The sequence below is a fragment of the Cnephaeus nilssonii genome (genome assembly GCF_951640355.1).
Source record: "Cnephaeus nilssonii genome assembly, chromosome: 6".
Lineage (NCBI taxonomy): Eukaryota > Metazoa > Chordata > Mammalia > Chiroptera > Vespertilionidae > Cnephaeus > Cnephaeus nilssonii.
In genome coordinates this window covers 68,316,317-68,388,405 of record NC_137077.1, presented here as the reverse complement: position 1 = coordinate 68,388,405, position 72,089 = coordinate 68,316,317, and positions in this window count along the sequence as shown.

The following is a 72,089-nucleotide window of genomic DNA, read 5'->3' as shown; positions in this document are numbered from 1 at the left end:
CAGAGTCATAAATTGGTGCCCCAAATTTTCATAAAAATGTCTGCCTAAATTGCATACTGACTCCAAATATGTTTGTGTGGGGAAGACATCAAGTAGCCCAGCTAAAGACCAAAGAAAGAGAAATTCTGCTACAAGAAAGACAATATTTGGAGTTTGAAAAAACATTTTTTTAGAGAAACCTAGTATAATTTTGAGCCTAAACTATATCTATATATATAAAAGGCTAAGTGACTGACCATCTGTCCGACTGTCTGACCAACCGACCGGCCGGTACATATGATGCGATTGGCAATTCAAAAATAAACATTGACTCATGCATGCACAATACATATAAAACTCTCACTGGAGCCAATTGCACGCGTGTGTTTCAATCTGTCATTTTTGATTGTGAATTTGGTTATTTTTGTTGACATTCTGAAGCTGAAAGATAACAGTATTGTCTACAGAATATATCTGAAGACCAACTATTGGCACAACATACCATTTGAGTGATGATTCCATCGATTCAGTGGATGGTGCCGAAAAAGAAAATTTTCCCATTTAATTTCTTAATAGTATTACTCCTCCAGGAATGCTGTGTCATAAATTAAAATTGAAAGTAGTTGCAATCATCATGCTACTGAGAAATCTTAATAGTAAATGGGGTCTTTGTAATGGTACTAGATTTATTATCAAAAGATTGAGAACTAACATAATCGAAGCTGAAATATTAATAGGATCTATGGAAGGAGAGGTTGTTCTGATTCCAAGATTTGATTTGTCCCTGTCTGACACTGGCCTCCCATTTAAATTAATAGGAGACAGTTTCCCCTGATGCCAGCATTTGTGATGACTATTAATAAATCACAAAGACAAACTCTAGACAGAGTAGGAATATTCCTACCTGAACCCGTTTTTGGACATGGGCAGTATACTTTCTCTCAAGTTCAAAGAGCATGTGTTGTTAAAATTAAAGTTGTAAATACTTCATCACAAGGGAAATTAGTCAAGCCCTTTGAAAGTGTTTTTACTCTTAATGTGGTATACAGGGAGAGATTAGAATAAGTTTAATCAATTTATTAGTCATTGTTTTATCAATGTTGTTTTGTTCTTTTTATATCATGTTTTGTTTTTATATCATGTCTTTGTTGTTGTTATATTATGTTGTTATTGTTTATTTATTAACCAATTTATATATTACTAGAGGCCTGGTGCACAGATTTGTGCACATCAAAAGTAAATTAATTAGAAGGTGGCTGGTGGGGCGGGACTGGGTGAGATGGGGCTGGACAGCCCGGGAGCCAACCTCCTGTGGTCCCTCCTTGGCTGGCTGCACCTGGGGTGGCACCAGGGGGGTGGGGGATTCAAAGGGCATCTGCAGAATGAGCAGGGTCTCTCCATCAGGTGGAGTTCCTTGGCCTGGCCTGTGGGGATCGGGCTGAAACCTGCAGTCCAACATCCCCGAGGGGTCCCAGAGTGCAATAGGGCACCCTGCAAATTTGCTGTCCTTGGCAACTCCTGTGTTGATCATCTGCCCCCTGGTGGTCAGTGCACGTCATAGCTACTGGCTGGTCAGCTGGTCACTTAGGCCTTTATATATATATTTTTTCATATTCATTTTACTAATTTTCTTTCATCTTTGACACTTCTATTATAGAGAAAGGACAAGTAGCGATATTAAAATATTTCACCTAATTAATTTCCTGTTAATGTGCATGAATCCATGTACTAGGCCACTAGTACATTGATAATATCTAAGATATATTCTAGACATACTAGGTATAGAAAGAAATAGGAAAATATGACCTAAGATTTAAGGCTATCAGTACAGACTCAAGATGACCCAGATGTTGAATTAGCAGACAAACATTTTAAAACAACCATACTAATTGTGATTAAGAAAATATGCTGAAATAAATTGAAGAAGAGTTAAATAAGTGAAGCAATATACATTGTTTATGGATTAGGAGATTGAATATTGTTATGTCAATTTTATCCTAATTGATCTGTAGCTCAATCAGTAGCTCAATGCAATTTCAATCAAAATTCTAGTAGGCTTTTTTTGGGGTGCAAATTGACAATTGGTTCTAAAATTTGTATAAATTCAAAGGACCTAAATATAGAAAACATCTTTGAAAATAAACAAACATGAAGAGCATACACTACCTAATTGTAAAGCTTTTTATAAAACTTTAGAAATAAAGACATGGAATCCTTGATATAAAGATAAACAAATTGATCAATGATACAGAATGAAAGTTTAAAAATAAACTCACACATATAATGTTAATTAAATTTGACAATGAAGCACAAGCAATTAAGTGGAAAGAGAATAGTATTTTGAGCAAATGATTGTGAAAAAATTACATAACCATATATAAAAAATAACTTCAATCCATAACTAGCAACATACCACAGATAAAATAAACAGATAAACAAACTAAAATTATACACCTAATGTTTAACCTGATTTTTAAAATGTCAAGAAAAAAGCACAAAATAAAATTTTCTCACATTTGATTAAAGTTTTCTTAGACATGTCCCAAACGCATAATGCATCAAAGGTAATCATTGAGAAATTGGGCTTCATCAAAATGAAGACTCCTGTTCTTTGAAAGTCACTAAGGGAATGCTGCGGAAAAATTTAAATCACATTCTGATAAAATACTTGTATCTAAAATACATAAATATTTCTCTAAACCTTATAATAAAAAAGTGACCAACACAATTTAAAAAATAGAGAACAGTGAAATATTAAGATACTATTAAAGACATTGTACAATTAAGAGACTTTGGTGACCTTTTCAGACTGGTTGTTGAGTGGTGTAAGTAGAATACATACTGCAGGTTAGCTGGAGATTGAATAGTATTCCTAACATATAAAGAGCTTAGGAGTGATCACTTCTGCTTTACAACAAGGAAAAATATGAAAAATTTGAAAATCAATTTTTCTCAGACCCATCAGAGAAGTGAGATTATAACCAAAATCTGGAAAGACAGCTGAACTCTGCTTCCAAGGAGCCATAAACTGACAGGTCACTTATATGACAACTTTGACAAACTGCTGAAAACATAGGGTGGTACAGAACGAGATTAAGAAATTCCTGATTCCACAGGATTAGAGAGGCACATGTTCAGGGTGGATTTACTGTTGTTCATATGGAAAATAATACAATAATCTATAATAATAAAACCCTACTATGCTAATTAGACCAGACAGCTGAACGACCTTCTGGACGTCCTTCCAGATGAAGCTGCAGCAGTGGGAGTGGAGGCAGAGGCTGTTAGGGGTGATGAGGCAGGCAGGCAAGTGGTTAAGAGCAATGAGGCAGTCAGGCAGAGGGGTTAGGGGCGATCAGGCAGGCAGTCGGACATCCCCTGTAGGGTCCCGGATTTCGAGAGGATGCAGGCCAGGCTGAGGGACCCCCCCCTCCCATGCACTAATTTCGTTCACCAGGCCTCTAGTTAATAAATAATAATACAAGAATAAACTTTGTGTTTTGTGTGTACTCATAACTGTAAACCTACTTTTGCCCCAACCTGTATTTACATGAACTTTGCCTCTTCAGGAACCTCACCAGTTTCTCATTGTGAAAATTCTAAGATCTCTGGGTTCTGGCAAGGGGAATGAAAAAGCACCCATTGTGAAATACACTCATAGCATTCTGTGTAACAAAGGTCTATGATCCAAGGGAAAGACTTTATCAGAGCTTTATGCATCCACCAAGGAGAAGGTTTTCTTGATAATATATACATGTATACGAGGTGATGAGAATGGCACTTCTCTTCTGTGGTCTTGCTCCCCAAAACCTATTATCCTAATCAAATTGAAAGAAAGTCTGACAGCCTAAGGCAGTGGTCGGCAAACTCATTAGTCAACAGAGCCAAATATCAACAGTACGATTGAAATTTCTTTTGAGAGCCGAAAACCGACTTCTGCGCATGGGCCACGAAGTTTCAATCGCACTGTATGTGCGCTCCCGCACGTGGTATTTTGTGGAAGAGCCACACTCAAGGGGCCAAAGAACCACATGTGGCTCACGAGCCACGGTTTGCCGACCACTGGCCTAAGGAAACGTGAAAAATAAATGTTTTGTGAAAACCTGGTTGGGATCCTGAAACAGTAAAAGAATATTTACGTAAAGACTAAAGAAATCTGAATGAAGTGTAGACTTTAGTTCATAATAGTGCATTAATACTGGTTCACAAGTGATGGTAGTCATACCCTGTGAAGTGGTCAACTGGAAACCATGCCCTCAACCACTGTGCTCCATTACGCTCGGAGGATGCAACCCCACCCAGTGGAATTTCATCTGATAAAATGTTACTAGTGCTTTATTTGCAGCATTTAAAGAGATTTACTTTTTTTTTTTAACTCCGCTCTATTCAACACTTTTCTAAGCTAGTAATTGAAGCTGTGATAAGCAGAATATTAACCATTCAAAAATACCTGAGTCCTAATCCCCAGAAATTGTGACAATGTTGTCTTTCTTACATGGAAATAGGAATTTTGCAGATAAGAGTAAAATTAAGGACCTTCAAAAATGGAGGTTGCCCTAGCTGGTTTGGCTCAGTGGATAGAGAGTTGGCCTGCGGACCAAAGGGTCCCAGGTACTATTCTGGTCAAGGGCAGGTACCTTGGTTGCAGGCTCCTCCCTGGCCCTGGCCCTGGTCAGGGCTCATGCAGGAGGCAACCAATTGATGTGTTCCTCTCACATCGATGTTTCTATCTGTCTTTCCTTCTTTCTTTTCTACTCTCTCTAAAAATAAATGGAAAAATATCCTCGGGTAAAGATTTAAAAAAAGAAAAGTAAAGGTATACTGGATTACCTGAGTGGGCCCAATCTAATCACATGAACCTTTAACCTTTCCAGATTGAGGTCAGAGTAGAGCCATATACAGTACAGCTATTGGTAAGTGATCAGAGAAGTATACAGTGAAGATCAAAGAAGGAGACACAAGCCAAGGAATGTGGGAAGTCAAAATAAGCTGCAAATTTCAAGAAAGGGATATTCTCCTCAAGCCCCTGGAAAGGACCACAGTCCTGCAACACCTGATTTAGCCCCCGAGGCCTGTGTTGGAATTCTGACCTACAGAAATGCAAAGTAATGAAGTCACATTGCTTTAGGTTACTAAGTGTGTGGTAATTTGTTACTGCAGCACCTCAACTTAATACAAAACCTCTTGGTGTAAATGACCTCTAACATCTATACTATAAGCTCTCATTTATTTTATTTTATTTTTTTATTCAGTAAGAAATCAGCGGACCATACAGTTCAGGTCAGTAAAAAAAAAAAAAAAGGCTAAAATCTGAGGTGTGAATTTGAGACTGTTTTCACATGCAGATTATAATTTCCTTAGGTGAAATGATGGAGTTGCTACCCACAAGAGACTTACATTTTTAAGTGTAGACTGCATCTAACAACCATGGTGTACTGATGAAGTAAGTCTTCTCAGCTTAACACCAGAAGGACTGAAGGACCGAATCAATTTCTGTGAAAACAAAATGAGTCCAAGGTTAGAGCCACAAATCAGAAATGAGCTGAACTGGATATGAAGTAAGAATAGGGTCGAGAGGGGCAAAATGTCTAGTTCAGGATATGGCTGAGTGGGAAGGAGAATAAAAGTCAAAATACTATTATTTGAAAAATATAAATGGGGCTGGAGGACTCTTTTGAGATTGTTTAGGGTTGCTAGCTCAGCTTTTTCTAGTAGGACCGAGGCACAGCACTAGCAGGTTTTTATCTTTTTATTGAATTAATTGGGTAATAAAATTGGCTAATAAAATTATATAGATTTCATGTATACAATTGTATAATATATAATTGTATCTTGCATTGTATGTTCACACCCCAAGTCATCTCCTTCTATCACCATTCATCCCCTTCTTTACCCTCTTCTACCCCTCCCTATTCCCCTTTCCCTCTGGTAATCATCATACTGTTGTCTGTGTCTATGAGTTTTGCTTTTTTTGGGCTTAATCTTTTTACCTTTTTTACCCAGGTCTCTACTCCCCCGCCCCTGACACATGTCTATATCAGCTCTTTGTATCTATGAGTCTATTTCTATTTTTGTTGTTGTTCATTTATTTTGTTCATTAGACTCCACATATAAGTGAAATCATATGGTACTTGTCTTTCCCTGACTGGATTATTTCACTTAGCACAATACTTTTCAGGTCCATCTATGTTCTAATAAGGGGTTAATATCCAAAATGTATAAATAACTTATAAAACTCAACACCAAAAAAACTCAAAAAATCCAATTAAAAAATAGGCAAAGGAGCTAAATAGACACTTCTTCAAAGACAGTGTTTTAAGAACAAGAAATAAACTTCTGTTCAAGATGGTAGACTAGGAGGCTGGGCTTGCTTCTCCCATGACCACATCAAAATTACAATTGTCAATGAGAATGGACAGAAATCTAGCTGAAGAGAATCCTCATACCTAAGGATATACAAAAGAAACCATTACAAAACTGGTAGGACAGGTGGATATGTGGGAGGAAATCTCTACTGTGTAGGTCCCCCGTGAGAATTGAGGGGTTCCAGACCACACCAGGCTCCTCAGTCCAGGGTTCAAGTGCCTGAAAAAGAGCTCGCCAGAACTTCTGCCTGGGAAAACTAATGGGGATCATAGCTAATGAGATGAGGACTGTTAGAATCCCAGGTATTCTTTTTAAAAGTCTCTCCCCACAGACTTGCTCACTGATGGACTCACTTGCTCTGAGCTCCAGCACTGGAGGAGTACCTCAAAAAGCATCAGGGACATTCCCACCTCGGGGCAAGCCCCCACCACCTCAGTGTCTGTGTCCATTGAATATGCTAATATGCATGCATACAAGTCCTTTGGTTGCTCTCTAACCCCCTCTCCCCTACCATTTGTCTCTGGATCTATTCTTGTTCATCAAATTATGTTGATCATTATATCCCACATATGAATGAGATCATGTGATATATACCTATCTCTGACTGGCTTATTTCACTTAGCATAATGCTCTCCAGTTCCATCCATGCTGTTGCAAATGGTAAAAGTTCCTTCTTTTTTATAGCAGCATAGTATTCCATTGTGTAGATATACCTCAGTTTTTTAATCCACTCATCTGCTGATGGGAACTTAGGCTGTTTCCAAGTCTTAGCTATGGTAAATTGTGCCGCTATGAACATAGGGAGGCATATATCCTTTCTGATTGGTGTTTCTGGTTTCTTGGAATATATTCCTAGAAGTGGGATTACTGGGTCAAATGGGAGTTCCATTTTCAACTTTTTGAGGAAACTCCATACTGTTTTCCACAAGTGGCTTCCCCAGTCCTCATTCCCACCAGCAGTGCACGAGGGTTCTTTTTTTTCCACATCCTCACCAGCACTTGTCCTTTGTTGATTTGTTGATGATAGCCATTCTGACAGGTGTGAGATGGTATCTCATTGTTTTGATTTGCATCTCTTGGATGATTAGTGACTTTTAATATGTTTTCATATGTCTCTCAGCCTTCTGTATGTCCTCTTTCAAAAAGTATTTAGATCCTTTGCCCATTTTTTGATTGGATAGTTTATCTTTCATTTGTTAAGTTGTATGTAAATTTTGGAGATTAAACCCTTATCGGAAATATCATTGGCAAATATGTTCTCCCATGCAGTAGGATTCCCTGTTGGTTTTTTTTTATGGTTTCTTTTGCTATGCAGAAGCTTTTTATTTTGATGCAGTCCCATTTGTTTATTTACTCCTTAGTTCCCATTGCCCTAGGAGCTGTGTCTGTAAAGATATTGCTACGACATATGTCATATTGTACTGCCTATGGAGTTTTGTAGGATTTTTATGGTTTCCCATCTTACATTTAAGTCCTTTAGCCACTTTGAGTTTGTTTTTGTGTATGGTGTAATTCGGTGATCTAGTTTCATTTTTTTGCATGTATCTGACCAAATTTCCCAGCACCATTTATTGAAGAGACTGTCTTAACTCCATTGTATGCTCTTGACTCCTTTGTCAAATATTAATTGAGCATAATGGCTTGGGTCGATTTCTGGGTTCTCTGTTCTGTTCCATTAATTTATATATCTGTTCTTGTGCCAGTACCATGCAGTTTTGAGAACCGTGGCTTGGTAATATAGCTTGATATCTGGTATTGTGATCCCTCCAACTTTGTTCTTCTTTCTCAGGATTTCTGAGGCTATTTGGGGTATTTTTTTATTCCAGATGAATTTTTGGAGAGTTTGTTCAAGATCTTTGAAATACACCATTTGTATTTTAATTGAGATTGCTTTGAATCTGTAGATTGCTTTGGGTAGTATGGACATTTTAATGATGTTGATTCTACTAATCCATGAACATGGTATGTTCTTCCATTTGTCTATGTCTTCCTCTATCTCTTTTTTCAATGTCCTGTAGTTTTCCAAGTACAAGTCTTTTATATCTTTAGTTAAGTTTATTCCTAGGTATCTTAATTTTTTTGGTGCAATGATAAATGGGATTTTTTTTCACTTCCCTTTCTGTGAGTTCATTATTGGTGTATAAAAAGGCCATAGATTTCTGGGTGTTAATTTTGTGTCCTGCTACATTGCCAAATTCATTTATTAGGTCCAGTAGATTTTTTTTTTAATGGAGTCTTTGGGGTTTTCTATGTATAATATCATGTCATCTGCAAATAAGGACAGTTTTACTTCTTCTTTTCCAATATGGAAGCCTTATATTCCTTCATCTTGTCTGATCCCTATGGCTAGCACTTCCAGTACTATATCGAACAGGAGTAGTGAAAGTAGTCATGCCTGTCTTGTTCCTGTTCTTAGGGGAAATGAGTTTTGTTTTTGCCCATTGAGTATGATGTTGGTTGTAAGTTTGTCATATAAGGCTTTTATTATGTTGAGGTATGATCCCTCTATTCCCACTTTGCTGAGAGTTTTTATCAAGAAAGGGTATTGGATTTTGTCAAATGCTTTTTCTGCATGGATTGATATGATTATGTGATTTTTGTTTCTCAATTTGTTTATGTGATGTATCACATTTATTGATTTGCAGATATCGTACCATCCTTGATCCCCGGAATAAATCCCACTTGGTCATAGTGTATGGTCTTTCTAATGTAATGCTGAATCCAATTTGCTAGAATTTTGTTGAGGATTTTAGCATCTATGTTTATCAAGGATATTGTCCTGTAGTTTTCTTTTTTTGTGGTGTCTTTATCTGGTTTTGGGATTAGGGTAATGTTGGTTTCATAGAAAGAGCTCTTGAAATATTTGGAATACTCTGAGGAGGATATGTTTTAGTTCTTTGAATGCTTGGTAGAACTCCACTGTAAAGCTTTCTGGACCAGGGCTTTTGTTTGCTGGAAGATTTTTGATCGCTGCTTCAATTTCTTTGGTAGTTATTGGCCTATTCAGGTTTTATTATTCTTCTTGATTAAGTTTTGGGAGCTTGTATTTTTCTAAAAATATGTCCATTTCATCTAGGTGTCCATTTTGTTGGAATAGAGTTGTTCATAGTATTTTTTCATAACTGTTTGTATTTCTGTGGGGTCAGTTGATACTTCACCTCTTTTATTTCTAATTTTGTTTATTTGAGTCCTCTCTCTTTGCTTTTTGGTGAGCCTGGCTAGAGGTTCATCAATCTTGTTTATCCTTTCAAAGAACCAGCTTTTGGGTTGTTGATTTTTTGTATTGTTTTTGGTCTCTATGTCATTTATTTCTGCTCTGATCTTTATTATTTCCTTCCTTCTGCTTACTCTGGACTTTTCTAGTTGCTCTCTTTCTAACTCTTTGAGTTGTAGGGTTAAATAATTTATTACCAACTTTTTTGTCTTTTGAGGTAGGCCTGTAGAGCTATGAACTTCCCTTTCAGGACTGCTTTCACTGTGTCTCATAGATTTTGAAAGGTTGTATTTTCATTGTTGTTTGTTACCAGGATACTTTTTATTTCTTCTTTGATGTCTTTGGTAACACAATGATTGTTTAATAGCATGATATTTAGCCTCCAGGTGTTTGATTTTTTAATTGTTTTTATTGTAGTTGATTCTAGTTTTATGTCATTGTGATCTGAGAAGATGCTTGATATAATTTCTATATTGTAGAATTTGAAAAGAAATTGCCTGTGCCCCAATATGTGGTCTATCTTTGAAAATGACCCATGTGCACTTGAGAAGAATGTATATTCTGCCACTTTGGGGTGAAATGTTCTGAGGATATCAATTAATTCTATCTGATCTTTTGATTCATTTAGGACTGATATTTCTTTGCTGATATTTTGGTTAGAGGGTTTATCCAGTGGTGTCAATGGGGTATTTAAGTCCCTTACCTATGACTGTATTGCTGTTAATCTTTCCCTAGATATATTTTAGAAGGGTTTTTTTCCTGTATTTGTTTGCTCCTGTATTGGGTGCATATATGGTTACCAGAGTTAATATCCTTTTGTTGAATTACTCTCATAGTATTATGAAGTGGCCTTCCTTATCTCTTGGTATGGTCTTCACTTTGAGGTCTAATTTGTCAGATATAAGTATTGCTACCCCAGCTCATTTTTCATTTCCATTCACCTGAAAAATTTTTCATCCCTTCACGATCAGTCTGAGTGAGTCCTTTGTTCTGAGGTGGGTCTCTTTTAGACATGTTTTCTTATCCATTCAGCTACCCTATGTCTTTTGATTAGAGCACTTAGGAAAGAAAAAACAAAAGTATAAAAACAAATAAACAATCAAACAAACAATAACAACAAAAATTGGCTAGTGAAGAAAGAGAAAAGAGAAGAGTGCATGGACTTGGAACAAGGGAGAAGAAATTAGATATATGAGTAAGCCAACAGAGACTACTATAATAGTAATGTGTCAATAAAGCAGATAAAGAAGATCAATTTTTAGCTGAAACCGGTTTGGCTCAGTGGATAGAGTGTCGGCCTGCAGACTCAAGGGTCCCAGGTTCGATTCCGGTCAAGGGCATGTACCTTGGTTGCGGGCACATCCCCAGTAGGGGGTGTGCAAGAGGCAGCTGGTTGATGTTTCTCTCTCATCGATGTTTCTAACTGTCTATCCCTCTCTCTTCCTCTCTATAAAAAATCAATAAAATATATTTTAAAAAAAAGAAGATCAATTTTTAACAAGGATTAAAAAGAAAGGAGAGAGGAAAACTAACACAGGAACAGGAGAGAGAAAAAGAATGAAAAACAGAGAAGTGAGGAAGAAAAGGTTTGCAAAAAGGAAAAAATGAGATAAAGTAAAATAATGATAAAAAAATAGAATGTAGAACACTAATCCAAAAAATAAGTTAAAATAATAATAAATAAAAATAATTTAAAAATAAAATAAAGAAAAAACAAATTTAATTTCTTAAGTAAAAGATAAAAAATAAAAAAATGAAGTAGTGAAGTGTTATTCACTTCAGCTGAGTCTTAAAAGTCCCATAGGGGCTAGTTTAAGACCCCTCTCTACTGTTCTGTCTGCCATGTCTCAGTTTCCTGTTAGGTAGTCAGCACCAGGTTGAAGTTCCCAGCAATCCACCACTCCTCTGTGTCAGACTCCATAGCGTTGGTTTCAGGCAGGAGGGATCAATCTGCCAGCTTTGTTTTACTCCCTGCTTTTAGTTGTATTTATACAAACATCTATTTCTGACATGGGCTCTAGGTGGCATTGTTGCTGTATTAGTTTCCTGGACCAATTGTCCTCTCAACCCAGTCCCTGAGGGCTCCCTAGGGGTATTCAGAATCCTTATTTCCCTGCTGAGTTCAAAGCTGGGTGCAGCTGTGCTGCTAGGAGGGGCCTGGTCTTCAGGAGAAAAGTGGCTGATCAGGGTTGGAGGGACCAGACTGTCCCAGAGCTGGCTTCCTGTTCTCCTCTCCCTATTTTGCTCCCCAGTTTCCACAAAACCATCTTCCCCTGCAGTGCAGCCTCAGTGAGTGTTTGTAATTGAAAGATCCTATGCACTGGGTTTAGTGTAAGGTGACCAGATCGTCCCGCTTTTGGCAGGACAGTCCCGATTTTTAACAATTTTAAAAAGTCCCTATTTTTGGAAAGAAAATAGGGACTTTTTTAAAATGCCGTGGGACGCGGGACAAATTGTTAAAAATCGGTTTTGTCCCGCCAAAAGCAGGACGATCTGGTCACCTTAGTTGTGAGTAAAAGCAAGGAAAATATACAGACAGAGCAATCGTGCCACTGTGCGTCTCTTCCCCCCACCCCCCACCGGCACTGAGCAGCCAGTGGGGGCACAGCATCCCACAGCTGTGGACCTAGATCTAGAGTCCCTGCTGCCAGCAGTCCTGTGGACCCCCTTCCACAGTGGAGTGTTATGCGTGTCCCCAAGGGATGCAGACTTGGTGCAGTGCAGTTTCCTTCTGACCCTCTATGCCTGGTTGCAGGCCCTTCTCTGTCTCTAGCCTTGATCCCTGATCCTACTGTTCTCTAAGCCTCCCCCATCCTTTTTGGCCACTGATTGTCTCACCAGCTGTATTTAATTTTACAGTTCGGGGTGGGTGTTATTTGATTAAGCTGTTTCTTCCATCTGCTCCGTGAGAAGGTGCAGGACATGTCCACCTTATTCAGCCACCATTTTGTCTCCCCTTGGACAAACGTTTTAGGAGCCCATGGCCAGGCAGCTAGAGTATCGCTGCTCATGGGTTCACAGCTGAGGCAGCAGGTCCTTGGCCAATGTGGCTGTAGGGTCCTGGGTGGTGTCCAAAGACTCCCCGGGTGGAAGTAAGACTGGGCTCCCAGTCCCAGCCACTCTCCCCTTCAAGATGGCGTGGTCTCTGCAGCAGAGCCAGCCACCCTGGGAGAGATTGCAGCAGTAGTAGAGGCTGCCTGGTTAGGGGAGCCTGGTCCACCAGTCCCGAATAGTCCTGTGGAATATAACTGTCACACACACACACACACACACACACACACACACACCACATGTCCATGCACTCCCTTTTTTCTCCTTTGCTCACTCACACTCTCTTCCTCACTGCAGTCCTGTTGGCTGCCATCTGGGTTATTAACTTTTTTTTTAATGAGGCTAGTTTAAGTGGCTTCTGGGACCATATCAAGAGTACCAACTTTCATGTCATAGGGCTAGCTTGGCTGGTGTAGCCCAGTGGTTGAGCATCAACCTATGAGCCAGGAGATCACAGTTCCATTCCCCATCAGAGCACATGCCTGGGTTGCCGGCTTAATCCCCAGTGTGGGGCATGCAGGAGGCAGCTGATCAGTGTTTCTTTCTTATCACTGATGTTTCTTTTGCTTTTTTTTTTTAAATTCAAAATGTTTATTAAAGTAATTGCACTTGAATACAAAGCTTCAGAAAAATAAATTCTTTCATATTTATAAATCCTAACTACACTAAGTAATCAATTTTCAACTTATCAGAAGTAATTTTTCAAATCAATATAATTGGTTTTATATTCATACTAGTGGCCCAGTGCACGAAATTCATGCACAGGGTGGGGGGGGCAGGATGGGAAGGGTGTCCCTCAGCCCAGCCTGCACCCTCTCCAATCTGGGACCCCTCAGGGGATAACTGGCAGTCAGAAATCCCTCTCACAATCCAGAACTGCTGGCTTCTAACCACTCGCCTGCTTGCCTAATTGCCCCTAACTTCTTCTGCCTGCCAGCCTGATTGTCCCTAACTCCTCCCCTGCTGCTTCATTGCCCCTAATCACCTCTACCTCAGCCCTGCATCCTGGACCCAGAATTCCCTCCTCCAGCCAACCACAAGCACCCAGAATCCAGGCTTCCCTCCCTCTGGTCAGCCATAGGCACCCAGGTCGGCTGCAGCTGTAGGGGATGGTGGGCAGGTGGCTTCGCCTGGGCTGCATCCGCAAGTGCTGGCACCTAAGACCATGGGGTGGGTGGCTTCTCAATCTCCCGGGCCACAGCCAGCCACAGGTACTGGTGCCCAGGACTGCGGGGTGGGGGGCTTATCCATCTACCAGGCTGTAGCCAGCTGCAGGTGCTGGTGCCTGGGACTGCAGGATGGGCGGCTTCTCCATCTACCAGGCTGTAGCCAGCCACAGGTGCTGGTGCCTGGACCGCAGGCAGGTGGCTTCTCCATCTTCCCTGGGATGCACTGTGGGTGACTTCTCCGGCTGGCTGCGGCCTGGGATCATGGGGCAGGTGGCTTCTTCATCTCCTGGGCTGCAGCCAGCCTCAGGCGCTGGGGCCCAGTTTCTCTGTCTCCCTCAGGACTTGGGGCAGGTGAACGTGAGGCTTCTGCTGCCATGTTTTCAGGATAATTTGCATACTCACTCTGATTGGCTGGTAGCGTATCGGAGTGACGGTAATTTGCATGTTTCTCTTTTATTAGTGTAGACTAGAGGCCCAGTGCATGAATTCGTGCACAGGTGAGGTCTGGCTGGCCCAGCCCCAATCGGCAGACTGGGGCCAGGGCCTGTCAAGAGGAGGAAACTGGGAGGTTGGCCACCCGGCCCGTCCTGATTGGGCCTGATCAGGGCCAGGCCAGCTGGGGGGAGGGGCAATGGGCAATTGGCTGGCGGGCCCTGCCCTAAATGGGGAGGCCAATCGGGGGTCAATGGCTGGGGGAGGGGCCGTGGGACAGTTGGAGTGGTGGGGGCTTATCAGGAATGGGGCCAAATTTGGGGAGGGGCTGTGGGTATTGGGCTGGCTGGTCCCACCCTCTGTTGGGATGGGGAGGTGATCAGGGATGGAGAGGGCCAGGGGGAGGGGCTGCAGGCTGATCAGGGTGGTGGGGTCCCATTGGGGGCAGGGCTGGTCTGAGGGAGGGGCCACAGGGGGGCTGGCCATTCGACCACCCTCGATCAGAGTGGAGAGGCCAATCAGGGGCAGCTGGCTTGGGGGAGGGGCCGTGGAGGGTTGGCTGGCTGGCTCCACCCCCTGATCGGGCCAGTTTGCTGACCAGAGTGGGCATTATAGCTACCTGTCATTCTGGTTGTTACAGTGTTCTAGTCATTGGCTTTTTATATGTAGAGATTTTCAATAAATATTGTTGGACTCTGCTATGGACTGAATTGTGTCCCCCTAAAATTCATTGAGCTCATAATCCCGAATGTCTTATCACTGATGTTACTATCACTCTCTTCCTCTCCCCTCTTCTCTGAAATCAATAAAAATATTTTTGTATGTTTGTTTTGTTTTTTCAGTGGTTGAGTATTTTTTGTCTGTTTAAAGTATTACAAATAGTATAATTTCAATCCCTTGCTCTCTCACTTCTCCTTCTGGTAGCCATATTTTTAAAAAATATTTTTATTAGTACATCTGTACTAATAAAGTACAAGGGAGTTCCCATAAGACTTTTAACTGTTTTCTCAACAGAAACATTTCAGGCCAGAAGGTATTGGCACAAAATATTTAATGTAATGAAAAGCAGGTTCCTATAACCAAGATTACTCTACCTAGCAAGGCTATCATTTAGAATAAAAGGAGAGATGAAGAGCTTCTCAGATAAGAAATAGCTAAAGGATTTCATCACCACCAAACCAGTATTACAGAAAATCTTGAAGGCACTTTTAAAAAAAGAAAAAGAAAGATTAAAAATACGAATAAAAAATAGCAATGACTACATATTTATCAATAATAACTTTATATTTAATACATTTAATGGATTAAATGCCTCAATCAAAAGATGTAATGTGGTTGAATGGATAAGAAAACAATGATGTCTACAGTATACTTTCTTCAGATTGAAAGACACAGACAACGTAAAGGGATAGAAAAAAAGATATTTCATAAAAATGGAAACAAATAAAAAGCTGGGGTAGCAATACTATACCATACAAAATAGACTTTAAAACAAGGTTATAACAAGAGACATAGAAGAACCCAGCATTTCCAGTTTTGGGTATTTATCCAAAGAAACCCAAGGTAGTAATTTAAGATGACATATGCATTCCTGTGTCCATTGCAGCATTATTGACAATAGCCAAGATATGGAAGCAAATTAAGTGTCCATCAATAAACAACTGAATAAAGAAGAAGGGGTAGATATATATACTGTGATATGACTCAGCCATAAAAAATAAAAAAAAAGAAATCTTGCCATCTGCAACAACATGGATAGACCTAGAGGGTTTATGCTAAATGAAATAAGACAAACTCAGAAAGAAAAATACTGTATTATTCACTTTTATATGGAATCTAACAGAAACAAACTGTCAGATACAGAAACGTTTTGATGGTTGCCCGATGAGAGGGGGGCTAGGAGGATGGGTAAAAAAAGGGGAAGGAATTAAGATGTGCAAATTGCCAGTTATAAAAACATTTATAAAATGGTTATCGAGGAAAACATATAAAAGTTAAATTCTGAAAGTTATATATCATCCAACCAGCTATCGATTCCTTCATTGTACAAATATTTATTAATTTATAAGTAAGACTCTGCTTCATGGATTTAATGATTCCAGAGATGACAACAGAAAGAAAAACACAACTATACAGTATACAGTAACTGATATAATTTAGGGAATACAAATGCTCTGAGGAAAATGAAGCAGGGTAATTATAGGGACAGTGATTAGACTAGGAAATTTTAGATAAGGTGATCAGAAGGAAACCTCTAAAATTTCAATATTTAAGAAAAATATCTCATCAGAAGAAGTTATTCTTATGAAAATTTTGAGGGAGAGCATCCCAGGCAAAATAAACAGAAAAATGTAAAATTTGAAAAAATAAGAACTAGCCTTGATGGTTCCTGGAGTAATAAAACTAATGTGATAGAACATTCTAGATACATGTTAGAGAGTCTGACTTGACAAGCTTTGTGAGGTACTCATTATTTTGTACACCCTGGGAAGTCTCTGGATGGTATTCTTAGTGAGAAAAGAAGTAATCAGGATTAATAGCTAATAAATGAGGAAAGATGACTTAAAATTTTAAGAAATAAATTGACTGAAATATGTGTTATAGATGTAGTGAAAAAGAATAGGAACAAGGAGAACCAAATTTATATTATTAAATTATCCAAAGTGATAGCTGGTAGTGGTAGGCAGAGTGAGTATAATAGAATTGGAGTGAGTAACAAGTGATCAAATATGGATATATTTCTGAAAAGAGAGTCAAAATAACTTGCTAAGAAATTAGATATGGCAGTGCAGGAAATATGACTCAATTTCTTTTGGCATGAGCTACTAAATAAGCAGAATTGGCATCTAGTAAGCTGGGGAAGACGGGAAAAAACAATGTTTTTGTAGGGACAGTCATTAGTGTTATGTTTTGAACATTTGCTACTTTAGATATCTATTAGACATGCTGAAGATGTCAAATAGGTGACTGGTGTTTGAGTTTTAAACTCAAGTGAGCTATTGGGCCTAAAGATATAAGTAGGTGATACCATCAGGCAATAGATTTTGTAAGTACATGAAAATGCATAAATTAAACTACCATTAGATTATAGAAAGAAAAAAAGAAAAGGGCTTAGATCTACAGTAGGTTTTTCCACACTTTAGTATTGATAAGAAAAGTTGCCATAAATAAAGAAGAAATTGCCATTGAGATAGAAGGAATAAAACATGTAAAATATTATGTAAGGTTGAATTAAGGAGGGAGAGGACAAATAGTCCAGTAAGTTCACAGAACCAACTATTACTCTTGCCAAAATAACCTTCAGTAGAGTGAAAGGAACAATGATGACAATAATATTTATTAAAGACATTATAACATAAGCATCAGTCTGAGTACTCTATTTCTATTATATCAGTTCTCACAAAACTAATTATTTTCCTGATTTTACAGATGAGGAAAATGAAGCATGGAGGAATTAAGTTAAGTTTATTTCAAGACTGCACAATTAGTAAGTGAGGCAGCTAAAATAAAATCTTGAGAAGTCTGATTTTGTGTTCATGGTCTTAACCACTGTAAGAAATTTAATGATGAAGGCTTTGAATTGTGTCCTTTAAGGGAAAGAGAAGCCGACAAGTCTACCAGTTATCCTTTCTTTTGTTCAATCTCTATCCAGAGATCCTACTTAATCAATAAGATAGAAAAAAATAATTAAGAGACATGAAAATTGAAAGGTATAATCAGTTTTTACTATCTATATATAAAATTATCAATTAACTGAGAACACAAGAATCAACAAACAGAACTAAAAAAAGGGAGAGTTGGGAAAGTTGTCCTGATATATGTTAAATACATAAAATAATAGTATTTCTTTTCTGGGCAATTATAATGTGATGACTCTTGTTTATGTGTCATAATTTTACATTTTTTTCTTTAAATTTAATTCTGATTTTTAAAAAGGTGGTGAGCAGTTATGTATGAGGACCTTCATGGTCTCAAGGGAAAAAGAGATCCATAGGATAGTGCCCGAAGGAGCCCAACGCTTAGTAGAAAAGAAAATTGATAAATAACCACTGCAAAGTGTTACACATGAGAACAGACACATGAACAAATTATTATGTGAAAATCGAAAAGGAGTATTTAATTCTCTCCGGCTCTAATGAGGCATTTGTAATTCCTGAAGTCATTACTGATGGCAGGGATGGTGAAGACAGGATCCAGGTAGGCAAAGACATGGTCATACAAGTGCACAACATATAGCATCATGCAGTTCAAGGGAAGACAAGCAGCTTCTCGTGGAGAAGGCAGGCATTTAAGAATGAGAAAGATGGGCAGTATAGATACAGTACCCAATGTATTAGTAGTTTGGTTTTTATCTCATTGAAAATGTAAACTAGAGGTTTATATTTTTGTGGAGGGAAATACTTTTACATGTCTGAGAATTGAAGAGATGGACAGAGACAATGAAGGGAACACAAGCAGGTCAAAAATTTTCTATTTAAAAATGCTCTCATTTCATTTCCTTTCTGAAAACTGGTTTCCTTCATTCTGACTAAAATGTTTCTGATGTCTGAAGATTGATTTTTTTTCTGTGTAGCTCTTTTCAGCTATAAACAACTCCCTCCTTGATATAAAGATCCTTTAGTGCTGATCTATACAGTTTGGAATTAATTGCTTGCTATTTTATTAATATACATTGTCTTTTCAGTTAGGCAGTAATTCATTGAAGGCAAGACCGTTTCCATTTTTCTAATGTAGACTATTACATTTAAAGGATAAGTGGGAAAATATGTAATTACTAATGAATTCCAAATTTAATTTCTAGTTTGACCTTCTCTCCTAAGCTACAGGTTGACATATTTAACTACATACTGAACATCTCCACTTCATGTTGAATATGCACCTAATACTTAACGCATAGAGATTGAGCATTTGAGGTATCCTCCCAATCTGATCTAAAAATAGTGTTTGCTATTTCACGAAATGGCAAGTCTATTCTTCCAATTGTTGAGGACTCAAATTTTGTAGATTTCATTGAATCTATTTTTTGAACATTCCCCATGCAATTCATTGTTCATTCACAATCTTGGGAGTTCCCCAGGTAAAATCTGAAACTGGTCTGCATACATGGAGGTCAAGAAGAGACCAAAGAAAGAGGCAGGCCACTTGAAATTGGTAGGTGGAAGTCTTAATAAACAAGGACACTTACTACTAAGCTTGTCTTGGGCGAGTAGATCTCAGCACCTATCCACCAGAATCTCAAAATGTTATGTAAAAGCTTTAATGGGGTTCACATATATAGTCCAGATGGTCTCAACAACACATTACTATCTCAAGGTGTATCCTTGAAATGACTCCAGCTATGGGAATGGTGGGCAGAACATACACAGGTAAGCCTCTGTTTGCTCAGGCTCAGTTTGCAGGTCAACCAGCTGTCATGTCCTCTTTTTTTTTTTAAATATATTTTATTGATTTTTTACAGAGAGGAAGAGAGAGGGATAGAGAGTTAGAAACATCGATGAGAGAGAAACATCGATCAGCTGCCTCTTGCGCAACCCCCACTGGGGATGTGCTCGCAACCAAGGTACATGCCCCTGACCGGAATCGAACTTGGGACCTTTCAGTCCGCAGGCCGACGCTCTATCCACTGAGCCAAACCGGTTTCGGCTGTCATGTCCTCTTAATGACCTCTTCCAACATCCATTGATGAATTCCATCAGCTTCACCATTAACATTTATCCAGAATCTGTTTACTTCTCCTTGCCTCTACTACTACCTTCAGAATTACATGTCCAGCCCAAGCTACATCACTCACTCCTTAATTTTTGTAATAATACCCTAAATGGTCTTCCTGCTTCTTGTTTGCACACATTCAGTATATTCTCAATGTCTGTTAGAATGACACTATTAACTATATACAATGGAGTACTACTCAGCCATAAGAAAAGATGAAATACTGCTATTGGTAATAACATGCATGGATCTTGAGAATATCATGCTGAGCAAAAAATCAGACAGAGGAAGTTACAAACCATATGATTTCACTCATACATTGGTTATAAAATTGAAAACAACAAATGAACAAATAAAAACAAAAACATCTCATAGACACAGATAACAGTATGGTGGTTAATGCATGTCCCGCCTTACACAGGTAAATATTATCATTCCACTTTGCCAGAGGGAAGGGCAGTGGAGGGGGTAAAAGATAAAGGGGGTCAAATATATGTGACAGAAGATTTGACTTTGGGTAGTGGGCACACAATGCAATATATATGATATACCATGGAATTGTACACTTGAAAATTATATAATCTTATTAACCATTGTCACCACAATAAATTCAATTAAAAAATAAGATGGATCTTGTTGATTTCAGTACCTTCTCATCTAAATCAGAATAAAAGTCAAAGTCTTTGTAGACTGGACCCAGTGCTGATCCATCCATGCTGATTCTGGCTCTCTTTTCTGCTCACTTTGGAAAGGCTCCTATGGGCTGCTGGAAACAGAGAGGAGGTAAGTGAACAGAGTGTCCTTTAGGACTGGTGAAATTTCATTTTCTATATTGAAGAACAGACTTCAAGAAAGTTTTTTGTTTGTTTTCTCCCTTTTACTCTTTAATGCTTTGTTCTCTCAACCAAAAGCATTCTAGTCCCTATCCTGGGTTTTGTGGCTCTCATTTTTATTCTAGTTTAAGGTATATAGCCTTATTAGTACAGTGCCACCTGTCTTTGTTTTTAATCTGTATTGGGTAGCCATACACCTCCACAATGCTATCAGGAGGATATTTCCCTGAAAATTCCTAGGGAGTCTCTTTATAGAGTAGGATTGTTTCTAAGGCCCAATATTCATCTGTCTATATCCTGGGAAAAAAGTGATTTAATTTTTTATCTGCCTTTCTTTATTAACTTCTCTAGTATGCAGAAGAAGCAGAGGGAACAATTTCAGCTTGTTTATGCTTGAGTAGCACTGTGCTGGGAGTCAAAAAATCTGCACTCTGCTCTTCCATCTGTTCTCTGTGACTGGATGGCCATCCCCCCACTCTGGGCCTCAGTTGTCTACCTGGTAAAGTGGAATGATAATATTTACCTGTGTAAGGTGGGACATGCATTAATTAACATATGAGGTTTTTAAAAATCTAGGTTCCTATCACAGACAAGATTATGGGCTCATCTGAAATTTACCAATTTCCAAAAAAGGCCCCAATGCTAATGAAGGGTAGAGGGGAAAATATTCCAAATGAAATGCCTCAGTGGTGATAGGAAAGCAATGTATTGAATGTTTACTCCCTATCCAACACTATGAAGGCACTTACATGAAATAGGTGCAAAATCCACAATGTCCCCAACCTCACTAAAATGAAGAAAGAAAGGCTGAGGTACCAGGTGTTATGATTGATTAGGATGCCAGGTGCTGTGCCAACTTCTTCATGTTTGAGTGTTCTAATCTATGAACAAGTGCTTAATATATCAATAGTATCACAATGGAAGTACTTAGACTTCCCTGCTCCCTTAGAATCGACACTATAAACCTTATCTAACGATGTGGAGGCATGAAGACCACTCCCTACATTCCAACTTCAGAGAACCTCCAGCTGTTTCTTCCATGCTAAGAGACACCAAGGAGAAAAAAAAAAAAGCATGAAAATTCACCCATCTCATATGAAAAGGGGTTCGAGCCATGGGAGAATACTGGACACCTGAGAGAGCAATCTTATTCTTTATTCCTCTTAAATCTCTTCAGTGATTCCTTTCCATGGGTGGGCTGTAGGCTCTGGGCTGCTTTTCCTTACTAGACAGCACTGTGAAAAACTCTGTGATGCTAGGCCAGGCATGTTTCTCCCCACCTGGCCAAAAACATGTAGCAGATATTCCCAGATTTCTCAAGCCTTTCTCAGTGTGCTAGCCTCACAATCACAAATATTCCATACCAAGCCTGAGGATGGTAAGGGCCAGGAAGCTCCTGTCCTTCTAATTTCCTGCCGGCCACTTAAGCAACTTTTAGACAAATGGACATAACTTGTCTGACTGGTCCCTACTCTCACTCCAAGAAACAAAATGCCTTCTTTTTCTTTCATGCACAACTAACCCTGTTACTAGTATATATAGCATACTGACAGTCATCTGGTGGGCAAAATTCTAAAATTCTCTCCCCTCCCAGATTCCTGTCTCCGAGTTGTTCAATTAGACAGTAATCTAGATACTACTAGTATCTAGATTACTGTTGTGAAGGGATCTGTGTGGTGGAATTAAGTTGCTAATCAACTTACCTTAAAATAGGGAGATTGTTCTGGTTTATCCAGGGACGCTTATTGCAATCACATGAGCCCTTAATAGCAGGATAGGAAGGCCCAAGAGTGAGTCAGAAAAATGTGGCAAAATGGAAAGAAGAGGTTTGTAGCCTAAGAAAGATTGGACTCCTATTGCTGGAAGGTGGCCACATGGAAAATACCAGGAAGAATGTGGGCTACCTAGGAGCAAAGCTCCCTTGCTGACAGCCCGCTAGGAAATGGTGATCTCAGCCCTACAACCACATTAAACTGAATTTTGCCTGAATAAGTAGGAAGTGGTTTCTATCTAAGCCTCCAGTAAGGAATGTCACCTTGACAACATCTTGATTTTAGTCTTGTGTGATCCATGACGAATTTGACTTACAGAAACTGTGAGGGGAAACCAAGATGGCAGCATAGGTAAACACCTAAACTGCTGCCTCCCACAACAATTTCAAAACTACAACTAAAAGACAAAATGGACACCATCCAGAACCACAGGAAAGCTGGCTGAGTGGAAATTCTACAACTAGAAGGAAAGAGAAAGCACATTGAGACTCAGAGGAGCTGCAAAAGGCTGAGGTATAGAGACGCGTACGCGAAGAGGACTGGCGGCTGAGTGCGTGGCTGGCATTCTCAAGTGGGAGGGAGACGGAAGCTCCCGACTGCACTGAACTCCAGTTCTGGGCGAGACTCTGGCAACCCAGACTCATTCGGGGGGAATCTGGACAGGAAAAGAGAAAAACACACTGAGACTCAGGGGAGCTGCGGAAGGCAGAGGTCCGGAGGCATGCGCACGCTCGGACATGGAGAGGACTGACTGCTGAGTGCGCGGCTGGCTTTCTCAAGCGGGAGAGAGATGGAAGCTCCTGACTGCGCTGAACTCCAGCTCCGGGTGAGACTCTGGAAACCCAGACTCATTCGGGAAGAAATTGGACTGTCTGGCCACAGGCAGAACTTGAGGGCAGCTTTCTCTCAGAGGTGATTGCAGTGATTACTGAGGGACACTGAGACTCAGGGGCCTCATAGGGCAGGGCTGACGGGAAGCCAAGGCTGTCTGCTCTGACCTGAGACTCCGCCCCATCCAAGCTGAGCATAGAGGCTTTTGCAATTTTGCAAGTCTTGTCTCATAAGGGTGTCTCCAACACAGAAGTTCTCCCAGCATAGACACAGCTGATCCTCACAGTCAATTGGCCTGGAGGTCAATTCCTCCCAGTGATACCAACAACAATCAAGACTTAACTACAACAAGGCTGTGCACACAGTCCACAAAGGGGTGCACCAAGAGTGTCTACCTCAGGTAACTGAGGAGGCTGAGCCACTGGGCCCTATAGGACACCTAGCACACAAAGCTACTCTACCAAGTCAGGGAAGCAGCGAAAATGTGGAGACAAAGAAACAGATCACAAATGAAAGAAATGGAGGAAAGCAAACAACTGGATATAGAGTTCAAAACCATGGTTTTAAGGTTTTTCAAGAATTTCCTAGAAAAGGCCGATAAATTTAGTGAGACCCTCGAGGATATGAAAAAGGACCAACTAGAAATTAAACATACACTGACTGAAATAAAAAATAATATACAGAGACCTAACAGCAGACTAGAGGACCACAAGAATCAAGTCAAAGATTTGAAATACAAGGAAGCAAAAAACACTCAACCGGAAAAGCAAAAAGAAAAAAGAATCCAAAAATTTGAAGATAGTGCAAGGAGCCTCTGGGACAACCTCAAGTGTACCAACATCCAAATTATGGGGGTGCCAGAAGAAGAGAGAAAGGAAGATACTGAAAACCTATTTGAAGAAATAATGACAGAAAACTTTCTCCACCTGGTGAAAGAAATAGACTTACAAGTCCAGGAAGCACACAGAACCCCAAACAAAAGGAATCCAAAGAGGACCACACCAAGACACATCATAATTAAAATGCCAAGAGCAAAAGACAAAGAGAGAATATTAAAAGCAGCAAGAGAAAAACAGTTAATTACCTACAAGAGAGCACTCATACGATTGTCAGCTGATTTCTCAACAGAAACTATGCAGGCCAGACGGGAGTGGCAAGAAATATTCAAAGTGATGAATAGCAAGAACCTACAACCAAGATTGATAGCAAAGCTATCATTCAGAATTGAAGGTCAGATAAAGAGCTTCACAGATAAGAAAAAGCTAAAGGAGTTCATCAACACCAAACCAGTATTATATGAAATGCTGAAAGCTATTCTTTAAGAAGAGGAAGAAGAAGAAAACGGTAAACATAAAAATTATGAACAACAAATACATATCTATCAACAAGTGAATCTAAAAATCAAGTGAATAAAAAAAATCTGATGAACAGAATAAACTAGTGAATATAATAGAATCAGGGGCATAGCAAGGGAGTGGACTGACAATTCTCGGGGGGAACGGGGTGTGTGGGGTGTGGGAAGAGACTGGACAAAAATCGTACACCTATGGATGAGGACAGTGGGGGGGAGGTAAGGGCAGAGGGTGGGGTGGGAACTGGGTGGAGGGGAGCTATCGGGGGGGGGGAGAGGAACAATTGTAATAATCTGAACAATAAAGATTTATTAAATTAAAAAAAAGAAACTGTGAGATAATCAATTTATGTTGTTTTAAGCTGCTAAATCTGTGGCAATTTATTGTGACAACAATAGGAAACAAACACAATACTATCCTCCTTCTACTGCAAGGTGCATTTGCCTTCCTGTCCCTTAGAGGAAATTATATAAGGATTTTAGAAAGCTGAATCAGCAAAAGGAGAAAACAAATTGGTGGGAGTGGAAATGTTATTCCCTTTATACTTTCAACTTTATATCGATCTGATGCCCTATAATTAGATTATAAAGCTCTAGACAGAATAAATTATAAAACACGTATGTGTTCATGTGTAAGAGAGATTTGAATGAACAGTTTTTCACATATGAATATGTTTCATAATAATATATAAACTATTAACGAAACTTCAGATATTTAATTAAATATTTTCTTATTTGAACCTCATTAACACTCTATGAATTAAGTATCTGTACGTGCATATCCTACCTAATAAAAGGGAAGTATGCAAATAACCATCACTCCGCTACGCCCAAGATTGGGCCGGCGGCAGGCTGGGGGCGGGACTGGGGGTGGCCAATTGGGCTGACAGGAGGAGCGGGGGGCGAGGACTCGCCCCCCATTCATCCCGCTGGCCCCAACGGCAGGCACTGCGGGAGGACCAATGGCGCAGGTGGCAGAACTCGGAGTTCCTCTCGGGGTGGCCGATCGCGCTGGCGGGAGGTGCTCCGATTGGCGGATGGCCAGAGGAAAACTGCTGCTGGCAGAAAACTGGTGCTGGCAGCCAGGTGAAGGAAGGTCTATGGCACGAAACTTCGTGCAACGGGCTAAAGAAGTATGAGGCTTAGAAATTTCAAGTCATCTGTCTAATGTCAATGAGATGAAAATCTAACTGCAAAATGGAGCAAACTCTAGGGTAATGAAATGTTTAAAATTAGTGAAGCTGAAAAAGTAGGCTAACGTAACCCATGCTTGGAGAAAAAGCCAGAAGATGTCTTGGCCAAGCATAGGAATACCAACAGACTGCTTGCATCTTACTGTCTGTCATGATACAAATATATGAGTTTCCCACTGGCTAAGGGAACATCTAGTTTGGTATGTTAGACCTCAGTTGTTTCATTAAGGGCCAAGTGACAAAAATCTATAAAGTATACCACAATAGTAAGCAGTCAAAAAATATTAGGCATAATTATACTACACAGTCACTACTTCGATGGCTCATCTGAGGAACATTTAAACTTAAAAACACACACACAAAAAAAACAACAAAATAAAACAAAAACTTGTAATAATTATAATAGTTTGGAGTGAGGAGTGGAGACAGCAGAAATAGCTTAAGGTAGATCTCCTGTGCAGGGGAAAAGTCCTATAATACCCTCTGTATAATCTCATATCTTTCTCCTAGGGGAGCCAAAATTTAAGTATCTGCCATGCAGAAGTAGATGAAAACCAGATAGTATTAGCTGCAGAATTAGTAGCAACCCACACAATGAGGTCAACAACTTTTGTACCACTAATGTAGAGTTGTCCTTTTTGCCCCTTCTTTCTCTGCATCTTCCCAACTAGAGGAACAAGTACAAGAAAAGGTCCAGAAATAAAAGGTTTCCACCCAACACAAGCTGTGGAAGGAACTATGAAGCTGGATTAAAACTGAAAAAAGGAGGACTTTGAATCAAATATGTAATTGAAGACATTTAGAGTGATTGAAATTCATGGACAAATGAGAAGCAATTATAGTAATCAACTACACAGTGGGAAGGGAGATTTCAAAGTCTGTAGCAAGTGTTAGATAAAATAAAAATATTTTCACTTTCTACTTTAAAGATTTTTGATTCATTGGTTAAACTTATTTCTTATAACATTGCTTATATATGAGCTGTGTGTGTGTATGAACTTTTATATATATTAAGATATATATTTTGTAATCTTAGGAGTATTCTAGTAGAATTGTCACAATAAAATTTAAAAATTTGTTGAAATGCTCTTTGATATTTCTCTATTTTGGCCCTTAGAATCTCTTCCTTTTATTTTTATTTTCTTTTATTTTTAAAAAATATATTTTTATTGATTTCAAAGAGGAAGGGAGAGGGAGAGAGAGATAGAAACATCATTGATGAGAAAGAATAATTGATCGACTGTCTCCTGCATGCTCCTGTGCCCTTGGCCAGAATCAAACCTGGGACCCTTCAGTCCATAGGCCAACATTCTATTCACAGAGCCAAACCAGCTAGGGCTCTTTTATTTTTAAATGTTATAGTTAATATTTCCCTAATAATATCCATAAGCTAGAGTGGATTAAGTTATTTTGCTCTTATGGCCACCTATATCCAGAACCTCATGTTTTAATGAAACAACTTTATACCAAGGTCTTTTGGCATGCCATAGTACCAATTTTATAAATGATTATTCTACTTTTATAGAGTTTTCACACATGATTTCATGATTAACATTTTTTTTGTGATACATTATTTTTATTTTTTGTATAATTCTAATCTGGTTTGTAGTTTGAATGCTTTTAAAAATTCTACCATTTTGAAGAAAATAAATCTCATTATCTACAGGTTTTACTGCTAAAAAGCAGACCAAGAAAATATAAAAATATGAAAATAGAAAAAGGAGAACATTAAACATAAATATAGACAAATAGAACTTGAATAAAACAACAGAAAATTTGGTCCCATTTGTGCTCATTTCTCCTTAAACTATCTGATTTTATTATTTAAGGATTGTAACTTCTGGAAAAGGAACTCCTTAAAAGTACAATAATATAAGCACTAAGTTGCAAATTCTGTTCTTATCTCAAATACATGTACATTAATTTATATAAGCATATATTAAGTATATGTATACCCTGCGTATATAAATATGCATACTTATATATACCTAATATTCTGAGATAGTAAATATAAAAATACAATTATATATTTTATTTTGTATGTATACACAAATTAATAGAAAGACCTTATTTTCAAAAAGGAGCTGCAAATGTTTTAATTTCCCTCAAAATTAGTTTACTGTCTCAAAATGGTACGTAAAAATAGAGCAAAATAATGTTTTCTGATTTACCTTATTTTGTTTTTTTATGTAGTCTTAAAATTGCCAATTGGCATGTTTCCTTGTTTTTAGCAATATACTATTTTGAAACTTTAATTAAAACAAAATCTCAAAGTAGGTTATCTTTCAACATCCTTCAAGAATATACATTTCACAGAAAATTAAAATAGCATTTAGTTCTCTGAATAAAAGCTGTTATTACAGTATTTAATATTGTGCGATATTTTAAAATTAAAAGGCGGATGAATTCAACTTTGATATTGGATAAAAGTCTTTTTCTGGAATTTTTTTCTAAGTACAAAAGATATTATTTATATTTACATAATGTCAAGGGTATTAGAAATACATATTTTCAAATATTTGTCCTTTCATTATTTAAGTTTTTAAAAATAAATAAAAGTAAAACCACCTGCATCTTTTTTAAAAAATATATTTTTATTGATTTCAGAGAGTAAGGGAGAGGGAGACAGAGAAACATCAATAATGAGAGAAAACCATTGACCAGCTGCCTCCTGCATGCCCCCTACTGGGGATCAAACTCGAAACTCGAAACTCGGGCATGTCCCTTGACAGGAATTGAACCTGGGATCCTTCAATTGGCAGGCTGACGCTCTATCCACTGAGCAACACCAGCCGGGCAAACAACCTGCATCTTAAACTAATTTCTCATTATACGTCCAATATCTCTCATTTTTATTTCTCTTTAGAAAATAAGAAAGTATAGCTTTTGCTAGAACCAAATATGAATAGTAAATATGTGTATGTTTATACAAATGTAAAGGTTCAATGAATATACAGTTCCTTAGCTTATAAGTAGTCTTTCATTTATTTCAGAACCATCTTATATTTTGTCCTTAGTTCTTATTTCTTCTTTACATTTATTTCTCTCCCATAAATATTTATTTATAACTTTTTATTATTATTATTAATCAAGCCCTCTTCAACAACAACAACAAACCTGCACTCTTTGAGGAACTTTCACATGTTTTGGGCCAACTCAATATTTTACTTATCATTTCATATCCTACTGGCAACTCTACATCACTAAGAGAAGTGACGACAAAAATGATGCATAAAAATATAAAGAAAATACAATTATTTAAGCTTCACCTTAGGAAATAGAAAATGTCAAGTAAATTAAATCCAAAGTAAGAAGAAAATAAACAAATTAGAGTAGAATCAATAAAACTAAAATTGGAAATCAAGACAGAAAATGGAAAAGAACTAACACTGGTTCTTAGGGAAGATCAATAATACCAATAATTCTCCAGTCAGGCTTTAACTAAAAAAAAAAAAAAAAAAAAAAAAAAAAAAAAAAAAAAAAAAAAAAAAAAAAGAGAGAGAGAGAACACAAATTACTTATATCAAAAATGAAAGGAAAGGCATTACCAAACATACATGGAATTAAAGGGATAATCAATGAATAATATAAACAACTCTATTTCCAAAAATTTGAATACCAAGATGAAATGGACTAATTCCTTGAAAGACATAATCTTCCAATCTCACTCAAGAAGAAATAGACAATCTGAATATCTAGTAATAAAATTCAATTAATAATTAATTAGTAAACTTTCAAAAGAGAACACACCAGCCCAAATAGGTTCACTGGTGAATTCTGCCAAACAATAAGGAAGGAACTGTACCAATTTTCTAGTCTTTTTCAGAAAATAGAGTCAGAGAGACTATATTCTAACTCATTCTATCATTCTGGCATTACCCTAACATGAAACCAGACAGATATTTCAAGAAAATAAACTGTTCCTATTCATCATAAGGAAAAAAACACACAAAAAACTAATATATCTTATGAACATATATATATAAACATTATCAACAAAATATGAAATCTAATAAAACAATATATAAAAAAATGTATACACCTTGACCAAGTGGGATTTATTACAAGTTTACAAGGTTGGTACAACATTCAAAAATCAATTAATGCAATTTATCACATCAAAAGATTAAAAAATATTAAAAAATATTATATGCAAGGGACACAGAAAAAACATATGGAAAATCTATGTACTTTCTGCCCAATTTTACTGTGAACCTAAATCTACTCTAAAAATTATAGTCTCTTTTAAAAAGGGTAAAAAGGATTATGGCTGAAAACTATGTTTAAAAGTTAAACTTAAAAAACAAACAAACAAACACCCTGTGGTAACATTTACACAATGAAATACTATCCTATATAATAAAGACATAATATGCAAATTGACCATCATGCCCTCACAAGATGGCTGCCTACGACCAGGCCAGCAGGGGGGTTAGTAAGGGACGACCAAATGACTGAACAAGCAGGCTGCGTGGGGTGACCAGGCCGGCATGGGGGTTAGTGAGGGACTACTAAATGACTGAACAAGCAGGCTGCGAGGGGTGACCAGGCCAGCAGGGGGCCAGTTGGGGGCAACCAGCCCAGCAGGCGGGGTAGTTGGGGGCGACCAGGCCAGCAGGGGGGAGCAGTAAGAGGCGACCAAGCTGGTGGGGGGGGCAGTTATGGGGGATCAAGCCAGCGGGGGGGGGTTGCAGTTGGGGGTAACCAGGTGGCGGGGGGGCAGTTGGGGGCAATTAGGCTGGCAGGGGAGGCAGTGAGGGGTGACTAGGCTGGCAGGGGGGGCAGTAAGGGGTGACCAGGCCAGCAGGGAGGGGGCAGTTAGGGGTGACCAGGCTGGCAGGGGGGGCAGTTAGGGGCAATCAGGCCAGCATGCAGAGGCAGTGAGGGGCGATCAGGCCAGCAAGGGGAGGGCAGTTAGGGGCAAATAGGCAGGCAGGCAGGTGAGCGATTAGGAGCCAGCAGTCCAGGATTGTGAGAGGGATGTCCTAAACCGGCAGTTAGATATCCCCCAAGGGGTCCTGGATTGGAGAGGGTGCAGGCTGGGCTGAGGGGACCCTCCCCCCCGATGCACGAATTTTGTGCACCGGGTCTCTAGTATTACATATAATAAAATGATTACAAGAATATAATAAAGCTTTGCAAATAAAATGATTCAAAATTAAGATATTCAAAATATCAAAATCTTTGGTGCTTTAATTATGTTCATATAATTTACCTAACTCATGAGCTTTTGGACTTAGGCTTTCATTGGTATTGGTAACTTCAATACACTAATTACAATTAGAAATTCCCCAACCTGAAGTAATAAACATATCTGTTAATAACTTAATTATTTCTTGTTTGCTTTGATAAGTTTATTGCATGAAGGAAATCCTACAGTCTGCTCTTGAATAGATGGCAGTTATCATAAAGTTAAGAAATTACTGTAACAAGGATATACAATTAATCAGTTTTATGTGTCATACTACCATGTGCATGCTCTGATGCATTGCTTTCAGCAATACAACAGCTGTTCGTTAATGCATTTTTTAATGTCTCCAAGTAATTCTTTCATGATGAATTATGGCACATTCAGCCAGAATTAATAATGCACCAAAAGCATGTATAATAATATAAGTACAATCTTTACTGAAGAGTTAAATTTTATTTGAGATTTATTTTTATTAATTTGAGAGACATACACACACACACACGTCAGTTTGTTGTTACACTTATTTATGCATTCATTGGTTGCTTCTTATATGTACACTGACTGGGGATCGAACCCGCGACCTTGCCATAGGAGGACAATACTTTAACTGGGCTACCTACCAGGGCCTGAATTGAGATTTTAAATTTAAAAAACAAACAAACACAGAGTATGATAACTTTTCAGCTAATCAAAATTCTACCTTGTAAATATGTTTAAATGGAATAATACAATACTTCACTGAATAAAAAATACATATGAGCTTCAGAAAGAAAAAGAAATTGCCCACTTTTGGTTACAAGTGAGAATAATGGTCATTGAAAGAACTACCCAAGTAAACATTGTTAAATTTGCAATTTTAAATTTAAGAGACCTTCATGTTATGTATGTGCTGTCTCCTCAATCCTTGTCACCAGTGGAATGTGTCCAGTGATTTTACTTTTCTTACTCACTTTTACATAAATGAACCTTACAAGAAGAACCTTGAGATGAGTCACTTATATTGTAGTATAAGTTAACTGAATTCCATTTAATTAGCAAGTATTACTGGAATGTTGATTAAGGAGAGTTATTAACAGTCTGAGTCCAATCAAGAGAGAGAATCCACATAGTGAATTGAATAAGGAAAGTTTAATGTGAAGAAATATTAGTTATAACAAGAAATCAAAGTAACATGGCATAAGCTTAGAAGAAGTGAAGAAATATTAAACATTATAGGTATAGCAGATATCAAGAACAGCCTCTTCTTCTATGGCTGAGATAGAGTATCCAAGGAAAAGGCCCCACAGGGTTGACATACAGACCATATGGCAGGACACTGCCATAGTTAACTGGATGTCAGAGAAGTTACTTTGGTGCAATACAAGTAGAATTTGCTGGGAATCTACCCTCTAGCAGTTTCTGGTTACCCACCCACTGGGGTACTAGAGAAAGTTCTTCACTGGGAGGTACCTCACTGGAGACACGCTACCATAAAACCACTCAAGGGCGTGGGGGTGGGGTGGAAATGGATGGCCAAGGAATGCTGCTGGCTTCTGTGCACTGCAGGAGTCAGGACTGAGGAGTTGCAAGCCCTGGAGGAGTCTGGTGCTGGGGAAGGTGTATACTTGTCCAACCCAGCTAAGAGGAGTTAGACCAATCAGGAAGCAATTGCTCTCCAGCACCCTCTACTGATAAAGTTGAATATCACACCACCTGGCACAGCAAAAATGTTTCAAGGACATAAATCCACTTTTACAGAGCAAGCAAACTTTTGAATTTGGAGGTGCGAGTCGATAAATCAGTAACTGGCAGTGTGATATAAATGCATAAGGGCGATTGTGTATGATCCCAAGGCAGTTATGCTTGAAAATATGACATTCATCACATTAGGTAATAACTACTATAAAAAAACTAGCCACCAGTATTTTGAAGAAGGTGATATAGGCGGGTGGGTAGTTTCACATGACATGAACAACAGTTGGATGCATGTTATAGAAGGAAGAGCATGAGCAAAAGAACAGGGGAGAAAATGGAAGGACATAAATACAGAGTCCCGACTACCTGTTAGGTAGCTATTCAAATTTTGACGACTTCTAAATCAATTCATAGATCTTACTTAATAGATAATTGAGTTAATAAAGGTTTTTAAGCAAAGGGCTAAAGGACCCAAAATGATTTCTATAATTTTTTTCTCCTATGTAGTGTGCAAGACACATAAAGTCATTGTAATAGATCTGGGCCTTATCACTTACTATGAAATAAGTAGTTTAATTTTTATCTAAATAAAAGTATTAATAGAAAAGCAAATGCAAGAGAGAATATGTAAACTGATGCTTAGAAAGATGATCCTTTAAATCGGCATGTAAGTTAGTAGCCCATATTTTGCCCTATAATTTAAGAGCAGAATTGGCCATCCTTGATGACAATTCACAAAAATGGTAATAAAATGGATGTTACATGTAGACACAAAGAAGATAACTATACTTGACAACTGCATAAACTTACACATATTTAAATATATATATACTAGAGGCCTGGTGCACGAAATTCGTGCACAGGGGGGGGGAAGGGTGTCCCTCAGCCCAGCCTGCACCCTCTCCAACCTGGGACCACTAGAGGGATGTCCAACTGCCCATTCAGCAAGGATCGGGCCTAAACAGGCAGTTGGACATCCCTTTCACAATCCAGGACTACTGGCTCCCAACTGCTCGCTTGCCTGCCTTTCTAATTGCCCCTAACCGCTTCTGCCTGCCAGCCTGATCACCCCCTAACCACTCCCCTGCCAGCCTGATTGATGCCTAACTGCTCCCCTGCCAGCCTGTTTGCCCCTAACTGCCCTCCCCTGCAGGCCTTGCCCCCCCCCCCCCCCAACTGCTCTCCCCTACAGGCCTGGGTTCCTCCCAACTGCCCTTCCCTGCAGGCCTGGTTGCCCCCAACTTCCCTCCCCTGCTGGCCTGATAGCCCACAACTGTCTTCCCTTGCAGGCCTGGTCCTTCCCAACTGCCCTCCCCTGCTGGCCATCTTGTGGCAGCCATCTTGTGTCCACATGGGGGCAGCCATCTTGTGTGTTGGAGTGATGGTCAATTTGTATATTGCTCTTTTATTAAATAGGATAGAGGCCTGCTGCACGGGTGGGGGCTAGCTGGTTTTCTCTGAAGGGTGTCCCGGATCAGTGTGGAGGTTCCCGTAGGGCATGGGGGCAGCCTAGGCGAGGGGCCTGTGGTGGTTTGCAGGCCAGCCACGCCCCCCAGCAACCCAAGCGGAGGCCCTGGTATCTGGGATTTATTTATCTTCTATAATTGAAACTCTGTAGCCTTGAGTGGAGGCCTGGACCGGCCAGGGTGTGCAGAAAGCTTGGCTTCCTCCATCACCGGGGGCAACTCAAGCTTCCTGCTCTATCCAGCTCTGTGGCTGCCACTATTTTTGTGGGGATTTATTAATCTTCTATAATTGAAACTTTGTAGCCTTGAGTGGAGGCCTGGGCCGGCCAGGGTGTGCGGAAAGCTTGGCTTCCTCCATTGCCAGGGAAACTCAAGCCTCCTGCTCGCCGTGGCCACAGCCATCTTGGTTGAGTTAATTTGCATACTCGCTCCTGATTGGCTGGTGAGTGTGGCTTGTTGGTGTAGCGGAGTGATGGTTAACTTGCATATTACTCTTTTCTTAGATAGGATCATTGTTACATTTCAAATATTGTGGCTATTCAATATTCTCCTGTAGTTGCTTTAAGTTAATTGTAGTGAAGTCTTTTTTTTTCTTTATTGATTAAGGAATTACAAATGTGTCCTTATTGCCCCATTGCCCCCCCCCCCACCCTCCCTACTCATGCTCTCACCCCCTATTGTCTGTGTCCATTGGTTAGGCTTATATGCATTCATACAAGTCCTTTGGTTGATCTCTCCCCCTTACCCCCACCCTCCCCTACCTTCCCTCTGAGGTTTGATGGTCTGATCAATGCTTTTCTGTCTCTGGATCTGTTTTTGTTCATCAGTTTATGTTGTTCATTATATTCCATAAATGAGTGAGATCATGTGATCTTTATCTTTCTCTGACTGGCTTATTTCACTTAGCATAATGCTCTCCAGTTCCATCCATGCTGTTGCAAATGGCAAGAATTCCTTCTTTTTTACCATAGCGTAGTATTCCATTGTGTAGATGTACCACAGTTTTTTAATCTCCTCATCTGCTGATGGGCACTTAGGCTATAAAGCTCAGTATCACACAAAGGAAATTGAATATAGAATTGAATATAGAATTGAATATAGAGCAAAAATGTATTCAAATCTAAAATATAATTCAAGTCTAAACTGTGTTCTCTATGTTCCATGTAATGTTATGCATAAAAATGAACTTTAAAACAGATATAGTAAATGAAACATTTTTATTAATTGGAAAGCACTACTTAAATACAAGGCATTTTCTCTGATTTACTTCAACTTTGTTGAGTAATGCTAGTATTCTAAATGATAAAGATTTATTTCTTAAAGAATCAATTTTTAAAATTGTATCTAGTATAATTTTATTAAGAATATCTTCCTCAGGATATCCAGAGGAAAATTCATTTTTCTTCCTTGATCTGAACAATGAAGAACATGGTGTCAAAATTAAGGTTTTCAATAGAAATTTCACAATCTTATGCATATTTCATATTTCATTTTATAATTACTCTAATTTATGATTTTCAAATAAATATGCTTCCAACACTTTTTTACATTTTATTAAATGATTGTCTGCATCCTCTTTCCTAAGTCTACACATTTATTTATAACTTTCCAAGATTCATAATTCTAAGCCTTCTTTTGACACATTTAAAAATTTAAACCATATAAATTTAAAATCTGTTTTAAAATATTTAGTTTTAGTTTAACTAAGACAGAGGGTAGGGGAGGCTGGGGGAAGGTCAAGGGGGAAAAAAAAGGAGATATATATATATACTACTACATGTAATACTTTAAACAATAAAAAAAATATTTTAAAAAAGCAGTAGGCACAAAGGATACATGTAATAAATACTTAATAGAGGATAAGGCACCAGAAACAAACATCTCGATATCCAAACTAAAATATAAATAAAGAAAAATGAGTGTTCTCCTAAAAAAATAAAAATAAAATTTCCTGTTGATAAATTTACAAAAGAAATAATAGCTTACTATATAAGTATTATTTTTGCAGAAAACTGTTTTACATGGGTCATATATTTCAAGTAATGGAAGTTAAAGAATGCAATTTTTATTTTCGTTAATTAAAAATACAAATATTCAGCACTCAATTTGCATTTGGTAAAAAAAAAAATACACCAAAACAATCATTGTTGTTTTGGATTATGCCATACTCAAAAGAAATGAGCCTCATAATGTACTTCCAAACTGGCATTTATCCCAGAAATCGAAGGGGGATTTTACCAGGAAAAAATAACAAAACAAGATTTGATACTTGAACCATATATACTTCCATACAGTATGTCTCTTTGCAGGATAAAGAAATAAAGAAATGGAAGTCTCTGGAAATATGAGGGTCATGAGCAAAATCCAAACCATACGCTGAAATTCAAAAGTAAAAACTTGCTTGTATTTATCCAGAATAAGAAAGTTATGCCAACTTGTTTTTGATTTTAGCAAGCATAAGTGTTGCATGATAGAAGATGATCTTGAAATAGAATGACTTAATCTAATTTATGAAAAACAAAAAGGTAGCATAACATAATTGACAGAAGATAAAATGCAAACATCAGTGTTTGATGCCATTTAAAAAATATTTTATTGAATCACATCAAGATGGTAATTAGCTTAATAATAAACTTAGGTCACTGAAACTATTGAACTATTAAATAGATTTAGAAATTTTAAAAGCTATTGATTAATTCAGGTGATGTGTATCTTTTTCTCATTACACACTATAATGATTTTACTTATACAGCAAAACATGAGCCTTTTTGTTAATTACAAAAATTGCACGTGTCACAAAAGAGTCTGCATTTATTTTTCAGTAGCCCTTTAAATTTAGTTATATATACCATGATGTTAAAAATATGTTTACTACAATGAGTGTTCTTGTTGATTATTACCACCCAATTTAAAAACTGGATTGAAAACTAACTTTCAGAGTAAAACAATTTCTGCTTATAGTGGAATAGTTTATATCAGACACAACTTTTCAGTAAGAGTAAAAATAAGCCCTGGATTAAAAATGAAAACTGCTGTTTGAAGATATTGAAAATCAACTCAGGCAGTCAGGACTTCAGGGTCCAAAATTCCCAAGAGAAGAAAAACACAATGAAAGGAATCCAGCACAATTTGTCTGCCATTTCTCCTCTTGAGGCATTTACAAAATTGTCAGCAACATGAGGCTCATAGGCCAAGAAAAATGTGGAAGTAAGGAGGAAGACAGTGCCAGAAAAGAACTGTGTATTTACCCAGAGTCATAAGTGCCTATATTATTTCACCAAAAGAAAATGTTACTTTTCTTAAAGTCTATTTCTTTAATTCTGTTGTCTTCAAAAACTATATGGAAGCTATGATTTCATAATTATAATTGAGTTTTGCTTTATAAAAATGTCTGCTTTAGTCTTTTTAGTTTTTACTATCAATAATGTGTAAAAGTGTGGCCACTGAAACACATACTTATTGATGGCATAGTTTAGTGAAAACAATATTCTATTAAGACTCATGAGTATTGGGCTCTGCCACAGAGGCTGCACTGTCTTGAAGGGGAGAGCAGCTGTAACTGAGAGTCTAGCCTCACCTCCACTCAGGGAGACCTCAGACATCACACAGGACCCACAGCCACACCGGCCAGGGACCTGTTGCCTCGGCTGCAAACCCACAAATACCAGCCTCCCTGTCCACGGGTGCCTAAAAAGTTTGTCCAAGGGGAGACAAGGTGGTGGCCGAAGAGGCGGATGGGCCCTGCACCTTCTCACAGAGCAGATAGAAGAAACAGCTGAATCGAATAACATCCACCCAGAATTGGCAAATTAAACACAGTTGGTAAAATAATCTGTGGCTGGAAAGAACAGAGGCCACCTGGAGAACGGTAGGATCCGGGATCTGGGTTTTAGAGAGACATACACGCACAACTGGGACTAGAGGGTCAGAAGGAAACTGCGCTGCACAAAGTCCATGTCCCTTGGGGACACGTGTAACACTCAACTATGGAAAGGGGTCCATAGGGCTGCTGGAAGCTGGGAATTCTAGATCTAAGTCCACAGCCATGGGAGGCTGTGCCCAGAAGTACTGCACTGGCTGCGCAGTGCCAGAGGGAGAGAGACGCACAGCGGCATGGTTGCTCTGTCTTTACATTTTCCTTGCTTTTACTCGCTAGACCCAGTACATAGGATCTTTCAATTACCAACACTCATTGAGGCTGCAGTGCAGGGGAAGGCGGTTTTGTGGAAGTTGGAGAGCAAAATAAGGAGAGGCGACCAGGAAGCCAACTCTGAGACCTCCAATCCTGAACAGCCATTTTTCTCCTAAAGACCGGGCTCCTCCTAGCAGTGCAGCTGTACCCAGCCTTGAGCTCAGCAGGGAAATAAGGATTCTGAATACCCCCAGGGAGCCCTCAGGGACTGGGTTGAGGGGCCATATGGTCCCAGAAACTAATACAGCAACACCGCCACCTAGAGCCTGTGTCAGAAATAGATGCTTGTGTAAATATGACTGAAAGCAGGGAGTAAAACAAAGCAGGCATATTGATCCCTCCTGCCTGAAACCAAGGCTGTGTCATTTGACACAGAGGAGCAGAGGATTGCTAGGAACTTCAACACGGTGCTAACTACCTAACAGGAAACTGAGACATGGCAGATAGAACAGCCCCCATGGAACATTGAAACTCAGCTGAAGCGAACAACACTTTACTACTTCATTTTTTAATTTTTTATCTTTTACTTAAGAAATTAATTTTCCCTCTTTATTTTATTATTTTCATTATTTTTTAAACTTTTATTGTTTTGGATTAGTGTTCTACATTCTATTTTTATTTTTTATCATTATTTATCTCATTTTTTTCTTTTTTTGCCAACCTTTTCTTCCTCACTTCTCCCTTTTACATCCTGTTTATCTTATCCTGTTCCTGCTTTAGTTTTTCTCTCTCCTTTCTTTTCACTCTTTGTTAAAACCTGATCTTTTTTATCTGCTTTATTGGGGCATTACTATTATAGTAGTCTCTGTTGGCTTACTCATATATCTAATTTCCTCTCCCCTGTTCTAAGTCCATGCACCTTTCTCTTTTCTTTTCCTTTGATAGCCAATATTTTTTCTTGTTGTTATTTGTTTGTTTTTGTTTTTATTTTATGCTTTTGCTTTTCCTCTCCTCACTTGCTCTCTTCTTCTACTGCTAGCTTAATAAGTTTCACTCACCAAACTCAGGCCTATCTGCTTTCTACTCTATTCTCCTTTTCTAAAAATATATGAATATATAGATAGATAGATTAAAGAAAGGGGAAAATTTTTATATATATTTTTAATGTATATATATATATATATATATATATATATATATATATATATATTTAATTATTTTTAAGTTTTTTTTATTGAGTATTTTGTTTTTTTACTTTTCTTCTTATACACTCATTCTCTTTCTATCTCCTCTACACTGAATTGTGGCCATTTCCAAATTCTTTCAATTCCTTTTCCTTACCTTCTGGAAATAAGCTCTGCCTCTTCAGATTCAGTTCCCCCACTTTTTTCTGGGCGTTTATTATTTGCAATTTTGGTTTATTTGTTGGTTTTGGGGAGTTTTCTTCCCATATACATATATTTCCCTTCTTATTTTTTTCTTCTTTTTCTTTTCTCTCCTACCTTTTTTCCTTTTCTCAATATCATTTTTGCACTCTTTGTTCTCCGCTAATTCTCTTTTCTCTGGTGGTCATCTTTATTTAGGGTTATTGGTGTCATGAATACATTTGTGTTTTGGTCCCTCTGTGTTGTGTCTTGTCAAGTTGTATTTTGTGCCTTTTGATCAACATGCTAGAGAGTGAGCCACATAACCAGACACCCTGAGAGTAACAAAATTAGGGAGACAAAGAAATAGCATCCATACGAAAGAAAAGAAGGAATTACCAGAAAAGGAAGTAAATGAAATGGAAGCAAGCAATTTGTCAGAGAAAGAATTCAGAGCAATGGTAATAAGGATGCTGAAAGACAAAATTAACATGTGTAAGAATCAAGAGGAAATGAAGAAGAACCAAGAGGAAATGAAGAATGACAAAGCTGCAATAAAGAACACAATAGAAAGCATCAACAGTAGACTAGAAAAAGCTGAGGACTACATCAATGACATAGAAGACAAGGTAGGACAAAACACCCAAGCAGAGCAGCAACTGGGCAAAAGAACACCCCCAAAAAGCAGGAAAGGAGCCTAACGGAGCTTTAGGACAACACAAAATGAAATAACAACTGCATAATAGGGGTGTCAGAAGGAGAGTAAACTGAGCAAGGAATAGAAAACCTGTTTGAAGAAATAATGACAGAAAACTTCCCTGATAATGGAGGAAAAAAAACTCACACAAGTCTAAGAAGCTCACAGATTCCCAAACAAGGTGACTCAAAAAGAACAACACCAAGACACATCATAATTAAATTGGCAAGTGCCAATGACAAAGTAAGAATCTTTAAGGCTGCCATAGAGAGAGACAGAAAGTTACCTATAAGGAATCTCTGATTAGACTATCAACTTATTTCACAGCAGAAACACATCAGGTCAGAAGGGCCTGGAATTAAATATACAAAGTGATTCAAAGCAATTGACTGAATCCAAGACTACTATACCCAACAAGGCTATCATTCAAAATTGAAGGTGAAATCAGGAGCTTCACAGAGAAAAAAGGGCTAAGGGAGTTTATTATCACCAAACCAGCTCTGCAAGAAATGCTAAAGGAACTGCTGTTAAAAGAAGAAATAGGAAGGGTAGAAGGAATACAGGCATAAAGAATAAAAATAGCGACAACAATTTTTCTATCAATAATAACCTTAAACGTAAATGGATTAAATGAGCCAATCAAAAGACTTGGGTAGCTGAATGGATAAGAAAACCTGATCCATATATCTGCTGTCTACAAGAGACCCAACTCATAACAAAGGACTCACTCAGCTTGATGGTGAAGGGATGGAAAAAAAATTTTTAGGTCAATGGGAAAAAAAAAGCTGGGGTTGCAATAATTATATCCAACAAATTAGCACTCAAAATGAAGGCCATAACAAGAGCTAAAAAAGGCCACTTCATAATACTAAAGAGAGCAATTCAACAGAGGATATAACTCTGGTAAACATATATGCACCCAATACAGCAGCACACAAATACATAAAAAAAAAAAACATCTGGAAGATATGAAGGGAGAGACTGACAGCAATACAGTCATAGTAGGGGACTTTAATACCACATTGACACCACTGGATAAATCCTCTAAACAAAAAAATCAGCAAAGAAACATCAATCTTAAATGACTCACTAGATCAGATGGAATTAATTGACATCTTCAAAACATTTCACCCAAAGCTACAGAATATACATTCTTCTCAAGTGCACAAAGGACATTTTCAAAGATAGACTACATATTGGGACACAGGCAAAGTCTCTTCAAATTTAAAAAGATAGAAATCATATCAAGCATCTTCTCAAATAAAATGGCGTAATATTAGAAATCAACTACAACAAAAACAATAAAAAAATAAAAAGTGGGAGGCTAAATAGCATTATATTAAACAATGATTGGGTTACCAAAGAGATCAAAGAATAAATAAAAAGTATCCTGGTAACAAACGACAATGAAAACACAACAATCCAAAATCTAAGGGATGCAGTGAAAGCAGTCCTGAGAAGGAAATTCATAACTCTACAGGTCTACCTCAAAAAACAAGAAAAAATGGTAATAAATTATCTAACCCCACCACTCAAAGGATTAGAAAGAGAGCAACAAGAAAAGACCAGAGTTAGCAGAAGGAAGGAAATAATAAAGATTAGAGTGGAAATAAATTACATAGAGCCCCCCCCCCAAAAAAAAAAAAAAAACAATATAAAAGATGAACAATACCAAGAGCTGGTTCTTTGAAAGGATAAACAAGATTGATGAAACTCTAACCAGGCTCACCAAGAAGCAAAGAGAGAAGACCCAAATAAACAAAATCAGAAATGAAAGAGATGAAGGAACAACTGACCCCACAGAAATACAAACGATTATTAAAAAATACTATGAACAACTCTATTCCAACAAAATGGACAACCTAGATGAAATGGACATATTTTTAGAAAAATACAAGCTCCCAAAACTAAATTAAGAAGAATCAAAATACCTGAATAGGCCAATAACTATCAAAGAAATTGAAGCAGTAATAAAAAATCTTCCAGCAAACAAAAGCCTTGGTCTGGATGGCTTTACAGGGGAGTTCTACCAAACATTCAAAGAAGAAATAAAACCTGTCATTCTCAGACTATTTCAAAAACTTTCAGAGGAAGGCATATCCTTGATGAACATAGATGCTAAAATCGTCAACAAAATTCTAGCAAATTGGATCCAGCATTACATTAGAAATATCATATACCATGACAAAGTGGGATTTATTCTGGGGATTCAAGGATGGTACAATATCCACAAATCAATAAATGTAATACAGCACATAAACAAATTGAGAGACAAATATCACATAATCATATCAATCCATGCAGAAAAAGCATTTGATAAAATCCAACACCTTTCTTGATAAAAAGTCTCAACAAAGTGGGAAGTGAGGTATGTTCATACCTCAACATAATGAAAGCCTTATATGACAAACCTACAGCCAACGTCATACTCAATGGGCAAAAACTAAACTCATTTCCCCTAAGAACAGGAACAAGACAGGGATAACCACTTTCACCACTCCTGTTTGACATAGTACTGGAAGTGCTAGCCATAACAATCAGACAAGAAGAAGAAATAAAAGGCAACCAAATTGGAAAAGAAGAAGTAAAACTATCCTTATTCGCAGATGACATGATATTGTACCTAGAAAACCTCAAAGACTTCATAAAAAAACTACTAGACTTAATAAATGAATTCGGCAACATAGCAGGATACAATATTAACACTCAGAAGTCTATGGCTTTTTTATACACCAATAATGAACTCACAGAAAGAGAAACTAAAAAAACAATCCCATTTACCATTGCACCAAAAAAATTAAGATACCTAGGAATAAACTTAACTAAGGAGGTAAAAGACCTATACTCAGAAAACTATAGGACATTAAAAAAGAGATAGAGGAAGACATAAACAAATGGAAGAACATACCTGCCGGGGTCTTATTCACATCTAGAAGGGTTCAGAAATCTGGAGAAAGGGCTGCTATGCAAATTAATAATGAGACTAGACATGAAATATAAATTTGGGAGGCATGTTAGGGGAGCCAGGGGAGGCTTAGCTTTAGTAACTAAGCTCTCTGAATCTCCAGACCCAAGGCATTTTATTCCCACATTTTGCCCTATAGCAAAGCAGATATACATATCAAAGGTAAGGTTTGGTAAACAGTAAAAGATTATCAGGTTGGGGGAACTGCCTACAGCTGTTTAGCAGCAGGTAATAACATGCAGATTTTTAGCCCTGCTGAAGCCCCAAGTTCCATCAACCTTTTGATGAACTTCTTGCATTTATGTACTGCTGGAATTAGCCTCCAGCACATACCATGTTCATGGATTAATAAAATCAACATTACTAAAATGTCCATACTACCCAAAGCAATTTACAGATTCAATGCAATCCCTATTAAAATATCAATGGCATATTTCACAGACCTAGGACAAACTCTCCAAAAATTCATTTGGAATAAAAAAAGACCCCGAATAGCAACAGAAATCCTGAGAAAGAAGAACAAAATTGGAGGGATCACAATACCAGATATCAAGCTATATTACAAAGCCAACAGTTCTCAAAACTGCATGGTACTGGCACAAGAACGGTCATACAGACCAGTGGAACAGAACAGAGAACCCAGAAATAGACCCAAGCCATTATGCTCAATTAATATTTGACAAAGGAGGCAAGAGCATACAATGGAGTCAAGACAGTCTCTTCAATAAATGGTGCTGGGAAATTTGGTCACACACATGCAAAAAAAAAAAAAAAAAAAAAAAAAAGAAAAGAAACTAGATCACCAACTTACACCATACACAAAAACAAACTTAAAATGGTTAAAGGACTTAAATGTAAGACGGAAACCATAAAATCTTAGAAGACTCCATAGGCAGCAAAATAGCAACCATATGTCGTAGCAATATATTCACTGATACAGCTCCTAAGGCAATGGAGACTAAGGAGAAAATAAACAAATGGGACTACATCAAAATAAAAAGCTTTTGCACAGCAAAAGAAACCATCAACTAAACAACAAGAAAGCCCATTGAATGGGAGAACATATTGGCCAACGCTATCTCTGATAAGGGTTTAATCTCCAAAATTTACAGGGAACTCATACAACTTAACAAAAGGAAGATAAACAATCCAATAAAAAAAATGTGCAATGGACCTAAATAGATACTTTTCGCAAGAGGACATACAGAAGGCTGAGAAACACATGAAAACATGTTCAAAGTCACTAATCATCCGAGAGATGCAAATCAAAACAACAATGAGATACCATTTCACACCTGTCAGAATGGCTATCATCAACAAATCAACAAAGGACAAGTGCTGGTGAGGATGTGGAGAAAAAGGAACCCTTGTGCACTGCTGGTGGGAATGCAGACTGGGACAGCCACTGTGGAAAATAGTATGGAATGTCCTCAAAAAGTTAAAAATGGAACTCCCATTTGACCCAGTAATCCTACTTCTAGGAATATATCCCAAGAAACCAGAAACACCAATCAGAAAGGACATATGCACCTCTATGTTCATAGCAGCACAATTTACAATAGCTAAGATTTGGAAACAGCCTAAGTGCCCATCAGCAGATGAGTGGATTAAAAAACTGAGGTACATCTACACAATGGAATACTATGCCATTATAAAAAAGAAGGAACTTTTACCATTTGCAACAGCATGGATGGAACTGGAGAGCATTATGCTAAGCAAAATAAACCAGTCGGAGAAAGATAAATATCACATGATCTCACTCATATATGGGATATAATGAACAACATAAACTGATGAACAAAAATAGATCCAGAGACAAGGTAACACTGAACAGACCGTCCAACCTCAGAGAGAAGGCAGGGGAGTGGGTGGTTAGAAATCAACCAAAGTACTTGCATGCGTGCATATTAGCATAATCAATGGACACAGTCATTGGGGTGGTGGGGCTTGTCTGGGGGGAGGAAGGGGTGGGAGTGTGTGTGTGGGGGTCAATAGGGGAAAAAGGAGACATGTGTAATATTTTAAACAATAATACAAAAAGACTCATGAATATTAAGTTCAAGTTCTGTTAATGCCACTTTATCAATTAAAAGTTAAATTAATGATATTAAAGAGAAAGCTAACTATAATGGCCTTCCAAATAGGGTTGTATTATTTTTAAAAAGTGACCAGAGATAAGCAGTCTGGACAAAAAGTCTTTCAGAACCTTTAAAATCCAGCATCCAAGATGTGTATTTCAGATTCCTGACTGCAAGACTGCTGCTCCAACTCCTGATATACATGTGTCCTTTAGGCAAAAAGAAGTGGCAAAAGGTAAATCAGTTGAGTTTATGCTTTTTATGAGGAAAAACAATCCAGGAAGCTTTATCTTATAGATGTCTATTCATGCACCATGAGCAGTAATTATGATACCCCTATTCACAAGGCAATATGCATAGATGAATATTTGTAATGAGGCATATGGGCACCCAAAAAATGGCTTTATATTAGTAAAAAAGAAAGAGTAGATATTGAATAGACATGTAGGAATGTCTGTTCCTGTAATTATAGTTTTCTAGTTGGAAGTTGGAAGTCCCAGGTCAACTCTGAGATTCTAAGATTATATGTCAACTGAAAAAAATTTGACCAATGTATTCATATATCAATCATATTCCATATCACAATCATAATAAAAAAGTGTCTTTGTAAATAGAACAACCCTGGGATTGTATTTGTGATTATGATAGCAAAATGTTTCATTATAACTCAGTTTCTCTTTCATTAGACTAAGCAATATTTCTGAATACTGAGTAAGCTAATGTCAGAAATGAGTTAATTAGACTTCGTATTTTTTTTGTTTATATCAGATCTAAAGGACTCTTGCATTTCAAAGTAGCAGAAATGCAATTTCATGGTATTCTGCTTAAGTGACTTAGAGATATATACTAACTGCCTCAAGTTTGATTATTTTAATGATTTTAAGTCTACCGAAACTCAAATACAGATTTGTGATTTTCTAACCAATATACTTGTTCCAGAGTTAATAATTTAATCTAAACTTTAATTTATAAATTTGCTCATCTAAACTAATGCACGGATCACAGAGAAGACAATTTTAGTAAAAGAAATTAAAAGTCTGTAAAAGTTTTATAAATAATTTATGGCTAGTAAATCAGGCATAGAATAAACTATCACAGAACCTAAATGTAATTTCCAAATAACTTGAGGTTATTGGTAGAGCTAATCTACCATTTTAATCAAATATTCACTAAAAAGATTTAGATCATTGACAGAATAATTAGTTGATTCAAATTTCTATTCTGTCAAGTGGCTTTTTGTTATTATATAAACACTATTTTAAGGTCTTGGTAAATACTGATTTTGAGCTGAATATTTAAAGCTATATATTACCTGTATTAAGTTAATAGAATAATGTATTACCTTTGAGTAATTTAAAGGGTTATATTTGAAAACTTCCTGTGATTTAAATTTGCTTATTTATTCGTTTACTCATCAGGCATGATCTGGACTTTTCTACATTATGATTAATAAGCACCATGCACATTTGTTTTGTAAAAGTAAATGTAATGTCATGCCATTTATTTCATAAGTAACATTTCAAAAAATAATATTTTTATTTAAATAATTAATGTACATATTTTATATCTTTAAGAGTTGCTAATTATTTTAGACATGATAATAACAATGTTAGATTGATGTAGTCCAGTTTATATTATCCAAAATGACACATCCTTTTATTTAATTTTCAGTTGTAGATTGGTAAGTGGTTACTGGCAACTTTCTAGTAGATGTCACATAATAAATAAATTCATATACACCTGCATACATACATGCCACATGAATGCATAAAAGTGCATAAGTGTACATATATGTATGTTCATCAGCATACATGTATATATCCAGTTTTATATTTAAAAAGTGTATAAGAAAGCCAATGCTATTAAAAATAAATAGATAAAAATGTAGATATTCAAAGATTGCCACTGGTGTGCAGTTCTTGGTAATTTATATTAAGTAATTCAGGCAGCTTTTCCACTGAGAATAATTAGAAGAGCTTGACAAATATAATGCATTTGGCTGCCTAAAAGAATGAATGAAGAATTTCTGTGATGGGGTATGAAGAAGAACTAAGGCCAAGGGAGACCAGCATGAGGATTGGAACTTTTTACTCTTGTGGTTGTTTTATGATTCTGGTTAGGGTGGCAGAGAAGCTAAGTTGCAGAGCAGAGGTATTTTCACATGATTTTTCATGAGAATTTTGAAGATGGGTGTCATTATCTGAGGTCAGAAAAGGTAGGTTAAACTGATTTTCTTATTTATTACACCTAGTTCCTCAGAAAAATGAACATTCCCGTATTTTCCTTCTCCTTTTTTTGATATTTTATAACATACATAATAAAATATAAGGTTCATTATTATTAATACAAATGCAAAATAATAAGGTGAGGGGAAAGGGAAAGAAAATGTCTTAATAGATACATAAATACATTCACATTAAGCAAAAGGGAAAATAGTCAACAGGCTTACTCTCCTTATTTGTCAATGATCTGATGTGTTGCTGCTGTACTTATTTACCTTCCTAATAGATACAAATCTATCAGTATTAACTAAAATATTTTAAAAATTAGAAATCCTACATATAGAACAGAATTACTCTAGTAGAAAAAAAATATATTAACAGTCTTCACAGATAAAAAGAATAGAAAATAAACATGAAAATTTGCTCAATCATTAAGTGTCAACTTGGAAATATTAATTCATATAATGATATAATACAATTTCAAATCTACCAGACAATGAAAGAAAAGAGGAAGGGACAGAAGGAAGGAAGGAAGGAAAGGAACAAGGAAATGCAGGAACAGGGGGAAAAAAAGGAAAGAATTAGAGAAAACTGACATTACAAGTTAGGGAAGATGTGCAACAATTGCAACTCTCAGAAATTGCTGGTAAGAGCAGACATTGGCAATATAATTTTTTGGGGAAAAATGACACTCTAGTAATGTTAAAGATGTTCATAACCTCTCACCCACCTACTTCCTCCAAGAATTATAATGGTGGTTATTTGAACATGTTCATAAGAAGACCTATAAAAGAATATTCATTGGGATATTGTTTATAAAAACAGTGTATTGAAAACATCTTCATTTAAACGAAAACCAATGCCTAAGTTGTAGTAGAAATATACAATTAAATATTATTTTAGCAGTAAAATGGAGTAAACTAGGTTTCCTATTTAAACATAGACCACAACAATACAATATTGAGAAAAATCAAGATATGTGAATTGAATAATAATTTAAAACATATGTAAATGTGCATAAATTACACATGAGACTGATAAGCACCATAATAGGATAATGGATTCCTATAATGAGTAGAAAGGATACCAAGGAAATTTATCAATGGCAGGTTATTTATTTATTTATGGTTTCCTGTTGACCCAGTTCCTTAAACAGAACCTGGCACAAAGGAAGTTCTCAAATATGTTTGATGAATGAATGAATGATATTTTCATTTAAAAAAATCTACATAATTACTAAGATTTTAATTATATCATTTGCACTATTATGTTAATTATAAACACTTCAGAATTTTAAAAATTAAAACAAACATTTAAAACTTAAGCAGTTATTCTAATTTTTAAAATATTTCAGTGCCATTTTGTCAATGAAGAGTTATTCATTCTTACAAAAGATTAATATTTTTCTGCTAATAATGATAAATTGACACATTATAAACAAAATCAATGCTTATCACAGCTTTACCCTAAAAATATTTTGAATTAAGGAAACCTATTAATTTCATAATAATCTCCCATCTAGTGCACACACTTAAGAAATGGCCAACATTAATGGCATTGGGTATTGGCTAAAACTTCAACTAAGCAAAATAATTCTCTTAATATCAGAATAGCAGCAATCATCTTACCTTACTCACCACCAATTTGTACTAACCCAATGACCTGCTTAGGGCAGGTTAATGCTATGAGACCAAAGTTCCAATGCTCTGGACCATGGCTATTGATTACTCCATATGGTGGTGGGTCTTGCTTGAGAATTTATACAGGTAGAAAAAAAAAGTTTCATTTAAAAACAACCTGGAAATCTCTGGGATCAGCATCTCTCTTTTAGAAATCAAGTTGTTACTGGATTATATGAAGCTAGATGAAATTCTCAAAGTTAAGGGCAAAGAGGAAGTTATTCATGTTGAGATCAAAGTTAGAAACCTAAATCTGAAGCCATTCCTGGATCCTGTATTTAAAGATGGTACATAAGGTTCTCTTCCCTTTAGTTACAACCCAGATGTCTATAGTTAAAAATATAGAATGATATATAAATAACCTATAACATCCTAGTAATGACAGGCAAAAATGAAAGCACTAACATTTGCTAATTCCCATTCTTTAATCTCTAGACTTTCTTCAAAGCAAAACTCTTTTTACATGATCTATTTAACCAATTGCAACCAATTCAAATAATTTCAGGAGACAAGGTATTTATGAATAAATCTAGTGTCCTACTTATATAAGGAAGGGTGGGTATCATAGTGAATTGGAAATGTCACACTTTAATTTACTGTGTGGATATTCAATTATTTAGTCTAGTTTGTGATTCCTTTTTCTGGCCTCTGCCTTGTTGATCAAATGATCTGTAATGCTTCATATTTATCTTATACTTTAGAATTTAACTATGCTAAAATTTATATGTAGCAACCATATATTATTAAATTCTCTTTCCCTGGCATTCATTATATTTCTGGTGTTATAATGCAAGTACATACTATTAAAATAGTCTCAATGGGAGGTAACAAGGTCTTCACCAATATAGTCATGGCAGTGTGGCTCTAGAGTCTTATTGTTATTACCAGAGGACGCCTGCATAACATAGTAAAATGCCATATGGAAACTTAATTTTGGTGGCTTAGTACAAACTTTTGCTATTATAAAATACTTAATTTGTATGACTCAATACTGTTGTACCTGAGTGTCTTCCCTTTAAAAAAAATGAGTTCTTTCCTGGAGAGCACTGTACCATTTCTAATTATTTGATGAGAGTAATGAAGTGAATACATCTTCAAAATTTTAGAGGCTCATGAATTTATGCTCGATTGAAAGCATTTTCATCCTAGGAATAGCTACTCTTTTCATGTTAATTTTTCCTTCAGCTGTCCAAATATTCAGAATGTGAAAAATACATTGATCATACCCAACTTGTTCTTTTTCTTTTTGTTTCACTAAATGAATTCCTCTAGGAAAAGGCCATTCTCCATTTTATTACATGTTACTCTGTCTTGAAAACATCATAATGTAAGGGTTAAGATGTCTGACTCCATTCCTTTGTTTCAGTGATTATAAAACACTATTTATTATTATTTTTAAACAGCAAAGAACTGATCAGCTCCATTGTCATAGGTAGAAAGTGTAACAAATATATGGTTAATGCAAAAGGTTTTATTATTAGGCATTTACATAAAATTTATTAGATGGTCCATGATCAAATTGAAACCAAAAAAATACATAACAGGTATAAATCTCAGTCTATAAGTTCTGTTGGGAAAATATTATTTAATTATTATTTTATAACTCCATTTATTTTTGCACTGAACCTTCATTCTTTTGAGCTAGCCTTATAGTTGAGCTAAGTAATTATGTTCCCTTCTCCCTTTTACCCTGATTCCAAGACCCTATACATTACTAGTGTCCAATGGCAGAGGTTTTAATTATCTAACTATACAGATCAACAAACATCTTTTTATTTATTCCTCACCTGAGGACATACTTAGAGAGAGGAACAAACATCTTTTTATTTATTCCTCACCTGAGGACATACTTAAAAAGATGAAGGAAAAGAGGGAGAGTGAGAGAGAGAGAGAGAACATTGATTGATTGCTTCCCTGTCCCTTGCTTCCAGGACTCTTATATCCAGGCTCTCCTTTTCAAATGTCTGGCTTGTCTGACACCACCCCCACCCCCCACCCCCCACCCCAACTCCCGGTTTCCAGCCTTCCTTCCTACTTTTTTAGCTACTTGTACTGACCATGCAGTAGGGTGTGTTTTTTTTTCACTCTGTTCCAAATCAAGTCATCTGCCTTTGTCAGCTAAATTGCTAGTTTTCTTGGCCAGTCACAGGCCCTGGATAACACTGGGGTGGTGAGAGGCAACATGGGACAGCCTTAGATAAGAAGGCCATAGTGTCTCACTGTTTTTAACTAAAATTTTAGTAGTTTTTTAAAAAATAAGTCAATGATTCTCAATTTGTTTTTGCCTTTGATCAACATTCAGAATCCTGACATGGTTGTTTTCAGCAACATCGTAGTTTTATAATTGCTCTTTTTAGAAGATTTACCGATACCTGCCATATATCACTGCTAGAAAACCTGCTTTATTTCTTGCATTGTTAAAGGATTTTCCCCAATTATCTAATTTTATCATCACAACTAGTTTATGAATTCATAATGATCTTACAGAAGAAGAGTTCATGACCAAATGAACTCTTCAGAAGTATCACCAGAGGTAGGGTCTACATATGCCCAAAGATATCAAATGATTGGCTTGCTCCAGGAAACTCATTCATACCAAAGTGGTGGTGGCCTTCTTATTCATAAATACCCTATGGAAGGCAAAACCAAACCATCATACTTCACAAGTGATCCACACATTCACACATAATGTTTTTATTTTATTTTATGACTACAATAGAAAGATCCCTTTCTACTTCCCACACTACACTTTTCCTCTGCTTCAGTATTCAAATATTCTCACTATTAAAATATACTAATTATTTACACTGAGTGGCCAGATTATTATGATCTCTGAACGTATAATAATCTGGCCACTCAGTGTATGTGTGTGTGTGTGTGTGTGTGTGTGTGTGTGTGTGTATTTATATATATTAGAGGCCTGTCTGGCCAGCCTGGCCAGGGGGAGGGGACATGGGCGGTTGGCTGGCCTGCCTGCTGGTCAAACTCCTGGTCAAGGGGACAATTTGCATATTAGCCTTTTATTATATAGGATATACACTGAGTGGCCAGATTATTATGCGTTCAGAGATGATATTCTGGTCACTCAGTGTATATGTGTAATGAATGCATCTGAAATTCGGAGCATAGATTCCAAAGACTAACAAACAGTTTATTTATATAACATGTAACAAAATCACTTCATTAGGAATAAGACTTTTGAAAACATAGCATAAAGGTAAGAAATTATCTTAGTATCTAACAATGAACTAAATTGCTTTTTCCAATTCTACCACTGAGCTTGAAAATATTTTCAAAAGTGTTCCCCACATTTACATTCAGTCTTTTCATAAAGCACTTTGTTTTATAAAAAGAGCATAGTTTATTTTTTTATGTGAAAATTCTGCGTAATCCAAACAATAGACTTTGCAACAGGGAAATAAAATGCTATCACAAGATATTATAAAGTAAACAATTCTAAATTCTGATTAAATTCACCTGATTCATCATTTCTGTTTTGTTGAAAAATGTACTCAAATATCAATTATAATCTGTATTTCAATATTCAGTTATGTTGAGTATATGAAGCAATATTATAGCTCAAAATTAGTGTAGAATATTATATTAGTCAGTTAGTGCTGCCATAACAAAATACCACATATTGATTGGCTTAAATGACAGAAACTTATTTCTCATAGTCTGGAAACTGGGTACTCCAAGACTAAGGTGACCAGATGTCCCGCTTTTGGCGGGACAGTCCTGATTTTTAACAATTTGTCCTGCATCCTGCGGCGTTTTGAAGAAGTCCCAATTTTTGGAAAGAATGCACGACAAGCTAGGGAATGGTGGGAGAACGGGAAGGGAATATACGGTTTTCGGCGGCCATGTGGCTATTTAGCCAGGATATGAGTTTTATATTATTTTTGTTAATTTTATAATGTTAAACTTTAATAATAACAAATAATTGTTGAGAACTGATTATCGAGAACTGCTTATCAAATTTCGCATTGTTGATCAGTTGTTAGAATTCGACCACCATTGTTTGGACTTAATGAACAATGGCATATTTTGGGATTGGCAACGACGAAAACATTTTGTAACTGTCTCTCAGACGATACACATCGTACTGTGTGCTAGTAAGCTAGTTAAACAAGTGATGTCATTACAAATCAGCTATTCAGATAATTTAGGTAAGTAATTTATGTATTTATTTCATAAATACATAAATGTTCTTGAATTTAGCAGACAGTACTCATATTATTTATTTTATAGTGGCGGCAAAAAGTCTAGCGCAGGCCTTGAAAGTGACATTTATGACTTACGTTACGGCAAATTCAGAGGAAAAATAATACAAGTTAGTATTGTTATTATTTAGAAAGAAATATAGGATTAAAATAATTTTTAAAATATAGTTACTTTATAACAATCAAATTAATGTAATTTATAAACTAACAATAAAATATGTTCATGTAATTATGTACCTACTTACTGTGTTTTTAAGCAATATGTATATAATAATTTATAATATAATTTTAAATTATTTTTTTAGATTTTTAACATAATGAGTAAGAAAAGAGGATGCAAATTCAGCGATGATCTAAGAAGTGAATTTCCTTTTATTAAAAAAACCAAAAGCGATTACAATATAGACCAAATTTTTAATCAAGAACCCCATCCTTGGGCCGAAACTGGTTTGGCTCAGTGGATAGAGCATCGGCCTGCGGACTCAAGGGTCCCAGGTTTGATTCCGGTCAAGGGCATGTACCTTGGTTGCGGGCACATCTCCAGTAGCGGGTGTGCAAGAGGCAGCTGATCGATGTTTCTCTCTCATCGATGTTTCTAACTCTCTATCCCTCTCTCTTCCTCTCTGTAAAAAATCAATAAAATATAAAAAAAAGAAAGAAAGTCAATGGTGTCCCGCTTTACCAATGTTAAAATCTGGTCACCTTATCCAAGACCAAGGTGCTAGTAAAATGGGTTTCATTCTGAGGTTTCTTTTCTTGGCCTGCAATCAGAAGCCATGGCCTCTTGTTTGTGTGTTCACAGACAGATTGAGCTCTCTGTTGTCTCTTCTTTTGAGGACAATAATCCCTTTGGATCAGTCCCTACCTATATAACCTCACCTAATCCTAATTACTTCCAAAAGCCTCCACCTCCAAATACCACCACATTGGGTTAGGACTTCAACATATGAATTGGGTGTGTGTGGGAACATTTGGCTCATAACAAATGTCAACATAAGTCCACTCATTTATACAGTTAAAGAACATTTATTTGGAGAGTCTACTGTTAGACATTGTTGTTGTCCTCATAGAGCTGAGATCTTTTGATCTTTTTTTTTTTTTTCTCATGTCTACTTTGGTAAAAATTCCCAAAGTAATCATCAGAATCCAGGGAAACTGTATTTATGGCTCTATTTTTCCTATCATGTGATGTTCTCTAAGGTCTTTCTTTGTTGTTGTTAGTGTTATATCCATATATAACACATGTACTGATTTCCCAGTGTGTGTGTGTGTGTGTATACACACATACATATATATAGTGATTAATTTATTTAAACTCTACTTCTTATTCATATTTTCAAAGGATGATACAGGGGAAAGATGAGAAGATTTTGGGCAGTGGGTAGAAGAAAAGACATAACATGAGTCCAAAATGATACAACAATAATAATTGAAAAAGTGTGAAATAGTAAAAATAGTTTACGTCCAACTGTAAATATTTGTTTTGTTAAAGTACATACCCTAAATCTGATTAAAATCATAACTTACACTTTACAACTTTTTTCTACAACTTTTAAAAAATTATGTCATTCTCCCTTAATTTCTTAAAACTGTATATTTTGGAGGAAGCTATCATTCAGTGCTGTTTCATATAATTTAGCTGTCATTGTGATTTCATCTTGGAAAGCACTACAGCTTTCTTTGCTTAAGGGTTCTTGTGCCAAATTTATATACATAAATTTTCAGCTGGCATTCAAGGCCTTTCACACTGTGATACAGACGTAACACTATTTTTCCTTCTTCTCACCTATACTTCCTGGCCAAGTCTCACATTGTCCAGCTTGCCAGGAAAACTGGATTAAATACTGTTTGCTGAACAACTATAAATCTTTTTCACATCTGTGCCATTTTTGCACTGTCCTTTTCTAGGAATGAAAAACACACATACACACTGAAGATACATAAATCCTAGGGAATAATTCCCATATTATATTTCTGAACTTTCCTAACCACTCCTATGACTTTTACATCATTAAATATCCAGTCACATTTTACAACTAAATTTGAAGACAGATCTTTAAGTGTTTTCAAGTCAGATGAAATGAATAGTGATCAAAGAAATAATTTTTATGTGGTTCAAAATCTCTAAAATAAAAGAAATATGATATATATTTCTAAAGTATAGAATATATACTGTTTTATTTATTTTTGTCATAAGTTGGTAACTGTAATTTTTTTCTGTGTCTCTCCAAGTTAGCTGGCTTGGACATAAATTCAATATCCAATTGTAGTAACTGTGTGCAAACAGTAACTCCCAGGAGGTGAGTTTCTCATTCATAAGACATGGCACATAGGAGAACCATAGACAAGAAATGCAAAACCCAAGTTGGTACTCAGTGTGTCTAAATCCTAGGCATAAAGCTGTTTGGAGATTGTGACCTATGGGTGCAATTTAAAACCCTGTTTTGGAAGAGAAGGGGAGAGAGAAAAGGTTTTGGTAAAGCTGAATCCATAAGACATTCTGTCTAATCATGACGAGGAAGCTGCAGGAACAAGGTTGGCAGTCATGAGGCAGGAACCCACACTTTGGTCAGCTGGCTGGCTGTGCAGCTGAGAGCTTCATTCCAACCTCAAACAAGAACAATCACGTGTTCAGAGCTTGTCTGAGCCTGACACTGCTCAGGTGCTGGGGTATTGATGAGAACAAAACCAAAGCCCTGCTTTCATAAAACTTACATTCCAGTGTCACAGAAAATAAACAAACACACTCTATCATGTCAGAAAGTGATTAACAGTCAGGAAGATAAATAACAGAGTAAGGGGGAAGGACCACTAAATTAGATAAGGTCAATAGCAAAGACCTTTCAAATTAAGTGAAATATGACCGTGGGCTTGTATAAAGTAAGGAGGGAGCCCTAAGTATTTCTGAGTAATATACCTTCTGGGCAGAGAAACAAAAAGAGACACATGTCCAGGTTAGAACATGCTTGGTTGGAGGAGGAAACATAGTAAGGAGGTTGGGACAAAGTGAACAGAGTGGCTTGAAGAGGTTTTTAAAAATATTTTTTTAGTGAATATTAGGAAAGTCCAGTGTACATTTATATCCATTTGTAAAAATACACTCTATATCAATAAGAAGATAGTAGAATTTAAATGCATTTTTTTCTGAGTTAAACAAGAAATGATTGTTCTTAATTATGCTTCTACATGAATAACAAGGTAGTAGCTTTAAACCAATTTGTTGCAGGAACAATTATGTCTGATCTACATATATCTTAGTGCAGTCACTTCATTGTCAAAGTTAGATTGAATGACAACCATCTTGCTCAAATTTTCTGATATTTGGTGAAATATAAGAATTCAGGTAGCACTCAGCATTTTATTATAAAAAAATAAAGAAATTTATGGTCATGTTTCTTTTCTAATACAAAGTCTAAGTATTTGTCTCAATATAGGAAAAATCAACTCAGAAATTCCTTTGTGAAACATTTCTCTCTAAAAAAATATTTTGACTTTTAAATTTTTGTAGGTTAATATAGCAAGATTTTTTATTATTAGATAGCAATGCTGAGATAAAAATACGTTCTTATAAAATAAGTCGAAATGTTTCAATTTATTCTGGCTATAGGAGATATGCAATTTATCAAAACCAATGTAGTGGTGAAAGTATGAGGACTATTTTGAGAAATGAAATCTATTTTTCAAGAAACTTAGAAAGGAGATCATTTGTCCTTATTTTTAAACCATAAGACTGAAGTACCTTGGCATATTCTCATACCTGGGTGAGTCTCATTAGCAGGATGTATAGCACTTGGATATAATCTAGGACAGTTGAGCTTTTCTATATGAAATTGTGACCAATTTGACAGAAATTATTAATATTAAAAGTTGATATAAAACAGGAAGATATGATAATACTCTGGTTATTATCCTCTCTAATAAAATGGTAATATGCAAATTAACCATCACTCCGCTACATAAGCCATGCCCACCAGCCAAGCCACGCCCACCAGCCAATCAGGGCAAGTATGCAAATTAACCCCAATCCAAGATGGCTACAGCCACAGAGAGCAAGGTTTCCCAGGTAACAGAGTAAGCCAAGCTTTCCATAGCCGTTGCAGGCCTAAGCCTCCACTCAAGCTACAAAGTTTCAATTATAGAAGGTAAACAAATTCAAACAAATGGCGGCAGAATGGAGCTTGAGAGAGCAGACCAGGGTTGCCGGCGGCAACAGGGGAAGCAAAGCTTTCCGCACACCCTGGCCGGGCCCACCCACTTAAGGCAACAAAGTTTCAATTGTAGAAGGTGAATTAACTGCCACAGAAATGGCTGCAGCCCCGAGAGCGCAGCAGGCTTGGCTCTGCTCCAGGCTACAAAGTTTCAATTGTAGAAGGAAAATAAATTCCAGATACCAGGGCCTCCCCTTGGGTTGCCAGGGGGCGTGGCCGGCCTGCAAACCACCACAGGCCCCTCGCTCAGGCCGCCCCACGCCCCAAGGGAATCCCACCCTGATCCGGGACACCCTTCAGGGCAAACCAGCTGGCCCCCACCCGTGCACCAGGCCTCTATCCTATCTAATAAAAGAGTAATATACAGATTGATCATCACTGCAACACACAATATAGCTGCCCCCATGTGGTCAAAGATCCTGCCCCCATGTGGACACAAGATGGCCACCACAAGATGGCCAGCAGGAGAGGGCAGTTGGGAGGCACCCGGCCTGCAAGGGAGGGCAGTTGGGAGGCACCCTGCCTGCAAGGGAGGGCAGTTGAGAGGGACCAGGCCTGCAAAGGAGGGCAGTTGGAGGTGATCAACCCTGCAGGAGAGGGCAGTTAGGGGTGACCAGGCTAGCAGAGGAGGGAAGTTGGGGGCAAACAGGCTGGCAGGGGAGCAGTTAAGCATCAACCAGGCTGGCAGCAGAGTGGTTAGGGGGTGATCAGGCTGGCAGGCAGAAGCGGTTAGGGGCAATCAGGAAGGCAGGCAGGCAAGCAGTTGGGAGCCAGCAGTCCTGGATTGTGAGAGGGATGTCCGACTGCCCGTTTAGGCCCGATCCCACTGGGATCGGGCCTAAACGGGTAGTTGGACATCCCTCCAGGAGTCCCAGATTGGAGAGGGTACAGGCTGGGCTGAGGGACAACCCTCCGCCGTGCACGAATTTCGTGCACCGGGCTTCTAGTAAATAATAAAAATATATGCCTTTTACACATTTATACTATGTACATAGTATATGTGTGTGTGTGTGTGTATATATATATATATATATATATATATATATATACTAGAGGCCCAGTGCATGATTGAATCATGCACGTGTAGGGTCCCCTACACGCTTTCGCTTTTCACGGTGGAGCTGGGTGCCTGTCCACTCATGCACCAGGACTTTCAGAAGCCTCCGGCTTGGTGGAGGCTTCTGAAAGGCCTGGTGCCAGAGCAGACAGGCACCCAGGTCCCCCACTTTTGTTTTTTTTTGTTTTTGTTTTTGCTGTGAAAGAGCTCATTTATTGGGGTGGTGGACTCAGTGGATCCAAAGTGGAGAGCTGGTGAAGGGATCGGTGGCTTCCAGTTTCAAGCGCTGGTTCTCAGTCCTGCAGCACCTGTTTATGGATCGCTTCGGCGAGGCTGGGCCAGGTCAGGGCCGCATGCACTTTGGCATCCGGGCCAGGGATGCTCTCCAGGCCCCACAGGGTGAAGCGGCTGAAACTGGCGGAGGCACGAATAAAGCGGTCGAAGTCCCGCTCCAGCGCCTCCGGGGGTTCCACCAGCTCCTGCTCCTCCTTGTCGGATCCCGCTGAAAAGTCCTGCTTCCCCACCGACTGCTCTTCCATCACCATCACGTATCCCAGCAGGCCAGGCGGCACCTCCACCTCCTCGCCCCTCAGACTGAAACGACACTTCGAGTCCATCGGGACCCTGACGGATGGCCGGGGTGAAAAAGCGCCCCACAGGGGCGGCCGGTTAACCCGGACTTCACAGGGCAGGAGGTGCAGCGTGTGCGCAGAGCGATGGGGCGTAGGTGGATGCCGTGCTTCTCCATGTCTTCCTCGTCGCTGCTCTCCATCCTCTGCTGGGTTTCCGTGGCTAGCTGACTGAGGCCAGAGCTCGCTCCCCCACTTTTGATGGTCCGTGGCCGCTGAGGGGGTCTCCCCTGCGGTTGAGAGGCGCAGTGGGTGGGACCCCCTCAGCGGCCCGGATCTGGCCGTTGAGAGGCACAGGGGGCGGGAGTCCCGCCCCCTGCGCCTCTCAACAGCAGCGTAGCCCAGCTCAGTGGCAGCGGATCCGTGCCTCTCAATGGCCGGATAGGCAACCCTGAGTCCCGCCCCCCAGCCTCCGCCGCCCAATCGTGGGCGTAGCGGAGTGATGGTAATTTACATGGTACGCTATTATTAGATAGGATATATATATATAGTAAATTAAATGAAAAATACATTATTCTTTTATTTTTTTTTCTTTGCTAGGTGTTATGTCTACAGTATAACTAATAATGACATAGTCTATGTCCTTGCAAAACTTATTTTCTTTTATTTTCCCCCCCACAATAAAAAAGAGGTATTTAATTGATGTGCTCAAATGCATATTGAAAAAAAAAAAAGTAAATGACTCCATCCCTGGTATGTCAAACTAACCTAGACTAAATCTAGACTATGCCCTGCTGTGAATAACTAGGAAAAAATATTAAAAATATAACAATAATTTGCTTAACAGCATTGAAAATCTAACAAAGTTCTGCAAATGTATGGTTCTAATATCTGAGAAGAGAAGAAATCTAGGTGAGGAAGCTCAGTTTGGGAGCTGCATTTGCAATAAGAGTATATAACAATTCTGGAAGAAATGGCCTAGAGCTATCTATCTATATATAAAAGCCTAAGCAACCGTTGCAACCGAAACAACCAAACAGATGACCAAACAGGCTGTGTGGGGTGACCAAGCAGGCAGAGGAGAGCAGTGAGGAGTGACCAGGCTAGCGAGGGGGGTCAGTTGGAGGCAACCAGGCCAGCAGGGGGGGGAGTAAGGGGCGACCAGGCCGGTGGGGGGATAGTTAGGGGCGACCAGGCTGGAGGGTGGGGGGCAGTTGGGGGCAGCCAGGCCATTAGGGGGGGCAGTTAGGGGTGATCAGGCAGGCAGGCAGGTGAGCAGTTAGGAGCCAGTGGTCCCAGACTATGAGAGAGATGTCCAACTGCAGTTTTAGGCCCGATCCCTGTGTCCGAGGGTCCCGGATTGGAGAGGGTGCAAGCTGGGCTGAGAGGACCCCCGGCCATGCACGAATTTTGTGCACCAGGCTTCTAGTGGAACCATGAAGAGCTAAAGAAACTAATATTGGAATACAGGATCTGTAAAAGAGAAGAGACACCCGAGAACTTTACAGGCACTTTTGGGGGACTCTGTAGAATATACATGCAAAATTAAGGATAGAGTAGGCAAATCCTGGCCCTTGCAGGGATGAATCCTGATTTTGAAACAACAATTTCTGATTGAATTCAGTGATCTAGAGTTCTAAACCTCTTGGAAAGCTGCCATTCTTGATTATAGTAGTGCCCAGGCCTCACATAGTATGTACAATGTACCACATACAATTTTGAGAGCAGCAAGGTATAGCAGGTAAATGAGCAGATAAGATAGTGTCATTGAGATTCAAGAGGAACCACAGTTCATGACAGGCCTCTCACTGGGAATTCTGGGAAATATAGCTCCCAGCACCTCCTCTGTGATGCAGGGGCCTGAGAAGGACATATTGGTAAATGGAGAGTTGACAGTGGACAATGCAGCACAGTGAGGACAGAGATTTGGACATGATTAAGAAATTTTACTTAACACATATAATACAATTGCACCTAATAATAGAATCTATATTATAAAAAGTCAATCTATAAAAATTGACTGTATATGAGCCATGAAGAAAGACTTAAGCAATATTAAAATTTGCAATCATATGAGCATGTTCTCTACGTAGACAGAAATAAAGCTAAAAATACTAATATAAGTAGAACATAACAGTATATAATTATGAAAAATAATTAGAAAACGAGTGCTAGCAAAATGAGTGTTAGGTAATAAAGCTAATAAAATATCAGAATTGTAAGGAAAATAAACCATTTTTATGAGCCATTGATAAAGTATAAGTGAATCAAGGCATATTCCATATACAATAATATAGTTCATAAATATCAATTCTCCTAATATTTCTCTTTAGATTTATTGCAATTTCAATAAAAGTTTTAACAGTTTGTGCATGTGTGTGTATGTGTAAATTAAAAAATTGTTTCTTAAATTTATACAAAAATGCAAAGGATTTAGAATATCAGTCAAGTCTAATTTTCTGGCAGTTCTATCCAACTAACTCTGTACTTCAGTTAGATAAATGAGTCATGAATTTCAAGAGTTTCCAAGAGTTCTTCATTCTTACTGACCTTCAAACTTTTATCAATTGAATGTAATAATGCTTTTTTCTTTCTATATAAAATGTTTGCGTGTGTGTTTTGTTGGCAAAACAATAAGAGCAAGAAATCTCTTGGGAAGAGAAACAATTCCTCTTTGTTAATCAGCACATTTAAGGTGATAATGTCTCAGATCCTTTTACCCCCCATCTTAATGATCCCTGCTACTTCAGCTAAAGAATTCCTTTCTAAGAATCTAAGAATCTAGCAATCCAGACCTCCCTCTTGTACCATGGGGGGCGGGGGGGGGGGGGGGGGCGGGGGATGTACATGCTGATGTCCATGAATCTGTATCTTTAACTTTGAAAACTGAAGTTGCCAGTTTAAAACATCAGTTGGCTTTCCTAGACAAACACATTAATCACATTTAAGAATTTTAAATACAATAATAAAAAAGGAATGCATGGTCTTCCAATAAAAAATATTTGAAGACTACGAAAAAAAAATGGTACGGAAGGATGCACAGGGGCTGGGATTCATTAAAACGTCTCAAAACAAACCATCTCTGGACAACCTGCTCTTAGAAACGAGACTTCTCCATGTTGCAGCAGTCATGAAGGAGATTAATACTTGACATTCTAGAAATAATCAAATATTGGTGACATTTGTAATAATGATGACATTACATATATCAGTGACAAAGAGAGAATTGCATAAAGCCTCTACTGGAGAAAGTAAAGGAGAGAATATTGTTTCTTACAATCAAATGTCACTAACAAATAGAGAAAGGTGAATTTATACACTAAAATAGCTTGTTTTACAAAACTATTCTTTCAATAGAGTCAGTCTGGGCAATTGTATCACTTTAAAACGTGATACAATTGCCCAGCTGATGTGGCTCATGGTTGAGCATCAACCTATAAACCAGGAGGTCATGGTTCAATTCCCGGTCAGGGCACATACCCGGGTTGTGGGCTCGGTCCCCAGTAGGGCATATGCAGGAGGCAGCAGATCAGTGATTCTCATCATTGATGTTTCTATTTCTCTCTGTTTCTCCCTTCCTCTCTGAAATAAATAAAAGTACACTTAAAAAATTCCAAAAAAGTGATGTAATTGATGTATAGTATAAATTGATGTATAGTATATAAAGCATACATCTAAAGAAATAAAGCCTTGTTAATTATTTTAATAGAGTTGGCTATTTTTTAAATGTTTGACTTAATCAGTGAAATACAATTTTGCCAGGTAGTTTCTGATTTTATATAAAAACAATGATAGATTAACTGATCTTACAAAAGACAAATATTCATTGAACATTTTTATGTATCTAGAAATTATTACATGGGGCTTAGCAATACCTGGGTTACATATTTTTAAATTTTTTTCTACATAGATCAATATGATTTTATAGCATGATATATGTTCTGCCTTAATTTTATTGTACTCTTGTAAAATAGTACTTGGCATATACACACAAATTATATATATATATATGGCCCAATGCATGAAATTCATAGCCCCGGCTTCATCTGGAAGGTCATCCAGAAGGTTGTCCAGATGGTCATTCTGCTGTCTGGTCTAATTAGCATATTAGCTCTTTATTATATAGGATATATATATATATATATATATATATATATATATATATATAATATATATATATATATTATACACTAATATAGTATGCAGGATTTAGTATATGGAAGTTAGAAAAATGGGAAAAATGATTGCATAAAAAAAAGGAATAAATGAAAAATAAAAAAGCATTACAATCTGTCACATCCTTATAAGCCATAACTACACTCAGAAAAGTCCAATATGATTTACATTACTTAAATATTAAGTCTTGGGTATGTTCTCAGTACATTTCAGGTAGCAGTGGCATATTATCCTTGAAAGGTAGTTATTCTTATCCTTAACTGTGTTATGCCCCAGGGAAAAGGCAATAATTGAAAAAGGATATGGAATAAGGAAAAATGCCCACAAAACTAGATGTGATTCCTAAATCTACCCATTATCAATGGTGAAAGCTTGAGGAAACTATTCAGCTTTCCAAAGCTTTCATTTCCATCTCATCAGCCATCTAAAGTATTCTGCATTTGTGTCAATTTATATTTTACATAGCACTGGCAAAATTATTTTTTTAATGTGTCTCAGCTCTAGAAGGGAACAGTACTGGAAACTACTGTTGAGGATACAGAAGCACGTTATTCAAAAGTTGAAAACTTAACCCTCCTTTTGTCGCTGTAACTTGTTTCCTGAGTCCATGCAGCCCAGCTGGCTCACTTCATAAACATAAAAATAAAAAGACACAAGTTTAAAACTTAAGATCTTAGCTTAAGAAGAAGAGTTTGTACAAAAATTTGAATTACTTCAATAGTTTCTTGTTCAGAGTATCTATGAGTCAACCTTCTACCTGTTATGAAGATCTGTTTATGGCAAGAGTCTTGTAAACTAAGAGCATAGAAACCAATAGAAAGGAGAATTTTTGCTTGGTTTTCATAAGTATTTTGTGGCTGGTGTGCAACACATTTCTATATGTTGAAATAAATAAATGCTTTGTGGAAAACTAGAAAGATACATGAAACCAATGTCTTGGAAAGGAAATTATATTTAGACTAGAGGCCTGGTGCACGAAATTCATGCATGGAGGGGTGGTGTCCCTCAGCCCAGCCTGCACCCTCTCCAATCTGGGACCCCTTGAGGGATGTGCAGTGGGATCGGGCCTAAATGGGCGGTTGGATATCCCTCTCACAATCAAGGACTGCTGGCTCCCAACTGCCCTCCCCTGCTGGCCTTGTTGCCCCCCAACTGCTCTCCCCTGCAGGCCTGCCCCCACAACTGCCCTCTCCTGCAGGCCTGGTCCCCCCAACTGCTCTCCCCTATAGGCCTGGTCCCCCCCAACAGCTCTCCCCTGCAGGCTTGCCTCCCCCCAATGCCCTCTCCTGCAAGGCTGGTCCCCTCAACTGCTCTCCCCTACTGGCCTGGTCCCCCCCAACTGCCCTCCCCTGCAGGCCTGCCCCGCCCCAAATGCCCTCCCCTGCAGGCCTGGGTCCCCCACAACTGCCCTCCACTGCTGCCCTGGTCCTCCCCAACTGCTCTCCCCTGCAGGCCTGCCCCCCCCCCCCCCCCACAACTGCCCTCTCCTGCAGGCCTGGTCAACCCAACTGCTCTCCCCTACAGGCCTGGTCCCCCCTCCAACTGTCTTCCCCTGCAAGCCTGCCCCCCCCCCAACTTCCCTCTCCTGCTGGCTTGGGTCTCCCCCCAACTGTCCTCCCCTGCAAGCCTTGTCACCCCCCAACTGCCCTCCCCTGCAGGCCTGGTCCCCCACAACTGCTCTCCCCTGCAGGCCTGGTCCCCCAACTGCCCTCCCCTGCAGTCCTGGTCTCCCCCAACTGCCCTCCCCTGCAGGCCTGGGTCCCCCCCAACTGCCCTCCACTGCTGCCCTTGTCCCCCCAACTGCCCTCCCCTTCAGGCCTGGGTCCCCCCCAACTGTCCTCCCCTGCAGGCCTTACCCCCCCAACAACTGCCCTCCCCTGCAGGCCATCTTCTGGTGGCCATCTTGGGTGGCCATCATGTGTTCACTTGGGGGCAGCCATCTTTGACCACATGGGGTGGCCATCTTATGTCTTGGTGTGATGGTCAATTTGCATATTACTCTTTTATTAGATAGGATGGGTGACCAAGGAGAGCTATTGATTTATTTATATTCCTGGGATTTTTTAGAAAAAATTAAAGTATTCAACATTATTTACATAGTTTATATTAATTATTACCGTATTTTCTGGCATATAAGACAACTGGGCGTATAAGATTTTCCTGGGTTAAAAAGTTGTCGTATATGCCGGAAAATACGGTATATACATATATACATATTATATATATGGTATATATACCAGAAAAGCAGAGTTACCATATTTTCCCGCATATAACACGACTTTTTAACCCAGGAAAATCTTATACACCCAGTTGTCTTATACGCCGGAAAATACGGTAATTAGAAGGCAGATAAAACTTTATTGAGAGATAAATGAAAGTAGGATATTCCAAAGTCACACTTCCCTGGAGATGCTCTAGAGATGAGTCTATAATTATAGCTTCACATTTACATCAGCACTACTCCTTTCCCTGCAGTCTGGGTCTTACCTGCACCTTGAAACCAGGCACCAGGAATAAGGAGTTCTTTGCCCCATTCCTCTTACACTCCACTTTTCTTCCTCACTGTGTTGCTTCTGGTTCTTTCAGGATTAGGGTGTAGGAATTTCACACAATAGAAAAAAGAAAAGTAACATTTTACTTAGTCACTCATGGGTTTCTCTTGACTGTTGGCCACTCACTGTCATAGCAGAACACAGAATGGAGGCTAAGTGTCCCATGAGAAGATCACCTACCCATGAGAATCTGATTTAGGAGAACTGATTGCTGATATCACAAATATTTGTGCTGCTGAGTTGACCAGTACTTATTCTCTCTTCTTCCATTGCCATCATGGGTTGGTCCAGCCAGTGAACTCCAGCCTTCAACAGTCTTGGGATGACAGGTCGGCACAAGTACTATTTTCACTTGTCTTCATATTTCTGGGACTGCTGTGAGTTTCCCACAAAAACTCTCCATGCTCTGCTCTAATGGTAGTAAAATGAGGCAGGCCTACAATTTTCACACCACTGCTTATGTCTTCTTGGGTACTGAGAGTCCAGCTTTCTCATTCTTGGCGACATCTAAAATGTCTTTAAGAGCTTCTCTTCCTGACTCCTCCAATAAGCTTGGAAATATTACAGGACTCTGAGTCTCTAGAAAATACCTTAAATTAATCTACGTTTTTTAATGATTCTGTAATATATGGAAGCTCTTGAGAGTTATGTGTGCTGGGTTGCTTTCACTGTCTCTCATTATTCCCTGCAAGGCTGTGTCTGGGACTGCTCATGAAAATGTGCAGGTAATTTCACCTATTATCTTCTGGCTTAGCGCTTCTGACAACTCAGAGACAAAATGAAAATTCCCATTCATTACCTTTTTCATACTATAAAGAAGGGGTGGGGAACCTTTTTTCTGCCAAGGGCCATTTGGATATTTATAACATCATTCACTTAATACAATTAACTTTATATAAATTTATGTTGCTATGAAAATAGCTCCTAGATTTATTGAATTTTGAGTCCAGCCTATGGTTGCCTTGGCAAGGCCAGACCAAATAATTTTGCAAGCCTTATACAGGCAATGAGCCCACCCATGAAGCTTGACAATAGAAAAATGTTAATACGTTAATCAGGAATTGGGGCTGAAAGTAAGAAGTAATGATAAAAATGAGTGCAAGTGTGCTGGGGCTGACCAGCAGACCCTGAGCGATGGATGAATGATTACTCTGACACACATTTCTGTGAAAGAGAGGCTAAGGGACTGATTAGCTATAGAAACCAAACAGCCCTGTCACCTGCCTCCTTAGGCTTTTATTGTAACAACAGCTTGAATTAAAATGAACCTCTAGATACTATCAATAGGGTAAGTGTCCTTGAGAAAACATATGTGTCTGTAGTGTCTTTTAAACAGGACGTTTAAAGACTAAACATAAAGATTCCAGAAAAACACCTGGGGGCTCAGACTTGTTTGGAAAAGTCAAGGCAGGGTCTGCCGCCTTGGCAAGGCCCCCTAAAGGCCTCTGACCTTTCGGAGAATCCTCCTTACAGACTTTCCAACCAAGTCCGATGTTTCCCCACATAAGTGCACTAATATCCTTTTTTAAAATAGCGTTAAGAAGTAGGTATTTCCTATACTTATAGACTGACATAGAGTTTTAAGTATATGATAAAATAATAGTTATGAAAATGGAAAATTTGAAATCTATTAATAGTGATTGCCTTTGGGAACTACCCTGGACATTGGAAATAAGAAAACTTCTATTTTCATATCCTGTGTATTATTGCCTCAAGGCAGCTGTGTGTGTTAGAAAAAACAACTGATCAACCAATGTTATCTGACATTGGTTCAACTTTTCTCACATAGAAAGAGAGAACATGAATATATATATACTAGGGGCCCGGTGCACGAAATTCGTGCACTGGGGGTTGGGGGTCCCTCAGCCCAACCTGCCCCCTCTCACATACTGGGAGCCCTCAGGGGATGTCCTACTGACGGCTTAGGCCCACACCCCACGGGGAGCGGGCCTAAGCCGCAGTCTGGCCTCCCTTTGTGGGAGGCAACCGGCCTGATCAGGGGAAGGCACCAGCCCCATCTCCCCGCTGCTGCAGCCACTGCCAGTCACCGCAGCCACCAAAGTGTTTTCATCAACACGGACTCCAGTCCCTTCACCAAGAAAAAATGACAACTTTCTTTAGGCATTTTCAAGATGTGTCTTTCATAGGATATGCATTTCTTTATTTTTTTTTATCCTCACCTGAGGATATGTTTCCATTGACTTTTAGAGAATGTGGAAGAGAAAAGGAAATTCAGAGAGAAACATCAAAGTGAGAGGAACACTTTCATTGGTTGCCTCCTGCATGAGCCCTGATCTGGGCCCCGACCAGGGAGGAGCCTGCAACCTAGGTACATGCCCTTGATCAGAATTGAACCCAGACCCTGCTGTCTGCAGGCCGAGGCATTATCCACTGAGTTAAACCGGCTAGGGCAGGATATGACATTTCTTAGCCCTCCAGCAGCGGACCTTCATTTTTTTCTCCAGAAGTGTGGTGGAAAAACCCTAGATCACCTTTTTGGATTCTTATTACCCAAGTTACTAAGAATATTAACAATGGCATACAGGAAGCTTAGCCAATGTGCAGTCAGAAAAGGTGTTTCCTCTATAGTTCACACCAATGGAGGGCTGGGCCCTGCCCAGGCCTAAAGCCTCTGGCCTAAGCTTTAGGCCTGGGCAGGCCCCTCCAGCTTCCTCTGATCACCAGCTCAGCCCCTGCCCAGGCCTGCCCAGACCGAAAGCCTCTTGGGCAGGAGCGGACCCCCAGCTCCCAAAGATCAATCGCAGGGTGTCCACTCCTGCCCAGGCCGAAAGCAGACGCCCAGCTCCCTGCCCAGGTGATTGATCGCAGGGGGTCCGCTGTTGCACCAGACCGAAGCAACCCCCAGCTCCTTGTGATCGATTGCAGGGGATCTGCTCCAGCACCAAAGCCTTTGGTGGAGGCTTTCGGCCTGGTGCCAGAGCAGACCCCAGCTCCCTGCGATCCATCGCAGGGGGTCTGCTCAGGGAGCCCATGTATGCAAACCAACCGCCATCTTGGTTGGGTTAATTTGCATACTCACCCTGATTGGCTGGTGGGCGTGGCTTGGGCGTAGTGAAGGTGTGGTCAATTTGCATATTACTCTTTTATTAGGTAGGATATATATATATCCTTCTTTACTGGGAAGAACTGGAACACATGCTATGTTCCTATAATAGAAGTAGTGTATTTACTGACAGTACTTATTAATAGATGTACATAAAAATGTGCACACTGTCTTCAATGAAGTTATAATTCACTTGTAAAACAAAACCATGGACTGCTTGCTGGTAGCATATATATGATATTTTTCCTTAAATATACCAATATAGTGCTTAGCAGGGGATATATATTCATTCTTCATTTTATTTACCAAACTTTAAAAAATGCTTGTTGTTTGCCAGACAGTAAAGACAAAGGTTATTAGGACACATTCTCTATACTTCAGAAAAATACAATATACAAAACTATGAAATATTTTTAACAAAAATGTCATGGTAAAGTTTAGACACTTTATTTCACTAGCAACTATTTCACTGGGACTGCTAAACAAGTAATTTGACTTTTCTAGTTTTCTTCAGGCAGGAAGAATAAACAGAATTTCTGATACAAACCATATATTTTAATTTGCTTAAGTTCTTTTATAAATTTCTCATAAAATTTTAAATTAATAACATCAGTATTAATTAAATCTTAACTATTTATACTTACATGTTAATATTAAAAATACTCTTTGAAATAGTGTTATAAATTATTTTTAACATGCTCAAAACCCTGATGTTCATCTATGGCTAATGAGAACTAATTTTGAAGTTTCAACGTTATAAACTACTCTGTGCATGACTTATCTAGCCAAATCCTTAGCTACTGTAGTTAAAATGCCCAAACTGCTCATTCTCCGAGAGGAAGAGATGTCTGATTAAAATACTACTTTCTTCTGCCCACTCCCTGCCTTCCTAGAAGAATAAATGCTTAGTGTATCCACTTACTCCCTTCAGGCATTCTGTCAGTATTTGGCCACTAAACCTCTTAGTTAATACTGCCATGTTCTGATATTGATATTCCCAACACCCCAAGGGAAAAATCTTATGACATTTCCCCCCCAATGCCAATTTGAAGTAAAGTAAGATCTTCTGAGAACAGCCATTGCTTTTCTTCTCATCAGAATAGGAAAAAAAGCAGCTTCTTATTCCATGCACTGCACCTCAATGCCAAATTCTTTCTGCCAACAGTATAAAGATTTTTAAACAGCAGAATGCTGTTTATATAGAATCAGTACATATTTTCCTTTTTTAAACATATCAAAAATGAGAATATATACAGGCAGGAACTTTGCTATGTTCTGATAATTCTTAGATAACTTTATTAACTTAATAAATATTTATTAAGTGGATATAATGCACAAGGAATTATTTTAGGCATTTGGGTATATCTGTGCATAAAAGAGAACAGATTCTAATTTCATGTAGCTTATATTTTAGCAAGAAGGGATAGACAATAGAAATTGATATAGTGGATGAATTATCTCATATTTATAAGTATGAGGACTAAAGAACATTTATTAATATACATGGGATCAAAGTGTCAAGGATTGGGAGGAGCAGAATGCAATGTTAAATAGAGTGCTCTGACAATTTTCATTTACATGATGAGATTTGAACAAGGATTTAAGAAGGTAAGTGATTTAGTCATATGAATTCCTAGATCTATTCTAGAAGTAATGCATAGCAAATGTACAATCTTTGTGGTTAAACCAAAGAGGCCAGTGTAGCTGAAACATCTTGGTGGGAGTGAGGGTTGGAAGAATATGAAATGAGCTCAGAGAGTTAAGGGGGAGTTGGGGGAGATACAATTATACAGGGCTCTATAGATTGCATAAGGGCTGTGACTTTTACTGTGAATGAACTAGGATACCATCACAGAGTTTGAGCCAGGGGTGACATGATCTGACTTAGGTTTCGAAGGACCCCTCCTCCTCCTCTGTATATGAATTCATTGTATTGGGCTAAAAATAGAAGCAGAAAGGCCAATTAGATGACCATTGTTTGAAGGAGTTACTAGCAGAGCAGGTGAGAAGCTGCTGGATTCTGGAACAGCCAAGATTGTGGTGGGAAGAGTAGAAGGATGGAGTGGTGGGGCAGGGACAGTCAAGAATGAATCCAGGAATTTGGGGGTTAAGTGACTAAAGGGATGCACTTGGGTGTAAGTATATTTGGGAGGATGTAAAACAGGAGTCAATACTGTACATATTCAGTTTCAGAACTACAATAGACATCCATGTAAAGATATTAGTAAGAAGCTGATAATTAAATTTAAAGTTCAAAAGAAATGTAAGGCTAAAGGTATGCATTGAGAGACCATTAGCATGCACATAGTATTTATAGTCATGAAACTGCATGAACTCACCAAGGGAGGGAGGCTAGTTCAAGAAGAGTAAGGCTAAACTCTGAATCTTGATATATGTCACCAGTTAAACATAGGAAATATTATAAAAAAAAACCAGTCATGATTAAGAAGGAACACCTATGAAGTAGGTGGAAATAAAAGCAGATAGTGGTGCCCTTAAGGAGAAGTAAAGAAGTACATGAAATAGAAAGTGAACTTTTGTATGAAGTGCTGCTAATAGACTCAGTAAAATGAGGACTATGGACCTGGCCAGGTTGGAGCATCATCCTATGGACCAAAGAGGGTTCAGATTCAATTCCCAGTCAGGGCACATACCGAGGTTGTGGGTTTGATTCCCAGTTGGGGCATGTTCAGGAGGCAACCGATTGAAGTTTATCACATTGATCTCTCTCTCTCTCTCTCTCTCTCTCTCTCTCTCTCTCTCTCTCTCTCTATTTAAAAATAAATAAAAACATATCCTTGAGTGAGGATTAAAAAAAATGAGGACTGTGAACTAGACATTAGATTTAACAGTGTGGACACTACTAATGAAC